At 46.9% G+C, this 72,089-nt stretch overlaps 1 protein-coding gene across 3 annotated transcripts; it reads left to right on the top strand.

Annotated features, from left to right (window-relative positions):
• The first annotated feature begins 12,725 nt into the window (after positions 1-12,725).
• Positions 12,726-66,405, top strand: LOC142582615 (beta-1,3-galactosyltransferase 1-like). Of its 3 annotated transcripts, none has more exons than XM_075692515.1 (2): positions 12,726-12,924; positions 65,285-66,405. In XM_075692515.1, exon 2 carries the CDS (start codon positions 65,289-65,291, stop codon positions 66,333-66,335), a length of 1,047 nt encoding a protein of 348 aa, XP_075548630.1. In that variant the 5' UTR covers positions 12,726-12,924; positions 65,285-65,288; the 3' UTR covers positions 66,336-66,405. The 3 variants fall into 3 exon arrangements, with proteins under 3 accessions (XP_075548630.1, XP_075548631.1, XP_075548629.1); XM_075692516.1 differs by lacking the exon at positions 12,726-12,924 and adding an exon at positions 31,558-31,989; XM_075692514.1 differs by lacking the exon at positions 12,726-12,924 and adding an exon at positions 50,449-51,094.
• The last annotated feature ends 5,684 nt before the right edge of the window (positions 66,406-72,089 follow it).

Here is a 72,089-nt window from a genome sequence, read left to right as displayed (position 1 = left end):
GGCGGGGTGACACCCGGTACGCCTTGGATCGTACTGGCTCTGGGGAGGTAAGTTCTATGTCATGAGTAAGGACAGAAGTCCTACCAGGCCTCTCAGAGAACAGACCTTGAAACTCTTGTAAGAGCTGGTGTAGTTCGGTTTTCTGCTCACGCGACAGTGATGCTCCACTGACTAAGTCACTAATGACTTGACCGGTGTCTTCCCTGTTCGTCACTGAGCCTAGTCCCGGAAGCTCGACCGGAAGCTCTTCAGGAACGTTTACCATCATGCACACCACTGCTTCCCTTTGTCTATAAGGTTTGAGCAGATTACAGTGGTAAACTTGCTGTGCTTTCCGCTTTCCTGGCAGACTTACCACGTAGTTAACGTCCGACAGTTTCTGAACAATTCGTGCTGGGCCCTCCCACTGCACGTCTAGTTTGTTGTTTAGCGATGTGCGCAATATCATGACCTCATCGCCCACCTCAAAACGACGGGCCCTGGCTGTCCGATCATAATAAACCTTGGCCCTCTGCTGGGCATTTGCCATTGCTTCACCTGAGAACTCCTGTGCCCTTCTTAAGCGTTCGAGGAGCTTAAGCACGTACTCCACCACGACTGGGTCGTCGCCCCTGCCTTCCCTCGATTCTCGAAGCATGCGAAGCGGAGACCGAAGCGAGCGACCGTACACCAGCTCAGCTGGCGAAAACCCCGTAGTTGCATGCGGCGCGGTCCTTAATGCAAACATCACCCCAGGCAGACACAGCTCCCAGTCAGTTCGATGTTCAAAACACAATGCTCTCAACACGCACTTCATGACGGAGTGGAGCTTCTCAACGGAATTCGACTGTGGGTGGTACACTGAGCTGTGTAGCAGCTTTACCCCACACCTTTCGAGAAAAGTTGTCGTCAAAGCGCTAGTAAACACTGTGCCCTGATCTGATTGGATTTCCGCAGGAAAACCAACTCGCGCAAATATGGGCAGTAGTGCATTGACTATTTCAACTGAGCTGAGTTCTTTAAGCGGCACTGCTTCAGGGAACTTTGTCGCTGGGCAGATCACAGTCAAAATGTGTCTGTACCCCGTGGCTGTTACCGGCAGAGGTCCCACTGTATCAATAACGAGCCGTCTAAAAGGCTCCGTAATGATAGGTACCAACTTCAACGGCGCCCTCGATTTGTCCCCTGGTTTGCCCACCCGCTGACAGGTGTCACATGTCCTCACGAAATGGTCTGCGTCCCGAAAACACCCTGGCCAATAGTACTCTTGCAAGAGACGGTCCTTAGTTTTCTTAACTCCAAGGTGTCCGGACCACGAACCCCCATGCGTCAAGCGCAACAGATCCTGACGATAGCATTGAGGAACGATCAGCTGATCGAACTCCACTCCTCTGCGGTCTAGATACTTCCGGTACAGGACTCCACCTCTTTCCACAAAACGCGCATTTTTCCTGGCGATACCTTCCTTGACATTGCAGCGTATGTTTTCTAGGCTACCATCCTTCTTTTGCTCGGCTATCAAAGCCGACCGGCTGACTTTTAGCAACCTATCAAGTCCGTCTGACGTAGGCGCAATGAGCAAATCTGCAGATAGCTCTTCTAACTTTCCCGCATCGGGATTTTCCTCTCCGGTATCTGGTGCCTTTAACGTTACAGACTCAAGTTTATTCAGTTCGGGCGTGCTCTGAATATCGGCTTGCTGCGCCTCTGACCCTTTCTCATTGTTGGATAACGTCGGCCCCGCAACTACCGCCTTTGCAGCGAGCTCCCGAACCTTCGATCTGGTTAAGGCCTGAACGCTAGCCTCACCAAACAAAGGCCCCTTCTCGCGCAGGAGGTGATCGGACCTGTTTGAAAATAGGTACGGGTACTGGGGGGGCAGCATAGATGACACTGCCGCCTCCGTCTCAAGCGCTCCGAAAGGTCCTTCAATAAGCACTTTTGCTACCGGCAGACACACGCTATGAGCTTCCACGGCTTGCTTGATCCATGCGCACTCGCCCGTGAACATATCGGGTTCTACGTAGGACGGGTGAACTACATCCATCGTAGCTGCGGAATCCCGAAGCACTCGGCACTCTTTCCCGTTCACGAGGAGGTCTCGCATGTAAGGCTCGAGAAGCTTCATGTTCTCGTCAGTGCTGCATAATGAAAAAAACACAATTTTTGGTGTTGTTTCCGGACACTGCGCCGAAAAGTGACCCGGCTTCTGGCACGTATAACACACGCGCGCTTGCCTCATCTCGAACCGCTTTCTGCGTTCGGCTTCGGCTGCCGCCGTCTCCTTAGGTTCGGTCGCACTGCTTTCACTCGCATCCGCACTACGTGTGTTCCCCTTTGCTCTCATGGGTGTGAACTTCGGCCTCTCAAACTTCGAGCCAAATTCACCCTTTTGACCGTCCTTAGCTCCGCGAGCCCGACGCGTCACAAACTCCTCGGCTAGCTCAGCGGCTTTAGCCACCTTACAAACGTCTGGCCTATCCAAGACCCAGTACCGCACGTTCTCCGGTAACCGACTATAAAACTGTTCTAGCCCGAAACACTGCAGAACTTTCTCGTGGTCACCAAACGCTTTCTCTTCTTTGAGCCACTCCTGCATGTTTGACATAAGCCTGTACGCAAACTCTGTGTATGACTCACTTCTGCCTTTCTCATTTTCCCGAAACTTCCGACGGAACGCCTCCGCTGACAGCCTGTACTTTTTTAGCAGACTCGATTTCACTTTGTCGAAATCCTCTGCCTCCTCTCTATCCAAGCGAGCGACTACGTCGGCCGCCTCGCCGGGTAACAAAGTGAGCAAGCGCTGTGGCCACGTTTCCCGAGAGAACCCCTGCTTCTCGCACGTTCGCTCGAAGTTAACCAGGAACAAACCAATGTCCTCTCCAAGCTTAAACGGCCGCATCAGGTCAGTCATTTTGAACAATACGCGTTCTCCTGCACCGTGTGCCTGACTTCCATTACGAGCGCGTTCGATCTCTATCTCGAGACGCTTCATTTCCAAAGCGTGGTCGCGCTCTTCTTTTTCTTTCTCTTTTTGTTCTTTAAGTTCGCGCTCCTGTCTTTTTGCAGTCTCCCTCTCCTCAATGGTCTCAAGGCATTCCGACAGCTCGTCATCCTCAGCTTCTAACTCAAGAATAGCCCTTAGCAGTTCAGGTTTTCTGAGTTTGTCTGAGACATCCAGACCCAACTCTCTTGCAAGCTCCAGCAATTTCGGTTTGCGCAACGACTTCAAATCCATGGCTGCTCTGAATGCTGCTTTCTCTACTGCCTATTATTGTCTTGCCGCAATCTAACCCGGCAGCAACGACAACCACAATTACCAGCTCTGTTTCTGACACTAACAAAAGCCTGGCAAAGCTCAGAAGAAGAAAGTCCCGCACTCACCAAACCTCGCAGCCAAGAGTTCAGCGCAGTCGTTCCGCTGCAGGCAACCAGTCATCACACAGGGCTCGTTGCACTGCTCCCGGATGGTCGTTGAGCTGCTCAGCATACAGTCAACTGCATCTCTTCGCTGCTGGCCTCCGTTGTCGCGATCTCACCGCTGGCAGACAGTTGTTGTGGTCGCGCCGCTGGCACGAGTTGTTGGGAACTCGGCGCTGACGCCCGTGGTTGCACCTGGGTCGCAAGCCCCAAGGGTAGCGTTGGCCTGGTGGCCTGGGGTACAACTGGAAGCATCCGAAGGTCCCGGCAAAGCATGAGTCGACTGGTAACAACAAAACAACTTGTTTATTCTAACATCGCAAAGAGTTGGCGGTCAGGTTGACCGAAGTAGAGAGACGGGAGTGCCCTTTACTCAACAGAAGAAATCGGAGCCCCCCTTTGGCGTCCGGGGGCAGCTGCTTTTATACTCTCGCAGTTGAGGGCAAGAAGGAACCCCTCTATAGATGAGCACGTGACTGTGCCGCTCGGGCACAATGGGATAAGGTGACGCATACTGTCGTGTCGCCGCCGGTCGGGCACAATGGGGAGGAGAAGGTGGCTCACACTGTCGTGTCGCCGCCGGTCGGGCACAATGGGGAGGAGAAGGTGGTTCACACTGTCGTGTCGCCGCCGGTCGGGCACAATGGGGAGGAGAAGGTGGCTCACACTGTCGTGTCGCCGCCGGTCGGGCACAATGGGGAGGAGAAGGTGGCTCACACTGTCGTGTCGGCGCCGGTCGGGCACAATGGGGAGGAGAAGGTGGCTCACACTGTCGTGTCGGCGCCTGTCAGACCCCCTCGCTTCACAGTTGTTGGGAGCTCCTCTCCCCGGCTGCCGCGCTTCGACAAGCGTGGGCACCAATATGCACATACACTCACACACGCACATGAAGACACGTGGCATCGGAACATGCCTGGACGCGCTTGGTGGGGAGGCGTAGCGGCGACGCCGAACGGGCCAAAATGTCTGCCGCTTTGTTGCAGCCGCGCCGGCTAAACCGCGCGTCGTAGGCGAAACGTAACACTCCGTAGGTTTCATACCGTGGCAAAGGCGTCGTGTGAGTAGGTTTGCGTTAGTCTCCGTGTTTTGTTGCGCTGTGTTATCTGGACCGTGCTCTCCCGAATGTTGCTGCGGTCAGATGGGACAGGAGGAACTCGAACTCGTGAAATTAACGTGCATGCAACGCTGTACGCAATGTACGGCGCCACGGCAATGGCAACGGACGATGGAATATCCGCGGGAAATTTTGCCCTCTTCGGCGGAATCGGACTAACGTGCCATCGCAGGCCGAAACCGATGCGTTTCAGAATCTGTACAATGAACGCCTTGCAGGTCAGTGATTCCTGCTTTTGACAGCGTATGGTGTTATTTGCGGCACGCGGAAGGTGCGTTATTCAATAATGCATAATCCTGGTTTTAGAACTTCGTGTTCAGTAACAGCTTGTTCTTGTGCATACTAAAACACACGTTGCTCAACTGTTGCTTGTTTCTTGCAGTACTGGCGAGAGGACGAACTCTTTTAATCAGCATTGCCATTCGTTGGGCGTGTTGGTAAACTAACTTAGAAAGCGATGCACCACATTAGCGCAGTGGGGTGTCGTCTCCCTTCTGTCCTTGTTAGCTGGCGCTAAATGAGCTTGGCTTTGTGTGGCAACACACACAAAGCCAAGCTTTGAGAATAATCAGTTACAGCCATTTTTCATGTAGTGCTCTGCCATTACTACGCACATATAATATTTTGTCCGAAGTGAATTTAAATAAATGTTGTCGTCCTGGCGTATAAATTTTGTCGAGTAGAATTACCAATTTCGTTGATATCAAAAGACCAAACCCCCCATTTCACTGGCACTCGATTTTCACACCGTAATAACTATCTCCTACCGAAACCAAGGACTAACTACGGCAAACTTACTGCGAACTTTTTGGCAACATCAATATGGAATTCACTACCACCCTCCATTAAATCATATCCTTCCATTCATTTATTTAAGTGGAAAATTCGTCACCGCTTCTTGGGAAAGTGATTGTGTTGTATATTTTTTTACGCTTCTGTATGTCGAATAATACTCCTAGGATCTGATTTTCTTGTTTATACTTTATTGTTATTACTATGACTCGACTTTGTTTGTTAATACTTTCTGTTTCTAGGATTGCTACTACTGTTGTTAACCGCATTAAGTATACTTTTTCTATGTATTTATTGTTGGAGGTCCCTCCCCAGTCTTTGACTATGGGACCTCCTAGAGTTACTTTTTCTGTAAAACATTTCAAGCGCATCAATAACCTCAAACTGAAACTGAAACTGAAACTGAAGTCTTTTAATGAGAGCGCGTGCGAGGGTCATACACACCTGGACTGGTGTACCGCAATATACACGTGCTGATAGAGCTTTACGCAGAAGACGGGCATTTTGCTGCCTTCGACATCGACATTTTCACAAGCTGCCCGCCTGCGTACCCGCATGCAGTGTTTTATGACGTAGATTGGCACGTCGATGCGTACAGTAGCGCTGGAAGCGCTGCATTCATGCAACGGCGCGCCATACATGGAAGCATTCGGGGCAAATAATTTTTTTGAAGCTAAATAAAACAAGTACTGTAAACGAGCGCGACGAACTGGCCCAACATGATGGCGAAGCAACGCCAACTTCCGGCTTCACTTAGCTTCACTGAGAGTGACGTCAGGGCCCCTCCGCAGTTTTGATATTGGTTGAGTTCACAGTTCTCCCAGGGAAGAGTAATAAATTCTACTTTGTACGTAAAACACATTCCTAAAGCTTCGGATCCTTTGCATGCGTAATCTGCTGCAAATGTTATAATTAGTCTCCTGTCTTTGAGGTTCCCCTACATATTGCCCATAACGCGCCCTTTATTTTCACCAAATATAGAGAGTGTTGTTTAGTTCACCGAGGACACAGCTGAAACCAAGTAGGGACATCTAATGAAGCATGCAAAATATGAAAAAGAAACTGCTCAGTAATTATTTGCAACGCTTTTAAGTGGATAGTACCGCAAAAAAATTTCTCACGCATTGCACTTACTATTATCCTCCACCCCTTTCCACGATATCTAAACTTGTTGTAACTAACAGTTATATCCGAAAGTGGGGAGCATAGCTGACAGCGGCCGTATCACACACTCTAATACTTCAATGATATTTTTTGTACGAAGGCTGTGCTTGATTTAACTGCGTTAAGCTTCGCAGAGAGAGTTTCCATGGCGTACCACCAATTTTCGTTACACTTGGTCTTGGTGGCTTTTATAGTTTTGTCGTGGCAGCGGGCACAATTCTACCCCGCTCGTTAGACGCTCATAACACTTTGGAGTGCTTGCATACGTAATTTACTGTGGAATCACCAATTGCCCTTCTATTTTCAACTTTACCTACACATCACAAATTACCTTGTCCTTCCGGTCACCAAACATAAAGAAGCTACCTCCTTTAGAGCACCAGGTGGACCTAATATCACGCATGAAAAGTGTAAAACGAACAAAAAGGAGGTTTGAATGTAGAATAATTATTCGTAGCGCTTCTAAATAAGTCAGAGACGTTAAAACTGCTCGGCTACGGTGTAATTGTTGTAAGTATGGTGTAGTTATTGTAGGTATTGTGTTGTACTTATCTAAATAAATAAATAAATAAATAAAAAGTCAGAAATGTTAAAACTACGCGACAAATTGCACTTGAAATGATGCTTGTTCCTTCAAAGTATGAAATAACCGAAACGTACTGTTCTTTGAGACATTGGGAAACCTAGCTAATAAAAGCAGCGGGATAATTTCGAATACTCGCTTACAATGTTTTAAAGCTGTATTTGATCAACACACATTTACTATCGCACATAAACTTGACCCATTGTTGCCCCTATCTTCGCAAAATTTGATTTCCATTGTTGTTGTAATTATACCAGCGCAGCTGTCTACACCGCTTTTAAAACACTACTAGTAACGCCATAGATCACTTGCTTACGTATTCTACTGATAAAGCGCATATAACCCACTGATTTGGAACATTGCCTTCACATTACCCAAACCATGCCCCTGATTTACCCCAGATATAAACATGATACCTTGTTTAGCTCACCGAGCACACCGGAGAAACAAGCTACAAATCTCGTATTATGCAGGAAAACAGATTGAAAAAAAGTGGGTTTAATAATTATCATCAACACTTGCATTTAAAGCGAGAAAATGAAAGCTTCGCAACGCATTGCGCTTAAAATTCTCCCTATTTTCACGGAATTTCAAGTCAGTGTCCCGTGCTGTTATTTTGAGAGTCTGGAAAACATTTCGATTAACGATGACACCATGGAACGCTTCAATGCGTAACTTTCTACAAAGACTGTAAAGAACCTACAGAGGAAAGACATTTACCGCTCGTCGCTCATAACACTGCGTCGTACTTCGAATAAATATAAACACAGTGCCCTCCGTAGTTTACCGAAGATACCAGAGGAAACAAACTAAATGCCGTGTATAAAACATAAAAATTGAGAGAAAGCGAGTATTCAGTGACTGTTTTTAGAGCTAAGCAACCTGCACAGCTTAAATTTTCGGTACACGGCATCAAAAAGTGGCCCTTATTTCATCAAAATATGAATTTTTTGCTGTTCTTGGTCCTGCCGGGAAACAAGTAATAGTGTATAGCTCTTATTTAGAAAGACTGAAAATGAAAACACAGAAGTGACACATGCCTTGGAAAAAATTAAAAAGTGAGTGTTCTCAAATTCAGTTCAGTCAAATGGCGCTGCACTTTCGACCAAGGTTATTTTCCCGAACATATATTTACAACAAGTCGTGATTAAACAATGAAATTCAACAGTTATACCTGTAAGAGGTTTGATTAGATTTTTGATGCTGATAGGATACTGAGACTACAACGCTATGTAGGCTATCTCTGGACGGGTATTCTAACGTTCCAGCATTTGATAATCTAAAGATTTAAATACTTCAGATCTAAAGGCAAATCAATCGTTGGGCGCGACTGATTATTATATAATAATTTCTCCGCACGTCCCACCTTCGCCCGCAGGTTAAATAAAAAGGCTGTTTGTGTTTTCAAATACGGATATAGCGGTCCTCGCGCCCCCCCCCCCCCCCCAAAAAAAAAGAAAAGAAAAGAAAAGCTGGGCATAATAGCGCAAGCTAATACTTGTCAGGGCGAAAACTTCCCAGCGCCAGGTCTCCTGCGTCGTCAGCTACAGCGCGCCCCTAGGAGGCACAAAAGACAATCCTCTCCGACTAAGCAGGGCTACATAGTAAAAAAAAAAAGCACTACTTACGTGGTCACTCTATTAAGGAAGGGAATTTAGCTTCAGCTGTAGTTTTCTTGGAGTTTCCAGGGTGCAGCCGAAAGTTCCCGCTTTCAAAGGGGAGGGGCGGGGGAGGAAAATGGCATACTTCGCCCCCCACGTGGGCCAGTAATAATTTATACGGGTAAGTACGCCTATGCGGCGTCGAGGCGGACGGAGCACCCAGCGCGATGTAAGCGCGCATGTTTGCGCCTGCAATCAGCCTCAGAGATCAATTTTGTATTGCTGAAAATTCACGAGGGTTGCAATGTGGGCTTGTTGGTAACTGCAGCATTCTCACTGTGGTTCTAAGCCGTAGTTCAGCAGCAATGAGCAGTTCCGAAGCAGGACAATCCCAACATCATGTGTACTGTTCTGCAACGTAATAAGTTGTGCTGTTTACTTCACTTCGTTCCTCCCATTATCATCCCCCATTGTGACCCTTTTTCTTCCCCTCTTCCCCTTCCCTTACGTAGAGTAGCAGGCCAGATGCTCCAATATCCGGCCGACCTCTCTACATTTTCCAATCATTAAACTACTCTTTTTTTTGACAGGTGTTCAAATTGTAATCTGTAGATGCATTGCGCGACTACGTCGTCGATTGGACGTTGTTTCTGCCCACGAATAAAATAATTTTGGCTAGTATTAAAAGCATACTGTATATTGTGAATTTCTCGTCGAGTGGTCGAACGGCTGGCTGTGGACTGCGCGAGCGTCCGACGTAGTGGTATACATGCTGGGCTATAGGCCTGTGTGTTCTATATAGCGCATAGTCCAAGCATGCGGCATGACTATGCGAGGTCTTATGGCGGCGTTAGCACGTTTTCTTTTTTCTTTCTTTCTCGCGAATGAAGAGGATGCGAACCTATTTTTTTTTCGGCTTTGTTCGTTCCGTCAAATGCGCTCATCCGTCTTACGGAAATTGTGCCCACACAAATAGCCTCCGGATTCTTTTTATGCGATCGCCTTCTTATATTACTGCTTTACAGGGAAAAGCAATACCGAAGCACTACGAGAGAGACAGGTATTTATTATGAGAGAAAAGCTGAGAGGCTGGCCTGAATCAATTTTCTGACCTGCTGCTCGGCGTTCGACGAAGGGGAAAGGGTGTAGAAAGCTTATATGCGATCAAAGGTGATCAAAGGGAACGGCAGTGATCGCTGTGTTGAGTAACGCCATCGGCATCATACAGGAGTCTAGCGTAGACATAACATTGTGATTTGAAATCTACTGGACTTGAAATACGTGAGGACGATGTCGGTGGCTGACGCAAATATTTTATAACGATTGGCGCTTAGATGTTTCGGGGTTGCATTGTGCACGAGCGTGCACTTCCATGTTTTAGTTCCCATGCCAAGCGGTGAGATAGAAGATTTTCCAAATCACACTGGCAATTCACAGACGACGGTTTGCGGAATGAAAACCGGTACAGCCAAAATATAGGCCACAGCACGTACACATACAGCGGCTGATGATGCGCGTCGCATATGATTGCGGAGCCAAGAGAAATTGCCGCATATATATTGTAGTTACTGCTGAACCGAAAGGCTACGCAGTGTTCCTCAGAAAACTTTGTATGAACTGACAAGACACAAATTTCACGGAGAACGAGCTAAAACATCTACAAATTGTTCCGCAACACTCGACAGCAGCTCGCGCAATCCGGAGAGGAGGAAAGGCCCTTGCGCGTCCCTTTCTCCTCACCAGACGCAAGGGTTCATAGAGAGGTGGAAAGGTTTGCCGCGCGCCCGGTATACCGCCAAAGGAAATACGTTCACGAACAAGCTAAATTCCATATTTTAGCGCGTTTCGGACCATTTCTGTGTAGAAAATGTTATCAAAACTACATCGGTTTGAGTCTTGAGTCTCGCAACAGATCACAGTTGGTAGTACTAGATGCTCGCGGCCTGAGGTTTTCGCTAGGTTGCGCGGAAGCCACACAATCTGCTATTTGCACTTGAACGACTGCAGAGAGTACAGCTAGAACCGAGGAACACAAGGAAGCAAGAATGACCGCTCAGCTGAAATGCTAGTCAGGAAAAAGAAAAAGAGAGAAACAAAAATCTACACATAAAGTTTTCAACACGAAAGAAATGGAGGAATGAAGACGCAAAGTTGGCATGCCATGCAGAGAAGTACCGCATCAAAAACGATATCTCAAGGCATGTCGCCGCGTAAAACGAAGGAGCTTCTCCTGCTGTCCGTGCTTTCATCACTCTACACTCTCAGACAAAGGTACACCCTTTGGGGTGTATATCTGCCACACAACAATAATCACCATCTGCCTTGCTTGCATTTCCTTTCTTGAAAACGCCGCTCTCGCTACTTTCCTGTTAGGAATGCCATGTCATGCTGATAACGCGCATGTCATTCGTTACTGTAAAGTACTGGGCTGGCCGCGTTAAAGAAAGGAAATGCGGACAAGGCAGATGGCGTTTATTGTTGCGTGGCAAGATACAAGCCAAAGGGTGTACTTTTGTATTACACTCTTAAAACGGTTGCACCCTTTGAGGTATATATTTGTCCCACAACAATAATCGTCATCTGCCTTAGTTGCGTTTCCTTTCCTGAAAATTCGGCGCTCGCTACTTTCCTGTCGAGAATGCTGCGTCACGCTGATAAGGCGCATGCCGTTCGTGACTGGAAAGTACCGGGCTCGCAGCGTTAAAGAAAGGAAACGCGGGCAGCATGGTTGACGATTGTTGTTGTGGGACAAGATACGCCCCAAAGGGTGTAAAGTTGTCTAAGAGTGTAGAGCGTGCGCTCTTAGAAAAATTTACACCCTTTGGGGCTTATCTTGTCCCACAACGATAATCGTCATCTATCTTGCCCGCGTTTCCTTTCTTTATAACGCGGCGAGCCTGGTACTTCCCAGTAACGAACGGCATGCGCGTTATCTGTGTGACGCAGCATTCTCGACAGGAAAGTAGCGAGCGCCGAGTTTTCAAGAAAGGAAAATCAAGCAAGGCACATGACGATTGTCGTTGTGGGGCAAATGTACACCCCGAAGGGTGCAAACTGTTTTTAGAGTGTGCGACGACGTACACTCTTAGGTAAAGTTACACCTTGTGGGGTGTGTCTCTGCCACACAACGATGATCGTCATCTGCCTTGCTTGCGTTTCCTTTCTTGAAAACGCCGCGCCCACTACTTTCCGGTCGAGAATGCTATGTCATGCTGATAAAGCGCATGCTGTTCGTTACTGTAAAGTACCGGGCTCGCCGCGTTAAAGAAAGGAAATGAGGACAAGACAGATGACGATTATCGTTGTGTGGCAAAAGGGTGTAATTTTGCTCTAAGAGTGTACACTCTACACTCTTAGAAAAATTTAATCCTTTGGGGAGTATCTTGTCCCACAACAATAATCGTCATCTGTCTTGCTCGCGTTTCCTTTCTTTAACGCTGCGAGCCCGGTACTTCCCAGTCACGAACGGCATGCGCGTTATCAGTGTGACGCAGCATTCTCGACAGGAAAGTAGCCAGAGCCGAGTTTTCAAGAAAGGAAACGCCAACAAGGCAGATGACGATTATTGTTGTGGGACAAATACACACCCCAAAGAGTGCAACCGTTTTAAGAGTGTAAGAAAAGTTTACACCCTTTGGAGTGCCCCTTCTGCCACACTCGTCATCGTCATCTGCCTTGATGCGTTTCCATTCTTTAACGCTGCGAGCCCGCTACTTTCCAGTAACGAACGGCATGCGTTGTTATCAGCATGATAGCATTCCCGACAGGAAAGTAGCGGGCGCGGCGTTTTCAAGAAAGCAAACGCATCAAGGCAGATGACGATTATCGTTGTGTGGCAGAATGGGGCAATCCAAAGGGTGTAAACTTTTCTTAGAGTGTATCGCAGCGATGCAGCTCGGCGTACACGCGCTGAAATTGACGATCTGCGTCGCGAGGGCGGCGTCTGTCTCTGTTGACCGCACTAGCTCGTCGAACGATCTCGGCTGCGTCGTCGGTCGTCGCCACCCATATCTTAACAAGGCGAGCGCGGCAGCGACGGCTCTGCCAGCCTCGCACTCTTGCTCTCTGCCGCCTCCACTTTTGGCCTTCCGGCCCCCTGCGCCAAGGCGCGCGGCGCGCGATAAGACCCAGAAGAAACGTAACGCTCGGGTTTCGCATGCGCGCAGCGGCAATGAGAGCATGCATCGCGGGAAGGCTCCGCGGTTGCCGTATCGGACCGAAACTTCGCCGAAACGTTGACGGTACTAATATCTGGGCGTCGCTTCAGAGAGGTGAGCGGTGAGCCCCGCAAAAACTTTGCGAATGTTTTGTTGAAAGTGTTACTACAATTTATCAGCTAGTTTGTGTGGAGCTTAAATGTGCGATGTGGTTTTTTTGTTGCCCGTGTGTCTGCTTATAAATGACAAGTTGCCCACCGAGTACTTTCTTTCACTTTTTTTAACCCGCTCCCTCAGTGTAAGGTAGTAAATCGGAACCTTTTCCGGCCAAGTCGCCTTCCTTTCTCCCTCCATCTTTTCCTCATTCGTGTCACGGCGTAATGGTTCAGGGTGGTCTTGTGTTAAATGGAGTGCAGCGACTGGCCGATACTGTTGTTGGGCTCATATTACCGCATGTAACAAGTGTGGTCATGCGGCTTTGAAGCTTTTGAGAGAGACGGTGAATCGCTTCATATATATGTAAACATCAGGTTCCTTAAAAGAACACTTAAGAGAAATGCCCTAAATAAGTTGAGATTGATAAACTATTCTTGAGGAACTCTACTTTCATTGATTTCGCTGTAATAGGTTGATTAGTAGAAGAGGAAGTCAAGGTTTCATGTTGGAATTCCGTCCCGGTACTTCAAGGCTGGTACACCTGCGTGACGTCACGAATCGCAAAGTAATTATTTGGATTTCAACTGTTATGAGTTCAGCAAACGTTCTTGAAACTTCGTAAGTTTAGTCTTCGGCTCTTTTGGAGTGCTATGTAGCCGATTTCTACCGATAACATTTTAACTAGGGCCAGGCAGATGGCGTCAAAAGTGGTGACGTCATGGCGTGGTGGTGCGAGAATTTCATGGCGGCGTCGCCACCGGTCTTTCGTTTTTGCGTCTTCTCGCGAGGAAGAGTGACGTTTTTGGTTTGTAGAATAGTAATTTACTAACAGAGCTCACATAATTTTTTTCTTTGTGTCCCTTTATGATAGCGCAAGCGGGAAGCATATGTGAACGAATGGGGTATGATTTATTTGTTTCTGTTCGGAACGAAAATAAATGAACAGCACTCTTTGTAATTGTTTAGTTTAGTCTTTTCGCTCTGAATACACCCCTGTCGATTTTCATTGGAAGCGGGCTGAATAGAACTCGGTAGAACAGAATTGGGTCGTCGTCGTTTATTAGCTACGGAGTATGGGCAGTTTGGCCACTGCAGGGCCGGCTATCCAGGAACATTAAGTAAAGAAATACTAATGCTGAAAAGCCCCAAAAGACAGACAGACAGACAGACAGACAGACAGACAGACAGACAGACAGACAGACAGACAGACAGACAGACAGACAGACAGACAGACAGACGCACGCACGCACGCACGCACAAAGCTTGGCTGCGTCGGCTGTGGGGGCGAAATGCAAAAAAAAAAAGCAGTGGCACCTGTCTCCCGATCAGTGTGCACAGCGATGCGCTTAACATTGAATGAAAGTAGCGACACGACGTGTTGTCACCGTCGAAACGAGTTATGATGAGTCATGGTTTGTGTACTGCGGCGAGATTCCTCTTTCGCACTTCCCTAAGAACACTCGGCCCCATGTAGCGCCGCCGCCGCGAAGCCTGCGCGTGGCGTCCGACATGCATGGATCGGCGGCGTGTGCCAATGCTAAGAAACGCGTCATGCGGCCCCCAAGCGGCCACTCTCGCGCTGCTTCTTTCTGGACACGCTGCTCCACCTAGTGGCACTGCCGAGAAGTCCGGGCGCGGCCTCCGAGACCAGAAGCATGGCGCGCCCGTGCCTGCGAACGCTGAGAATTGTCCCCTCGCCGCCGCACGCTCAGTGGCACACATTCAGTGACCGAAGTTGGCGAGAGGTTCATTGAAGAGCGGCACATACCGAGTGCATTTGTGACGCAGCCTGCTTTTGCGTCGGGTTGCTGTCATTGAGGAACGCTCGTGAAATGGGTTCGATTCCGCACCGCATCTGCGAAACTTAAGGGATCATTTTCGTCACTGTAGAGCGGCACATTCCCAGTGGCACAACCTAGTTACAAAAGTACGCGTCAGAGTTGTTCCTTGAGGAGCGGCACGCACCTACGGGCACATACCCAGGGACACAAGTTAACATCAAAGATCCAGTCCCGCATCTACAGTGACCCATCTCAGAGTGAAAGAGGTTCGTCGAAGAACGGCATGCACGTACTCGTGACCACATACTCAGTCACCCAAGTTGGTTCGATGGTTGGTTTCAAACCCTGTTACCCCAGCACAGCAGCCCGATCTGCTACTCATTCGACCACGGACTGCCCAGTGACCCAGGTAGGCAGGAAAACGGTTAGATACATGGATACAAACATAGATAGATAGTCCCCGGGAAGTGCGTGGAGCGCTCTAAGAATGCTAATGCATTAAAAGTTTTTATACTAGAACTGTTTGTTAGGGTAGATGACAGCCGCGAATGGCCAGCAGAACTTGTCAACAAAAAGCCTTATGACTTGCACTCAGGTACTTGCATTTTTTTTGCCATGTGTTATTTTCTAATGCGAATAACGCTCCTATTTTTGTTATACAGTTACTAATACCGTTTACGACGTTAATAATTTTCCTAGAGGTGTACATCAGTACAACGAAAGGAATATAAAGTACCGATAAAGTGAGTTAAAACGGAAGCAGAAAAAAATAAGCGTTGCAAGAGAGAGCATGGATCTCTTTCATGATTGCGAACAGGGCTTAGAAAACAGCCTGCACACGTGATAATGTGTTTTGCAACTTGGTGACAAGTGTTTCAAGCAAGTGAAAAGGCAAAGAATTAATTCGCATAACACGACATCTGTTCTAGGTGTTAAAGCCGTCCCATACCACCTCTTACTATATATATATACGTGCCGTGAGCACTCCGAAAGGTTGGAAGGCTGTTCTGGGTGGTAAAGTAATCCCATTCCCCGTCTTATATGATGTGATCACGCCAAAAGGTTGGAATGCTGTTCTTTTGCAAGTTACGGTGAGGAACGGATCACAGGCCACCCAACGTGTTGCCCTTTGCAATTACATGGCGTTTGTGAAGTTCGAACAGAAAATGTTAACAATAAAGTGAAGGAGCTGAAAACATTCCGTTGAAAAGCACAATTTTCACTGCTAGTCCTGTGGTAGCAAGATTAAAGCGGTGAAGAGAACATCAACTTTTCCCGTCCTTTACATTGCAGGACAAAATGTTAAATATGCGTATAAATTAGCTCACCGCTGGCAGGTTTGTACAGTAAGCAAGAAGATAATTCCTGGAACGGTTCTGCTCAACACCTTCGACATTGCTGTTCAGCTTTTTGCTTCCCTGACGCATGCTTTAAACTTTCCCGGAGGCTGCGGCATCACTTTACTGCATTAATTAGAGGAACTTCGTTATTTTATACACAGGCATTTCCGCATGCTTTTCACAAAACATGACACATTCAAACGTGCTTCGAAAGCGTTTATCGTATCTTGCTATTTTCAGCATTAGAATCAGCACTTGCGAAAAATTGCAGTTTGTTTACTTTATTCAACGCCTTGCGTTGCACATTGTTTGACGTTGCTGTAGTGGTTACATTGTTTACGTTCTCCAACTTGTGCTTCTCGGCTGGTGACGCTGCGATCGCAGCAGAAATAGGGTGCCTCTATGCAAGCGCCGCCTCCCGCGCTAAGCAGGAACGTCGTGCCTGCAAGAGTTACGTAAACGCCGGTGCACACAGCGGTGAGTGTTCATCAGTTCAGTGACGCAAGAACTGCTCGTTTAAGAATTACACTTCGATACCCGCGTAACGTGAATTGAGTGCGAGTTAATAAACCCCGGTTGATCAAAATTAATATGGAGTTTCCCAATACGCCGTGCTTCGTGATCTTGTCATGGTTTTGGCACGTAAAGCCCCAGAATTCAATTTTTTAACACGTACACATACATGGTGTCTCGGCTATCACGCGCCAATTAAAATACACACACACACACACACACACACACACACACACACACACACACACACACACACACACACACACACACACACACACACACACACACACACACACACACACACACACACACACACACACACACACACACACACACACACACACACACACACACACACACACACACACACACACACACACACGTACGCGCACGCACGCACGCACGCAGACAGACAGACAGACGTTTTCTATGCGTATGAAACCAATTGCATATCGTTAGCAACGGCCTGAAGAGCAGTCTCGTATTTTTTGTTTTTCCTAATTAATTAGTTGGTAGTGATTAATTATCTTAATGCTATATCTACGGCAGACATGTCCATATTTTTTGTCTAATTTTCGATGAAACTTAAGATGTTGATGGGACTGGTGTTCTGAGCCTAAATTCGTATAAGAATTTCATGATAAATAGTGCTACTGCTGGTAGAGATGGTGGTGTTTTGCATAATCGTTAGGGAAAATCTTGTGTGCGATATTTTGCAACAGTATTCTTGTATAAATCCAGATTACGAAGTGCTAACCTTAAAGCTGGGCAAACTTGTTTCTGTCGTTTATCGGCCCCCGATTGGTAATGCACGTAACCTATTTGTCTTTCTCGAGTCAATGCTGCAGTTTGCTAGTGATAATAAATATGGAGTTATTTTAGGTGGAGATTTCAACATGAATATGCTTGTGGATAGTACTGTTAAGAAAGTTAGAGAACAGCCTATTCGAACTCTGGGCTGCATAAACGCGATCATTTCGCTTGCTCGTACCACTAACACTTATGTTTCTTTGTTTTATTTATTTATTTATTTATTTATTTATTTATTTATTTATTTATTTATTTATTTATTTATAACCAATATGTTTAGTTCATCTGCAAAAGCTGGTGCAAATAATTTAAACGTTATTGATCACGACGGCGTACATCTATGTATTGTAAAAGTTGCATAACGTTTAGACAATAAGGAACCAGTACTTGTTCAAGGATTCACTTCGCCTTAGTCCAAACCTTTTTAGAGAAAGAATAGAAATTTTTGATTGGTTTGCTGTTCTCGTGCTAACCGACGCTGAATCTGCTTATGTTTGCTTTTTAGACAATTTTTAGACATATACACCTCTTTATTACCATACAAGTACCTACCGCAGTAAAAGAAAAATGTCAATCTTGGGTAACACCAATAATACATAGCAAAATAAGAACAAAAGACAAGTTGTATAACCAATTCCTGAAAACACACTATCAGGAAGTTCTTAAGGAATTTAGGCGTTATCGCAACAGACTTACAACAGAGCTCCGAACAGCCAAAGAGGACTATTTTTGAAACATTTTTACCCCGATTGGAATAACAGATGCAACTTGGAAAAGACTCAATGCTCTTTTTAACCACTCTGCCTCGAAAAATTCAATAAAAATAATAACGAAAAATGAAGAGCGGAGAGGCAGTTTACAAGCTAATCAATGTAGCAATTACTTTTTTAATCTGTAGCTAGTTCTAAGTTCGACAAGAGAGCACTTGGTCACATAAAACAAACGAATCTCAAGTCCTTCTTTCTATATTTAGTGCCAGACAGTGAAATGAAATCTGTTTTTCTTGAGTTATGTAATAGGGGGAGTTGCGATGCAAATAGCCTGAAAATGAAACTAATAAAATATGTACTTGACCTTACCCTCCCTGGTTCGCATATTTAACCTTTGCCTTGAGAACGCAGTATTTCCAACAAAGATGCACTGCCGAGAGTTGTGTTTATGTGCAATGCAAGAAGGGAGACATTAATGATCTTGGAAATTACCGCCCTGTATCGATATTGCCTATTTTTCAAAAGGTCTTAAAAAGCAATGCTATCTTGTATGTCCGTTTTCTGTAAGAAACGCAACATAACTTCAACACACTTCGGATTTAGAAAAAAAATATACATATACAAAACTGACATTATTAGAAAAAAAAAAAGGAATTCACTTCAAAATCATTCGAGCATAACAAACTCGCGCTTGGAATTTACAGATTTTGGAAACGTTTTTTGCCACCTTAACCATATATCGCTTTTAAGAAAACAACTAGAAACTTATGGATTTCGAGAGAAAAGCTTGACGCTATAGTGAAACTATCTAGGTAGCAGACAGCAATATGTGGATATATGTAGATGGACATACCTCACATAAAAGAACAATCCTTTCTGGAGTTCCCTTTATAAAGGAGCATTCTCGGTTCTTTTTAATAACCACTGAAATGATATCATACACATCGACCCTGGACCAAAATTTGTTATGTATATGCGGATGATACGACATTACTATTTTCAGCTTCAACTGCCTCAGAGTTAATCACCAGAGCTAATACCACTCTTATGCGGCTCCATACATGGTCAGAGCATAACGCTTCGAATGTTAACCCTAGTAAAACTAAGGGTATTGCTTATCGTCTTGAAAACAACATTTTGTGTATTAGTGACGTCATCATGTGTCATGATGAAAAAATAGAGATAGTAAACTCTTTTAAAACATTACGTGTCTTCTTCACGGAAAACGTGACCTGATATTTACATATTGAGCACAGAACAAAGAAATTATCTACTATCGTTGGTTTAACTTAGGCAAACAGGCACGCATTCTCCATTGAAGCGAAACTTCTTTTGTTAACGCATTGTTTTATCTGCACATAGATTACTGTCACTCAATATGGGGGAATACGTCACTGACAAATTCAAAGAAACGTCGTATACTTAAGGAAGAAAGAATGTTACAAAATGTATACAGTGTGGTCTATGACCACGCTTCAGCATCACTGTTCGAGAAAGCACGCATAATACAGCTATTTTATATTTGCAATTACCGCTTACTGTCACAGTATAGAATGAAAGAAAATAATAATCTACCTTATATTAAATGGACAAACAACCGCTCAGAACATGAATTCAGATAGCCCCGCTGATGGAATGATTCTCTATCGTAGTGGTGAAACGAGCCATGTTTTTCTCATTAAACGTATAATGTCACTAAAGGTCGTGAAAAATGACCTTTGGCGCCCCACGCGGCAAAAACATGAAGATGCATAAGAGGCCTATCACGTGACCATCTATTAGTGTACGCGGCTCCCGGTCTTTTTATTAGTATTCAAATGCAGTGCACTTTTTTGTTATAAGTTTTTTATAACTTACAATGGTGCAGATAGGCCTTCGTTTGTAGTGAGTAGGAAAGTGGCGCCACCTTCGCCTTCGTTTCCGACGAGTTGGCTTGGATCGTCTATCGACAGAACAACGACGACGAGGGTCAGCCATCCATGACATGGGCGTATACTTGGAGAAAAACGCAGTACAAATATAAGAAATATCTGTACAACAACGCGAACTTATTGTACCGGCTCTTTATTTTCAAAAGTGGTTGAATAGGTCAAAATGTAGGTGGTTAACCACAGTTACACTCACTCCTGTGAAAGCAGAACGATGGGTGGCTTTGACAATTTGCGAGGCGGGCTATCGACATCTTTCTCACTTCTCAGCGTTGCTGGATGAGGGGCTTTTACTTTTTAGAAGCTGCTCAGATCGAAAAATTCTGCTTAGTAAACGTCCACGCGCTTTTGCAAGTAACCGCTGTAGGTGTAATCACTACCGAGGATGAGCTTTGCGTTGCGCCATAGAAAACTAGGTCCCTAAAAATCGGTTATCAGTCTCTTTAAAGAAATAGCACTTCCACGTTTAGAAGAGATCATACACAGAACAAAAGAACACTTATATGTGGCACATAATACTCTAACAGAACAACTTATGGGTAATAAATCCCCTGGACGATCCCTTGATGGTCAAAATTAATCCGGAAACCCCCATTATACGGCGTGCCTCAAAACCGAATCGGGGTTTTAGCACGTAAAACCACACAATTCAATTCTTTCTTCTTCTAGCTGGGCAGCGTCCATATGGACCAACGTGCAGCATGGCGTGGTGTGGTGCGCCGTTGCGAACATGCACTACACCCATTTTAAGATTGTGACTATAGTATCAGCTCCAGCCAATCTCCTTTGTCGATTACCATTTTAGGCTTACATCTATTATCGATTCCGAGAAAGCCAGCGACTTTTTTATGTTTGTTTATGTACGTTTTGCTCACGCTGTTGCTGCAAATCAAAGAAACAAAACATATTTTCGTTCGCGGAGGAGAGAGCTCGTCAAGCGTGCCCTAGCTTTCTCTCTCCACCACTCCCATCAAGCGCGACTGTAAATAAACTGATTATGATTACTCGGAAAACACCAATTTCACTTGTTTGCTACGTGCTGTTTGGATCCCACCGATGGCATCGGTTGTTGGGAACTCGGCGCTGACGCCCGTGGTTGTACCTGGGTCGCAAGCCCCAAGGGTAGCGTTGGCCTGGCGGCCTGGGGTACAACTGGAAGCATCCGAAGGTCCCGGCAAAGCATGAGTCGACTGGTAACAACAAAACAACTTGTTTATTTTAACATCGCAAAGAGTTGGCGGTCAGGTTGACCGAAGTAGAGAGACGGGAGAGCACTTTACTCAACAGAAGAAATCGGAGCCCTCCTTTTGGCGTCCGGGGGCAGCTGTTTTTATACTCTCGCAGTTGAGGGCAAGAAGGAACCCCTCAATAGACGAGCACGTGAATGTACAATGGGCTAATGGTGACGCACACTGTCGTAGCGCTGCCGGTCGGGCACAATGACTGGAATGAGAGGGTGATCCCTGCTTTCGCATCGCCTGGTTCGGGCACAATGGCACATACACTCACACACGCACATGAAGACACGTGGCATCGGAACATGCCTGGAAACGCCTGGAAACACCTGGCGGGGAGCGTTGCGGCGACGACGAACGGGCCAAAATGTCTGCCGCCCCGCCGCAGTCGCGCCGGCAAAACCGCGTGTCGCATGCGAAACGCAACAGACCGCCCCGCCGGGGGAAGGAGATCCCGATGGACAGGGGACTGCATCCGCTGTCCGGAGGGATGTCGCTCGAGGATGCTCATAACCGAAGTCGGGCGTCCCTCGACGTTTCTTGAGCGCAGCGCACAGAGAAGGCCTCGTTCTCTCGTTCAGGTTCGCACGGGACACTGCAAAGTGACTTCGGGAGAGTTCACATTTTTGTTCTCGTTCCCGGCAAGCGTTAGAACTACGCTGAAACTCAACCGCTCAGTCAGCAAGCACGGCACAACCCTCACTAAGCCCTGCCAGGCTCTTTCCCCTTTTTATACCACTGCCTAGTTCCTTACAGTAGTCTAGCATCACTCAGAACGCGTCCACAAATTGGAAAATTGCACTAGAAAGCATATCATCACTTTGAAACACTAAACAAAAGCAATATGTTAAAAAAAAAAATCCTGCCTCAGGAAGAAAAACATCAGTAACCAACAATTTTGAGGCTGATTCCTACGTTAGGGGCTTCGACTTAAGCCATCGGCGTTACCGTTGAGACTCCCCTTTTTGTAACGCACCTCAAAGGAATATTGTTGTAAAGCGAGGCTCCAGCGCAGGAGGCGGCCATTTTTGGGAGAGATGGTCTGCAGCCATTGGAGAGGGCAGTGATCCGTCTCAATGATAAACCTCGAGCCGGCTAGATAGCATGACAATTTCTGAACGGCCCACACGAGACACGCACACTCTTTCTCGGTGGCGCTATACGCCTGCTCACGACTGGTCAGCTTACGACTAGCATACAGGACGGGGTGTTCTACTTCTCCATTTTCCCGTTGGCACAGTACAACGCCCATGCCTCGCTCACTAGCATCGCACTGAACAACGAACCCTTTTGTATAGTCTGGCGATCGTAGCACAGGCTGGTTTGTTAGGGCACTCTTTAGGGCGCTAAAAGCTCTTTCCTTTGTCTCGTCCCAGACGACTGTTTGAGGCTCTGTCTTCCTTAGAGCATCCGTCAGGGGAGCCGCGATATCAGAGTACCTAGGGATGTACCTCTGATAGTAGCCGGCGACACCCAAGAACGACCGAATATCGGTCTTGGTGCGCGGTTGCGGAAAGTCTCGCACAGCGGCCACTTTTATTTCAGAGGGGCGGCGACGACCCTGACCAATCACGTGACCGAGGTAGACAACCTCGGCCTGTGCTAACTGGCACTTAGGAGCCTTGACTGTCAAGCCCGCTTCGCGCAGGCGGGTTAGCACTGCCCGCAAGTGTGCCATATGCTCAGACCAGGATGCGGAGAATATCGCTACGTCGTCTAGATACGGTAAAGCGAATTCTTGCTGTCCCCGCAACACTTTATCCATGAGGCTTGAAAAACAGTATGGCGCGTTCTTCAAACCAAAACTCAACACTTTAGGACGGAATGTTCCCATTGGTGAAATGAACGCCGCATACCTACTAGCCTCTTCTGTAAGTGGAACCTGCCAATAACCCCTGACAAGATCTAGGGTGGAAATAAACTGAGCGCTACTAACTTTCTCAAGGCGCTCCTCGATGTTAGGGATCGGATAAATTTGATCCTTAGTGATGGAATTAAGCCTGCGGTAGTCGACGCAAGGACGAGGTTCCTTGCCCGGTACCTCAACTAAAATCAAAGGGGAGGTATAATCACTCTCACCTGCCTCAATAACACCGAGCTGTAGCATTTTCTTTACCTCAGCCTCCATAATATCGCTCTGGCGGGGTGACACCCGATACGCCTTGGATCGTACTGGCTCTGGGGAGGTAAGTTCTATATCATGAGTAAGTACAGAAGTCCTACCAGGCCTCTCAGAGAACAGACCTTGAAACTCTTGTAATAGCCGGTGTAGTTCGGTTTTCTGCTCGGGCGACAGCGGTGCTTTACTGATAAGGTCACTAATGACTTGACCGGTGTCTTCCCTGTTCGTCACTGAGCCTAGTCCCGGAAGCTCGACCGGAAGCTCTTCAGGAACGTTCACCATCATGCACACCACTGCTTCCCGTTGTTTATAGGGTTTGAGCAGATTACAGTGGTAAACTTGCTGTGCTTTCCGCTTTCCTGGCAGACTCACCACGTAGTTAACGTCCGACAGTTTCTGAACAATTCGTGCTGGGCCCTCCCACTGCACGTCTAGTTTGTTGTTTAGCGATGTGCGCAATATCATGACCTCATCGCCCACCTCAAAACGACGGGCCCTGGCGGTCCGATCATAATAAACCTTGGCCCTCTGCTGGGCCTTTGTCATTGCTTCACCTGACAACTCCTGTGCCCTTCTTAAGCGTTCGAGGAGCTTAAGTACGTACTCCACCACGACTGGGTCGTCGCCCCTACCTTCCCACGATTCTCGAAGCATGCGAAGCGGAGATCGAAGCGAGCGACCGTACACCAGTTCAGCTGGCGAAAACCCCGTAGCCGCATGCGGCGCGGTCCTTAAAGCAAACATCACCCCAGGCAGACACAGCTCCCAGTCAGTTCGATGTTCAAAACACAACGCTCTCAACACGCGCTTCATGACGGAGTGGAGCTTCTCAACGGAATTCGACTGTGGGTGGTACACTGAGCTGTGTAGCAGCTTTACCCCACACCTTTCGAGAAAAGTTGTCGTCAAAGCGCTAGTAAACACTGTGCCCTGATCTGATTGAATTTCTGCAGGGAAACCAACTCGCGCAAATATGGACAGTAGTGCATTAACTATCTCAACTGAGCTGAGTTCTTTAAGCGGCACTGCTTCAGGGAACTTTGTCGCTGGGCAGATCACAGTCAAAATGTGTCTGTACCCCGTGGCTGTTACCGGCAGAGGTCCCACTGTATCAATAACGAGCCGTCTAAAAGGCTCCGTTATGATAGGTACCAATTTCAACGGCGCCCTTGATTTGTCCCCTGGTTTGCCCACCCGCTGACAAGTGTCACATGTCCTCACGAAATGGTCTGCGTCCCGAAAACACCCTGGCCAATAGTACTCTTGCAAGAGACGGTCCTTAGTTTTCTTAACACCTAGGTGTCCGGACCACGAACCCCCGTGTGACAAGCGCAACAGATCCTGACGATAGCATTGAGGCACGATCAGCTGATCGAACTCCACTCCTCGGCGGTCTAGATACTTCCGGTACAGGACTCCACCTCTTTCCACAAAACGCGCAGTTTTCCTGGCGATACCTTCTTTGACATTGCAGCGCACGTTTTCCAGGCTGCCATCCTTTTTTTGCTCGGCTATCAAAGCCGACCGGCTGACTTTTAGCAACCTATCAAGTCCGTCTGACGTAGGCGCGATGAGCAAATCAGTAGATAGCTCTTCTAACTTTCCCGCATCGGGATTTTCCTCTCCGGTATCTGGTGCCTTTAACGTTACAGACTCAATTTTATTCAGTTCGGGCGTGCTCTGAATATCAGCTTGCTGCGCCTCTGACCCTTTTTCGTCGTTTGATAACGTCGGCCCCGCAACTACCGCCTTTGCAGCGAGCTCCCGAACCTTCGATCTGGTTAAGGCCTGAACACTAGCTTCACCAAACAAAAGCCCCTTCTCGCGCAGGAGGTGATCGGACCTGTTTGAAAATAGGTACGGGTACTGGGGGGGCAGCATAGATGACACTGCCGCCTCCGTCTCAAGCGCTCCGAAAGGTCCTTCAATAAGCACTTTTGCTACCGGCAGACACACGCTATGAGCTTCCACGGCTTGCTTGATCCACGCGCACTCGCCCGTGAACATATGGGGTTCTACGTAAGACGGGTGAACTACATCCATCGTAGCTGCGGAATCGCGAAGCACTCGGCACTCTTTCCCGTTCACGAGGAGGTCTCGCATGTAAGGCTCGAGAAGCTTCATGTTCTCGTCAGTGCTGCCTATTGAAAAAAACACAACTTTTGGTGTTGTTTCCGGACACTGCGCCGAAAAGTGACCCGGCTTCTGGCACGTATAACAAACGCGCGCTTGCCTCATCTCGAACCGCTTTCTGCGTTCGGCTTCGGCTGCCGCCGTCTCCTTAGGTTCGGTCGCACTGCTTCCACTCGCATCCGCACTACGCGTGTTCCCCTTTGCTCTCATGGGTGTGAACTTCGGCCTCTCAAACTTCAAGCCAAATTCACCCTTTTGACCGTCCTTAGCTCCGCGAGCCCGACGCGTCACAAACTCCTCGGCTAGCTCAGCGGCTTTAGCCACCGTACAAACGTCTGGCCTATCCAAGACCCAGTATCGCACGTTCTCCGGTAACCGACTATAAAACTGTTCTAGCCCGAAGCACTGCAGAACTTTATCGTGGTCACCAAACGCTTTCTCTTCTTTGAGCCACTCCTGCATGTTCGACATAAGCCTATACGCAAACTCTGTATATGACTCACTTTTGCCTTTCTCATTTTCCCGAAACTTCCGACGGAACGCCTCCGCAGACAGCCGGTACTTTTTTAGAAGACTCGATTTCACTGTGTCGAAATCCTCTGCCTCCTCTCTATCCAAGCGAGCGACTACGTCGGCCGCCTCGCCGGGTAACAAAGTGAGCAAGCGCTGTGGCCACGTTTCCCGAGAGAACCCCTGCTTCTCGCACGTTCGCTCAAAGTTAACCAGGAACAAACCAATGTCCTCTCCAAGCTTAAACGGCCGCATCAGGTCAGTCATTTTGAACAATACGCGTTCTCCTGCACCGTGTGCCTGACTTCCATTACGAGCGCGTTCCATCTCTATCTCGAGACGCTTCATTTCCAACGCGTGTTGACGGTCGCGCTCTTCTTTTTTCTCTTGTTGCTCTCGCTCTTTCTGTTCTTTACGTTCACGCTCTTCTTTTTCTTTCTGTTCTTTAAGTTCGCGCTCTTCTTTTTCTTTTTGCTCTTTAAGTTCGCGCTCCTGTCTTTTTGCAGTCTCCCTCTCTTCAATGGTCTCAAGGCATTCCGACAGCTCGTCATCCTCAGCCTCCAACTCAAGAATAGCCTTTAGCAGTTCTGGTTTTCTGAGTTTGTCTGAGACATCCAGACCCAACTCTCTTGCAAGCTCCAACAATTTCGGTTTGCGCAACGACTTCAAATCCATGGCTGCTCTGAATGCTGCTTTCTCTACTGCTTACTATTGTCTTGCCGCAAACTAACCCGGCAGCAACGACAACCACAATTACCAGCTCTGTTTCTGACACTAACAAAAGCCTGGCAAAGCTCAGAAGAAGAAAGTCCCGCACTCACCAAACCTCGCAGCCAAGAGTTCCGCGCAGTCGTTCCGCTGCAGGCAACCAGTCATCACACAGGGCTCGTTGCACTGCTCCCGGATCGTCGATGAGCTGCTCAGCATACAGTCAACTGCATCTCTTCGCTGCTGGCCTCCGTTGTCGCGATCTCACCGCTGGCAGACAGTTATTTGAAGTCGGAGGCGATCTCACCGCTGCCAACCAGATGTTTGGATCCCACCGATGGCATCGGTTGTTGGGAACTCGGCGCTGACGCCCGTGGTTGTACCTGGGTCGCAAGCCCCAAGGGTAGCGTTGGCCTGGCGGCCTGGGGTACAACTGGAAGCATCCGAAGGTCCCGGCAAAGCATGAGTCGACTGGTAACAACAAAACAACTTGTTTATTTTGACATCGCAAAGAGTTGGCGGTCAGGTTGACCGAAGTAGAGAGACGGGAGAGCACTTTACTCAACAGAAGAAATCGGAGCCCTCCTTTTGGCGTCCGGGGGCAGCTGTTTTTATACTCTCGCAGTTGAGGGCAAGAAGGAACCCCTCAATAGACGAGCACGTGAATGTACAATGGGGTAATGGTGACGCACACTGTCGTAGCGCTGCCGGTCGGGCACAATGACTGGAATGAGAGGGTGATCCCTGCTTTCGCATCGCCTGGTTCGGGCACAATGACTGGAATGAGAGGGTGATCCCTGCTTTCGCATCGCCTGGTTCGGGCACAATGGCACATACACTCACACACGCACATGAAGACACGTGGCATCGGAACATGCCTGGAAACGCCTGGAAACACCTGGCGGGGAGCGTTGCGGCGACGACGAACGGGCCAAAATGTCTGCCGCCCCGCCGCAGTCGCGCCGGCAAAACGGCGTGTCGCAGGCGAAACGCAACAGTGCCATCTTTTGCGCGGCTTTGTTTTCCCCGCGTGCCAAGTTCAAGAAACCGTGCCGCGTGGCTTTAGAACCTACCCAAACATGGCATTTTCGCAGGCGGTATTTACCACGCGAAAAAAAAAAAGAACAAAAAGAAAAGAAAAATAGAATGCCACGCAAAAGATAGCATGTCGCAAGCAATTGAAATTGATGTCTTAGAAGTCGCTCTAACACCTAATGTTGACATAATTGCCGTAGATGTACCAAATAGTTTTAAAAATATTAATCATTGCAAATTAATTACGAAGAACACAAAAAATACGAGACGCTTCTTCAGGTGGCTGCCAACTACATGCGGTTGATATATATATATATATATATATATATATATATATATATATATATATATATATATATATATATATATATATATATATATATGAGAGAGAGAGAGAGAAAAAAAAATTATGGGGTTTTACGTGCCAAAACCTTCTGATTATGAGGCACGCCGTAGTGGAGGACTCCAGAAATTTCGACCGCCTGGGATTCTTTAACGTGCACCTACATCTAAGTACACGGATGTTTTCGCATTTCGCCCCCGTCGAAATGCGGCCGCCGTGGCCGGGATTCGATCCCGCGACCTCGTGCTCAGCCGCCCAACACCATGGCCTCTGAGCAACCATTTCGGGTAGAGAGAGAGAGGCTAAATACACTTGTTCTTAGGCTTGGACGTGTTCAAGAGTTCGGACAAAAAATAAATAAAAGAAAACCAGGAAATAGCATAGATCGAGGCACATTGCGACATGTGCACCACCCTTGAGGTTGGGTCAGTGATGCATGACCATGCGGAGCCTATCTAACCTTCGGTTTCACCGATGCGCTGGCGAGTGTGTCGCGTTCCGGCGTGAGTGCGACTGATGAAAGCCCTTGGCAACTGCTGTCTTCTGACTCACGATCACATGCCGCACGCACGCACGCACACGTAACGTCGTGTATACTAGCAACGTAAGGGGCGAATAACTGTGCAGGTTTAAGCATAAATGCACCGCAGAAATGTTTGACACGCGATATTTTGCAAGTTCGTACGCTTACTCGCCTTCGATGGTGTCTGCGCATACGTGACAAACACCGCTAGAGCAGGTTTCTCCACATTAAAAGACCATATGGGGAGAAGTCCACTTCTGTAATTCTCCTTACTTGGAAACTTGAGGTAACGTCGGTCCAGCATATCTTTTTCTGAAGCGTACAAAGGAGCGGCTGCCGGGGGACCGCCGCCGTGCTCCGTTGCCTTCGGCAATCTGCATTGCTGCGAAAGCTATCGCTAGGCTGCCGAAAACAAGTTTAACAGGACGCCTGCTTGTGTTTACCCTTTCATTTACAGACAGCAGCCAGTATGTTGGAAGCAGTTGTGTGTGCCGGTTCCTTTAACAAGAAACGTCACTATTACAAGAGCGGGAGTTGTTGAAACAAACAAGCAAGGACATATCAGCCGGTTTCGATACCCAGAACCTTTTAGATTAAATTTGTCGCTCAACCGATCTCACCGAGTCAAGACGTCAGGGTGCGAATTCTGAGAGCCCCCCCCCCCTTTTTTTTTTTTAGTGAGAATAGCTCGTCACTGGTCGGGCACCCTCTCTAATTGAGCAGCACTTGTTCGCTTAGTGTACGAAATGCTTTGTGCATGAGGTCCCAGTAAGTAGTGAGGGAGTTGAGTGCCTCATGACTCTACACGCGGTGCATGCTCCCAACTCTGACCACTGATGAACACACAAGGAAAATGAGTAGCAAGAAGCCACTCCGCAATTTCGCATAGCATTAGCAGCTTGTAAAAGCAGGAAGAAAGGAAAAGAGAAGCCGTGTGTCACAGGGGAGACGTGAATACGAAAGAAAAAGAAAAAGAAAACAGGAAAGTTTTTGGTAGCAAAGACGACGGGGCTGCGGTTAAATTGCGGCACTAACACAGCTAAGCCTTGTGGCATCGTGGCAGCCGAAAGAGAGACGGAAGCACTTCACATGTAAGTGGCAACTTGAAGTTTAGCACGCGATTCAGTATCTCTCAGATAAAGTTTAGTGGCCTACTGGTGATCTAGGATGGAAATGGCTCGCGTCACACGGAAAACGCTCGAGTGTCGTCTATATAAAGCATCCGGTAAAGGCTCCTTGCGTGCAGCCACACTCAACCTTAACTAAGCGTAGAAGGAGGATTTCCACCAACAAACCAAGAATGGACATGTGTCATTATAGTATTATCCGGCAAACCCATTTTAATTTTTCTACAGAAAATCCAGCAGAACTAGTAGAAAGTATCGATACTTTCAGAATGCGGCAAATAGGAGATTTTCTTTTTATGTGCAAAGCTCGCGAAAGACCAACGAAAATCATCTGGGTCGCTTAAAGGAGGACCGTCATTGAAGAAACGAGCATTCGATGCACACTAGGTGACCTGCGGGCATTTATGTGACATTTAGGTGTCGCAAACCGAGTCAAAGGAGGAAAGAAAGAAGTGACCGATATTCGGAAGCAACATGTTCATGATGTGAGGTAACTTAATACCTTTCCTATGGACTCTGGAACGTGCAGATAATACGCTATCGACCTGCTCAGGTCAGCGATATCCCGGTAGAAAGAACGCTGGTTGTCCAATCGAAAATGCACCGGAATGGATTCGGTCATTGTCGGCTATTTCATTTGAATGCGAGCTCTCTTATTTACCCACGTGGAGATAACGTGTTATCGAAAGGCCTGTGTCAGCGATAGCGGTACTTTCTCAAAAAGACCTTTCCTGAAGGCGAATAGCCGCCCACTTTGTGCGAGCTACTTACGTATTACCTTATCGCAACATAGCACTCTGCATATCTCTGCATTAACTTGTAAAGTTACTTATGGCTGGGACGATCCCGTCTCAATCTCTTCCCTACTTTTTCTAAAAGGCTAAGCTTTTTTTTTCTTTTTTGCGTGTAGCATTGTTGACAGCAGTACATCACTTCGCCAAGGATCTCAGCGCGCATCGGTGCAACTGTGTGCTGTTGACTGTCTCGCGGTCTTAATTTACGTTTACAACACGTGTGCGATCGGTGCGAGGCCAACACGTATTCGCATCGGGTTTAGGTTCCTTCATTGATTTTTCACTAAAAAAAAAAAAACTGGTAGGAGAGCTCCTGCGAAGATGAACTTAATTCAACGACGAAAAAAGATAAATACAAAAATATAGCAATAACGAAGGAAAGTACTCTGGAATGAAAGCGACGATGCGCGAGTGATGGGTGGTCTTGGGACGACAGGAAATAACCAGACGCTAGGCGAGAGCACATGAAAAAATAAGAGATAAAGAAAAGAGAAAAAGAAAGAAGAAAACGAAGGTGAAGAAAGAGGGGAATTCCTCGCTTCCGAAACAGGAAACGGCGGAGGGGGTTTGACAGAGAGCGCCTCCGTGTTCTGCTCCCCGAGCGCGAAGAGGGGCAGTCCCAGACACTTACCTCCTTGCCGTGCCAAAAAACACTCACGCACGCTCCGACAACAAAAAAGAAGCAGCAACGAGACAAATGGCTGGTAATGAAAAACAGCAGCAGGAACACCTCGCAGCTGTGGCGCGGCACCAAAACTGGTCTGCTCTACGCTGCCCGTTCGCGGCATGAATGTGCCTGTGGTGTTTAAAGTGGCTGGATGCGAGGAGGAAAGGAAGCGATGGATGGACGTGGGGCAGATAGGGAGCAACAGTACTTTTCGCCTCGCCGCCGCCGCCTATATATCTCGCGCTCTCGCTCTCTTTCTTGCCGTCTACGACGGCTGGGGGTCGTTCTCTCCGTCTGAACTGCCGCGCCGTCGGCCCCCCGGTCTGGCTGTACCCTCCTTCTACGCTCTTCTGGGCGAGGGAGCGGAGATCGCCGGCTACGCGCACACTTTCGCCGTGAGACAGCCATCAGCGTTACCGGCGCAGTGGGTAGCTGAAGCGACAGGTCGCCGTCGACTTCCCTCTCGAGTGCCTTCTTTCCCTCGTATGTCAACGCGCGGAGAGCTGTGTGTCGTCGCGGTCCGGCCATCGTCTCCCGTATCGTCACCCTCGAGCTTACCGCGGGTCTGATGATCGGAGACGTGCGTATCAAATCCGGTTACCTGGGGCCGTCGTCGGTTGTGGCACGCATCGTCGGAATCTCGGTCTCCGTCGGTGGTAGACGCGACGGAGGGAACACCGTGCTGCACCGGGCGAGTCGGAAGGCCAGGTGATGTCCCGTGACATCACGAGGCGGAGGCCACAGGTAGGCGCTGGAACCCGTTGAATGATTCAATGCATGAATGTGTTTATACTACAGTGAGCTGGGGTGAGAGTGTGGGAAAGGATAAATAAGCGAACGCGTTCGGGAAAGATAATGCGTGGTGGGTGAGGGGATTTTGTTGGGCAGGGAAAGCGAGCTGCAGAGGCTTCGGGTGAGCTTGTAAGCCCGGAGAAGGGGTTAGTAAGTGCAAGTTACTTGGGTACGGCGGACGAGCGTAGAAAGTGTGTGTCTCTGTATACGGGTGAGATTAGAATTCTGTACCGATATAGGGAGTTATTTTTCTCCGCTCCTGAATTTGTGTGAATGCATGGTGCACAGCGACTGGGAATAAATGAAGGAGGTCGTAACTTTACGTACTCTGTAGAAATGCAGCAACGCTTGGGCTTGCGCGCGAAACAAACAAACAAACAAACAAACAAACAAAAAGAAAACCAGCAGGCAATGCAACAAAAATAAAACAAACGAACGAAAGAGTGAACGATACCTTTAGGTCACAGAAATGAAAATGGCATAAGGATCCTATATAGAACCAGTTATATAAGTAGGAAAATGTTCCCAAGATTATAATGGCGAGGTATGCATGCGAGTGTACTTTACTTTTCCCTCCTTCCCTACTAGAGCTACGCGTATACATGCGTATATTTAGCCCGCCGTACTATATCTGGAAACCAGCGCCACCGATAATGTTGCTACGTTTGGAATTTATTAAGGCGAAAGCCTTAATAAATAACTCGAACGCACAATCTTCTGTGGGAGTCTAACCCTCGAGCTTATGTGGAAGTCGAACCCACGACCTTTGGTGTTTATTAGGGCGTAGGTAATTAAGGCGCTGTTAATTAAGTTGGCGTCAGTTAAGGCACTCGAACCCACGACTTTTGGTGGGAGAAAACAAGTAATAAGAAGTACCAACCCATTCGAATGAGAATGTCAAGTAATTTAATGAATGTCGAGAGCGCAGGCTTTCGCCTTCACCCTCTTTGGCGTATGCTAAAGTGATTGTCATTTTTTTAATGTTTAGAATATAGCCCGGACTTCAGCGAGTCCAAGTGGGAAATGAATATATATATATATATATATATATATATATATATATATATATATATATATATATATATATATATAGAGAGAGAGAGAGAGAGAGAGAGAGGAAGCTGTAATGAGTACTAACAGATAGCGGCATTGAGAAAGAAAAAGAAATATTAAAAGAAATAAAAAGTAAACGCTGGCGCAGAAATCACAGCTACGAAATACAGAAAACAGTATTAAAATAGCGCGACTAATGTGCAAGTAATAGCATGGGAGTATATGCTTGCATTAAAAAAATGCAGATCTCACGACATGTTGAATCTGCATATTCGATGCGGCATCAAGGCAGTATCAATATTCAATGCTGATACATTGCAATGTATCCATTGGACTGTTCGCATTAAACAGAAAAACAAGCTGAATTGGCAAGGGCATCGCACGCGTTATACGAAGACGTAGGTTCGTATCCCACCTGCGGCCAGTTGTTTTTTCTTCGTCCACATCAGGCACGTATCCAGGATTTTTTTATGGGGGGGAGGGTAATCTGAGGTAACCTTACTATGCAAATGAGGGGGGGTACCTTTACTAGTACAAAGTTGAATAATGTCCACCGTTCTCCATAAAGGCGCGTAAATACGCAAAGGACAAATGAGGTAAGGTGTATTTCACAGGTACGCCTGTGAGATACATAGGATCCTCTAAGACAAGGTGTGCTTTTATGCCGCGCATGCGCAATTGATAGGGAACGCACGACAGCGGCGAGGGCGCGAACGTGCCTTGAGTGTCTTTATAATTGCTATCGCAATAAATATAAATTCCTACTTAAGACCTGAATGTATAAAGTTGGCTTGCAGATGCCTTTAAAGCGCATCAACCTGTTAATGTAATAACGCATTGTATTATACCGACTTTCTTATATTTACTTGATTTATTCGACTTATCCATTCGATATGTGCAGATAGGTCTGTACTCATTCTTGGTAAATGCTCCAGAATTGGTATGTGCCACTGCGACGGTAGATGTACAGAATCCTTAATTGTAGCTAGATATATGTATCGTACTTCCCTTTGCACGCATCTATCGTCGCCATCTTTCCTCGACAAGGCATCATACGTCACCTTCATACCTTGTGACATCGCTGCGTATAGAGACGTCTCACTGTGCATCCGCTTGCTTTGGCGTTCTAAACCGCTTAGCATTCTTTAGACACTAACCAAGATTTCCCATGACTAACACGTTTTGGCGAACAGATCCCGAAGATAGCGCAGTATAACACAACGGCAGCAAACGCACGGTGTTGCGGTATCACCGTGTAGTCATGCACCGTACAGACGTTGTAAGTGATTTCCTCGGCATTGTTTTACAGCGAAGTTCGATATGGCTTGGGTTCCATGCATTTTTGTTGTGCGTGAAAAAAGCTATTATCTTCAATGGATCACACCCCCGTAAGAGTTCATGCTCCCGTAAGCAAGCAAAAAATACAATGGCTCATAGTCCCGCAAGGCAGAGGCTACGAGCACTCGGCAAAGTGAAGCGAACAGTGCTTAAATTATTTCTGATCACGCACACAACATACAGAGCAACATGCCGAGAACTGTCATCATCAATGGCTCATACCCCCGTGAGCAATGGCTCATACCCCCGTGAGCAAACGAAAAATGCAATTACTCATATTCCCTTAAGGTTCATGGCTACTCACTTTGCGTGAATTAGCAGCGATGGCACTATACCGTTGTTGTCGTTGTCGGTGATTTCAGTGTGGATGTGTCGTTACCGAAAAGGGAGCAGTTTATGCGTTCTGGGTTGCAGACTTATCCCTTGAGATGCTTACCGATCCGGCCCAACCGACCACCCAATGGGGTACGTGAATCGATTTGACATTATCAAAGAATGTGATTGCAGTTGCGAGTGAAATAATGACCACCGATCAAGACAATAAATGAGTGTGCGTACCTTTCGTCAAGATGACCATCCATCAAGGCAATAAACGAGTTCGTACCTTTGTTCAAAATTATGTGTCACCTCTTCTTGACTGGTTGACATCCCTGCCTTCCTTATATTCCTCTCTCCCTCTCTATGTGTCAACTCCGTGTCGTGTGCTAAACAGCTTCGCTGGTCAACCATCTTTACAGAGTGTAATGGCTCATGATTGTTTGGTTACATTTGACTGGAAACGGGAACCTGAAGTCAAATCACATAAGTGCCGCATCTTTGGGCCCTTATATTTCAGATACTGTGAAGCCAGCTCCGGCATTTTATTACTATGCACGTCACTCCAGTTTGTATTTACAGTCATGAAATTGTGGGTTGAAATCCAAATTACAAGACTTTGCGACGTTCTCTCAAATGCAAAAAAGAAAAAATTGTTTTCTTCCTTAACGCAAAAATAAATTGTTTCGATAACATTCTGTAGATATATTTATTGTTATTCTCCATGGTGGCCGCTATTTTCTGAATTTTTATAGGGATTCTACAGTGTTTTAATGGTGCGCAAGCGTACTGCAAGATGCAGTGTTTTCGAACTTCAGCGTGCGTTTGTGGGGTCGATGCGCAACATTGAGGAAAAAATCAAATTTTGACAGAATTTTGTCTCATTGTTGGAGACGCTGCTGCGCGTCTGGTCGAAGACAATGCACAAGGTTGCCGACTGGTCCTTGAGGAAGTGACGTTCGAAGTAGCGGTTGGCTTCCGCATACGGGTGAGGCGCGGTGGTAAGGGCATTTCCAGCCATAGCACACATTGCAACGTATAATGGCACAAATAACCACCTACATAAGCATGCTAAGCGCATTCTTGGAGCGCAGCCGGGGTTGGTTAATATCTTCTTTTTTTAAAATATTTAGGCATATCTTGTAAGCCGTGTAGGGAATAAATATAAACATTACATAAAGTTGTGACTTTTATGGTGGAAAGGCATAAATGTTGCACGCATAGGATGAAACTAAACACAATTGTACGCTTCACCGCTAGTTGTGAAGCATTTAATTAGCCGCTTTGCTTCACATACATTCCATCATTTGTGTTGGTTCTGCATATTCTTCTTTTTTTGTTTTTCTCCGCCTTCATTCATGGTCTTTTCTTTCCTTCACTCATTACGTCTGCTCCTTCTTAACCTATCTCCGGTTCTTCACTCACTATCATTTTACTATGTACCTTTTCTCTTCTAGAGCCAGCCGGCGTTGTGCCCTTATTGGTGGCAGTTGTCATCTAGCTCTATCTCCTATTTGTGATCTTTTTTATTGATACAACGACGACAACGACAACAAAAACGACCAACAGTATTAATAATAAATATCCGGCTCTTCGACAGGCTTCTTTCCCCGGGCTTTTGCCGCTTCATAAACATCAACACTTCGGTGCATGGTTCACCGCACAGCGTCGGTGCCGCAGTCTCGCCGGTGCAGCGCGGGTGGCGGATCGCATTGCGGCCCCACTCGGGCACCGACCGGCGCTCGAGGGGAGGTGGGGGAGGGGGCATCGATATGCGTGGGACGAGCAACGCTGACTCCACTGAAGCCAGACTCCCAGCTTTTCCTTTCTTTTTGTTTTTTCCTTCGCCTACCGACCGCCACGCGATGAGAGGACGGCCTCTTCCACTTACTCGCCGTTTCACAATAATCCCTCAGTGGAGTGGAAGAGCTTCTATAAGACGAGATGTCTGGACGCTCAAAACTGAGCATACGATACTGCGACTTGACGCGGGGGGACATGGGACACAGGTGCGAATGAATTCGCGTGGGCGCACTCATGCCTGGCTTATTTTAAGCTGCAGTAGATGGATAAAGATATACTTAAATAACGGCACTGTGTCTATTTGTGGAAGTGAGTAAGGGTAAAGGAGTAAGTGTGGCTCACTATGGATGCCTCGCACGCGAGGCTACACAGTGTCTTTTTGACGTCAGCCCGTGGTCGGTCCCAGTCCTCAAACGAGGTCACCTTTTTAGGACGGTGCGTTTATGGGAATGCCTCGAGTCCTTCGCATTCCTACACGAGGTGAGGAACGTTTGGAATCACTTACCTTAAACATGCACAGCGTTTCACTTGCGGAGGTGATTGCGGGCGGTCGGGGTCATTGCGTTGCCGTCGCCACCGCCATAAGGCGATGATGTCGCCTGGCGTGGAGCACCCTGCCCTTGCTTTGGTTCCCTTCGAGCAATGCATGATAGACTTGATGATCGTCCACTGTCAGAACAGAAAGTTATCAGCCAGTGCCGATATTATTTAGCAGCGCCAGGTACAGCGCGCTTTTGTGACAGGTGAGATGGCACGGACGTGTACATACCAGCATCGTTTATTCATAATTAAGATAACTCGTTCTCCGGCTGTTTGGTTGATATTTTGTGAAGGCATTACACCATAACTGAAACGAACACAGATAACACAAGACCGGACACCACAGGGGCTGCGCACACAAATCATTTATTAGTTCCCTAGAACACTCGAAGAAAACGTATAGTAGATATGAGCTTTCACACAGCTTGATCACGTCAAAGACAAAGAGTTAGAAGAACACACGTTTCGCTTCCATGAACCTGCGCGCATGCGAATTATTATTGCACTTTCTTTTCACGTCTTTTAAGTCGCTAATATATCAGTGGTGAGAGTAGTGCCCATGGTTTCCTGCCTTGTGTTCGTTTTATTTGCGCTATTACAGCTTCACAAAGTAGCCATAATTATTTTGCTATATTATGTAGTTTTTATTACATTTATTTTTTCCCAAAGAACCGCTTTCATGGAAGCATAAGTTTATAGTTATACTCAACTTGCTATTATATATGCGATTATTTCCTGCATAGCAAGTATGCACTAGTTCAAAATGCCGAACTGGCTGTTGTGAGCGATATGCGTTGCTACCTTCGAATCGAAGTGTATTACTGTGTTTAGTACGTGCGGTTTGTATTACCGGCTAGGTTGAGCCCAGCGATGGCGCACGCACGTTGGAAAAACGCTGAGCCATCAATTAATCCATCAATGCGCTTGAGAACTGGAGGAAAAAAATGAAAGAAAGAAAGAAAGAAAGAAAGAAAGAAAGAAAGAAAGAAAGAAAGAAAGAAAGAAAGAAAGAAAGAAAGAAAGAAAGGTAAAAGGAAGGAAGTGAAACAATCGTATAAGAGTTCATTGTCTTTGAATCGGTTTCACGGGAGCCAGAATGAATCGACGCAATCACCATCAAGCGTTTCTCACGCATTTGTCCGAGAGGCAATCCATCAAACTTTAATTTGTCAGCCAGACATCCTTAGTCGGGGAGAATACTTTTACTCCGTGTCATTGAATCATTCTGTCTTACGCTTCGGTATTGATATGGAATGGTATGACAGGCTATATTCTGCCAGAAGGTGGCTTTATCTCTCTCTTAATTTCTTTATTTCTTTCTTTCTTTTCTGTGTAGGCTGAGATAGGTGGGCACTGATTATAATAAAAGTAAACGGTCGCGTCATTGTTTGGCACGCAGCAGGTGCGTCTTCTTTGATTCTATAGTGAAGTAGACTATAGTGATCCAACATTTTCGTCATCGTCGCGTGTTACATGAGGCCGAGCACCGGCTTAGACAGATAAATAAATAAAGATGGGCCGACGCGAAAGTTGTGTTTTCGTTGGCAGTGCTTTTTCTGTAAAACAACAATAACAAACAAAGGACAACTTTTGTTGCATATGCTGGTTGAAGGCCTATTGCTTTCCACCAGTTTATTAAACAAAATAAAATCAATAAAAACAGTAAAGTCACTTGGATTAAAAGCAAACTATTTTTCTTGAAACATTCTTATGCAACATTAAAAAGCATCAAATTACGCCTATGTTTGTTCAAAACCAGCTTTTACTTGGTGCTGGCAGCGTTGAAAGAGGGAGAGAGGGAGAAAGAGGGAGATTATAAATGAAAAGCTGAGAGGTCGGCCAGAACTACGATGTCCTAGCCAATTACTAAACGTTGAGGTAAGAGGGAAGGGGAACACAGGGGCAAGACGAAAGTGACGACGACGATGATGATGATGGTGATAATACGTGCGCAGGAATAAAAATAACAAACGCAAACTAGAAGCCTTTATTACACTCGCATATCCTCTCCAGTTCACTTTCGTTAAAAAAACGCTGCATTAGCCTTGATCGCGCGACGCGCAGATTCTTTTTCATTCCCTGGAGCCACAAGAGGACTTTCAGAAAGGGGCCGGTTTTCGATTCGTGCCTATAGGAAGCAGTCGTCGATTGCCTCTCTCGCAAGCACAGCGACGAGTTGCGCACAAAGCCCTTCCCAACAAGATCTCAAATTCTGGGCCAAACTGGCAATCTACGGGGCGCGGTGCAATCGCGATGAACTCAGTCTCGGCGTGTTGCGGAGGAGATACGGAGTTGGCTCCTTGACCTAACGATGATGCTCCGATATCGGGGCTCTCACGCAGGCATGTTCAACTACCTTTATCGGTCTCCTCTTTAGATTGCGGCTTTTGGGAGCTTCGCATCGCGCTTGTCTAAGCGATTCATATTCTAAGTGACTATCACTCAACATTGCCGAGAGCGCTAGAGTATAGCCCTACGCGAGCAATCGGACTAGGCAAACACATATAACACCGCTGCAGATTCGTGGAAACATATGCCTTAAAGGTTACCAAGAAACACTGCGCGGTTATTCGCGCTGTACGTGTACATGAAGACAGATATGAACAAAGCTGTGCGGACAGTGTGATAACGGTTGGCACTTATTTGACGTTTGTCAGGCGACATTTATATGGCAGTGAGACAACACATAACCATCGAACACGTCTTTTCTTCTCTGTTTGAAATGAAAATGAAAGAGATTTAGGCTGGTACAATGTAACAATTATACTCCAAAGTTATTAATTCCTTTTCCTTCTTCGTCAGATGGTCCGAGTGTGCTCCGCCGGCATTATCGCCGGCACATGACCATTATAAATGGCGGGAGATAAGAAATAAATTCAATTCTTACATTACATAGGCCTTAGACATTTATGCAATGGTGACGGATATTCTTTTTCACGTAATAGTAATAATAAGAAAAGATTAAGAGAACTTGGAGCAGAGTTAGATGAGGGAGTGAATGAAATCCACATATAGTTCTACTCAAACTGGGACGTACACAGGCAAGAAGCGAAGACAAGTCGCGCTACGCACTATACGTGCACTATCGGTGTATGCGAGACATGTACATCAGACACAGCAAGTGCTGAATGTGATATTAGCACTTGCCGAGTTATACCCCACCGTGGTTCTAGCTTTACAGTCAAGGCCGGCTATCGCTCCGTATGCATTCGTGTCTTGCAGGGTTATTAAACTTCATTATCACGTGCCTGAAAGTCTGCAGTCACAAACAGATGCAATGGGAAAGCGCGAGATCATGTATTGTTATTGCGTAGGATGGGGTCCCAGGTAATGTTAGCCAAGCTGTTGAAATATAAAAAAAGAAAAGCTTATAAAAACATGGTGTAAGATACAATTGTAAGACCTACGATTTTCGGTCTTCAGACCTCTTATCACCTAACACCGTAGGCTCTATGAGTTGATCGCGCAACAAGTTTCCTCAACCTTTTTTTCTCGTTGAACAGCTTGGCTAACGTTAGCGGGGACACACGGTAAATTGCCAGAGCAAGCATAAAAAAAAGCGACGCCCCCCGCCCGCCCCAACCCCCCTTCAAGCTTTGGAAATATATAAAGGGAAACCATATTGCTGTGAACACGCGGCAGAAAGTATAGTGTTTTCGATTTTAACCAAGATGATTGAACTAGAAATTATTTTAGCTAAGACAAACATGCACAAACGTACACAACATTTCCTCGATCCTCAGGGGCCCTACAACTCCCACGAGCCACGCGCGTTCCTCTTTTTTTCAACGCGAAGAAATCTCTTTTACAAACGTAATGTATTCTCGTCACATCTAAATGCGCTCGCCGCATATGTATGCTGCGAGAATAGAGAGGAGACTCCAGTGAACAAAGCAAATGCACACCACTGAAGTAGACTTTAGTTCGAGCATTTGGGGGGAGGGGAGTGGGAGGGAGGTTGCTGTGCAGTACAGGCACCGCCCCCTTATTATATGTGACATTTACACAGGTAAAGTCTTTGAGGACATTTTATATGGTGATTAGCGACACTATGATTCAATAGCGCCTTCCAACAACGAGCGCATCAAACAAGGGAGCTTGTCTAAATGTAGCCTAATACGAGCGCAATACTGTATCAAAAGAATTCGTGGGAAAATCCAGCTCAACTTCTCTGAATAAGGGCTTTACACATTATACGTTATGCATAATATTTGAATGCATACGCATTTAAATATGACTAAATTCATAAGAAAAATAAACAAACAATGCAAAAGGCTATGGAAAAGTTAAGCGGAACCTCCACGAACTGGAACTGTCCCAAGATATACATGAGTAGCATAATATGGCGGTCGGCGTGGTGCGGAATGTGTCATGCGTGGTAATGATGTGTGTGGGGGTTCTGCTGATGTGTTTTGTTTATTTTTATATGCGCGGAGCATACGAGCAGAGAGACGCACATATTTACATTGCTGAACATATACGTTCCGCCCTACGGCGACGGCCATATAATGCAACGCATATCTTCGACGGTTCCGTTTGGGGAGGTTCCACTCAAATTTGGTCGCGCGATACCGTGCGCGGCATAACCAATGCGTTAATGCTGTCATATGCTGCGGGAGGGCTGTGTGCGCATGCATAATTAACACACGAGTGGAGCGTTCTCTTTATTAACCGTCCATGCTCACTGGTCGGGTGCATACCAGGGCGTCCAATACTACCTTGCTATCCCCCTTTTAGTATAGGCTTAGGCTTACCTGGCCTAGGCCTAACGCCCCCTTTATACGTATAGCGTGGGGGGAATGACAAAAGCGGAGGGGCTCGTAGAATGTTTTGTGCCTCGCGCGCCTGTTGTTGTGGCTGACAATGGGTGGTTCGTCACTGTACTCGGGATGGTAGCTATCAGCTGCGCGAACGATGGGCTTAACTGCGTATTCTCGCCCTGTATTGGCAAAGGGGTTTTATGGCTTCACATCGAATTTTCCGACTGGCTAACCATATAATGTTACACATTAAATAAATTAGGGGTGCGCGAATGCTTGAAATTTAGATTACAAGTGCACCAGTTCGCTGATGCAGTACACCGCACCAAACAAGGCCGCGAACATTTATTTGATTACTTTTGTTATTTTTGATACCTATTCCTCGCGATAAGTCCCAATAATAATAATAATAATAATAATAATAATAATAATAATAATAATAATAATAATAATAATAATAATAATAATAATAATAATAATAATAATAATAATAATAATAATGCAAATCGATATAGTCCGTGATATTTTATTCGTATTCGATTCGAGAATTGCCTATTCGAAATTGTCGCATATTCGTTTATTTCACATATATAAAAGAATGACGGATGTGAGGACTGTTCCAAATGTGAGCTGTGGTTGTCGCGCACCAGTTCCTGAGCGAATTCACGGGGCAGATAACTTCTGCTCAATAACTTCCAGTCATTCAATAATAGTGGCTAGCTTTTAGGCAGTATACATACGAATTTCTTCCTATTTATTATTTGACCAGTCGCACCTTGTTTACGTGCCTATAAAACAATGTGCGTTGCTGTAGTATCATACTTCTTTCCGTTAGCGAACGCAATACTGTACGTGCATCTGCTAACGTGCAATATTCCAGTAGTAATTGTCGTGATGCCCCTGATAATTCAAAACAACTGTTTATCATTTACAAGTTCTTTACTTAATCGAACGTCTAATTGTAAACATCTAATCTAAACGTCTAATTGTAAATTGTATCGATGTATATAAACCTGATTTCTTCTTTTATTAAACGGACTTCCCGCAGGCTTCGTATTTAATGTCGCTTCAGAAATAAGAAAATATTCAATATTAAAATTCAACATTCGGGCGTCGTTTTTATCGAATATTCATATCTGAATCGATCCAGAAATTTTACTGTTCGCAAACCTCTAAAAGCAAGGAAAAGTAAGGACGCTAGAACCGACTGATTTGGTTATTACAAGAGACTTGGCGGTAACAACAAGGTCAAATGCTATTGCAATGGGCAGAGCTGATCGCCCTTACTTTCAGGTTCACACTTACCGCGCAAATCTAATTAGCGCTACGTGACAGTATTCACGCAACGGCAAACCCGTCGTCGCCGGATACATTGCCTTATGGGACGTGCGACCCAAGCGAAACGATCAGTGCAGCCGACTCAGACAGTGAGCGATGTTGATTTCGTTCGCAGTACAGCAGCGTCGCTTTTCTAGCGCGAGATAGCGCGTATCGCCTGGCCATTCGTGCCAGCAAAGGCTTTCACTGTAGTCTGCGCCCATCTTCGAGAACACCGCCGCCAACACCAAGAGAGAGAGAAAAAAAAAAGCTAATTTTGCTCTGACTATTAGGAGATTGATGGCTGGGAGAGCCTCTCGACTCTGAGCCGCTGAACTGCTCTGTGGTCCCGACGACGCCGGACCTGCGAGAAAGATCGCGAATGGGGCATCAGCAGCCCGTTGGGGGAAACTCTAGCGAACGTTTCTATACCGCGCCATCAGTTCGCGAGCGCCTATTTGCTCCCCTCCCCAGCATGACGCCGCGATGCAATTACGCCGGCATGCGGGTTCGCCTTTTCACTTCTGCGCGCTTTCATTTTGCTTTCCCTCGCAAATGTTTGCCCCGTCGAACGATTATTATTGGGACTGGAGGGTTCTTTCGCTCCATCTGGGCTGTCGTCTGTAGTACGTGACGACTGGGCGCGCTGTCTTCCCCCTGGAATGCGGCGACTCCGTGAGAACGCTCGCTTCCAGATGGTGCTACGACGCGTGATGAACTACGACGGCTTCAATGCCTGCGCCACTGCGCCCAGGGCGGAGGCATCGAGGCAACCAACGGTAATATGACCGGTCCTTAGGCGAGTTGGCCCACGGAACGCGGTGAAATTGGACACAAGCGGGGAAATTTTTAACTGAGTAGTATGAAAATTACAGGATACCTGTTTCACAATTCTCTAGCCGAATAAAAATGGCTTCGCGCGCGTATGATATTCACTCTCAAGTCTTTAACGATGGCTTGCCAATATCCTATAAGGAGGAACTCTATTACAGCGAAGTTGTTAGCCGTGTGTCCATTTTTCGTGCGTTTTTCCCGTGCGCGTCCGTCAGCAAAAGTATGGACCGATCCCGGCGGCACTGCAGGGCTAGAAGCAGTGGCTCGTAGCCCCGTAAGGCAGAGGCTTCAAGCAGTCATCAAAGTGGAGCGAACAGTGCATACATTCTTTGGAATCAAGCATATAGGTGGCGAATTCTGCGAGTGATTATCTATGGGGACAATTCTTTAAGAATGACAGAGAAACGTGATAAGAAGTTAAATGCAGTGCAACGCGCGATGTAACAGAAAAATGACAGAGGCAACGGCAATGGATAAGATTAAGGCAGCGTGCGATGAGAGAGCACTTGAGTAGCTCACCTTGTAGTTGAGGTCAAGTGCAAGTAGTGGAACTGGGCTCGAAAGAATAACCGGTGGTCTGGTAAAGCAGCAGAGTGGGGTGCCGAAAAATGGGAAATCCGCTAGGATGTGACAGATATTTTGACCGAGTGGGATGTTATGACATTCACAAGATTTGGCCGGATTTGCGGTGAGTAAGCTGCACTAGGAAAGCGCAGACTGGCTCTGTTTCGTAGTAGTTATGATAGCGGCAATAATTTCGAGTGTGGTAGCACAACTGCAACTCCGGGAAAACTTGTGATAGAACGAATAAAGTTACACGTTGGACTTGTTGATGCTTCATATTAAATGCGATTGGCGTAGTGCGTATAAGACGGGACGAAGAGGCACAGAACTTGTGAGAAGTTGTGCAACGAAGTTTACTACGTATCTTAAGAATCGGTACCAAACCCACGTCCGTTGAGAGCACACACGTTAATTAATATTATTTCCTATATGTTGAGTGCATACTCCACCAAAGTGAACGAGTAGAGATAGAAAAAGAAAGATAAGAAAAAGAGTAAATATGTTCCACACTCGGTTTGAGTTTCTTCATTTAGACCAAATTAAAGAAAATGCTGCTTTGGTTCTGACTTCATGCTTTTAGATATTTAGGTTCTGGGAAGCTTTATAAGATTTCGTCCATAGTGTTGCCTTCTTTAGAATAGATGGTTTATTTTTGTCGATACACACACACACACACACACACACACACACACACACACACACACACACACACACACACACACACACACACACACACACACACACACACACACACACACACACACACACACACACACACACACACACACGCACACACACACACACACACACACACACACACACACACACACACACACACACACACACACACACACACACACACACCCTAACATACATCATTAACAATTTTGAGAGAGAGAGAGCTAAATGTTCTTTCTCTCTCTCTTGCTGGACTCTTGATGCATATCGAATGGTCCGGCAAGCATGATGTTACACAAGGGTGCTCCTGTTTCCTTTCTGTAGTCGTTTTGTAGAGCTATGCTGGGGGTCTCAACCATGCCTGTAGGCGTTGCTTCGTAGTGAAGGAGGGGGGCAGCGCCGCCGTTCAGCGGCGAGTCCTCGTTTCGAATTCGTGCCGTCAGCACTCAAACCATCACGCCAATGGCCCCGAGCAGCACGTTCTACCACTTAGCAGTGTCGTCCTCAGCGTCGGGCACTTGTACTGGACCAAAAGATAGACAAAAAGAAAGAAAAAAAAAAAGCTTGCTAGCCAGCCAGTCGCACGCTGGGATGGCAACTGCGGGATGCCGTGTAGCCCCGGGGTCAGCTCTTGACGCACTTCGTCGCCAGCAGAGTCGTGCACACAGCACGCGCCTTTCTTTCGGGCCGTCGTTGGTTAAACTCAATGAGCGGAGGAGACTTCGTCGGCGGAGTCGGCGTCGTCCAGTGATCCTTCTTCTGGATATCGCTCGTGCTGTCGCGTCCGGTTGCCCCCCGGGCGCAGCTCGCCCGCATTGGGCATGCACGCAGCAGCTTGATTCGCTTATGCTCGGCCGCTCTAGCAGCGCCGGCGGCGAAGACTGACGAGAGCTGCGTTCTGTTTCTTTAGAAGAGCCGTGCAACGGGGGTGCAGACTGTCGTTCTCGCGTCAGCCAATCAGGCGTTGAGTTCACGATGCCGGTTGCACGCAAAGGAGGCCCGTCGATTATACGAAAAGCTTTCACATTCAGACAACTCCGGGAATTCGGTTGCCGATTGGATAACGCTCGCAACAGCTTACACTGCACTGCACGGTTTTAGCGACGCGTTGTTTATATTTCCAGATGAACGGTCCGTCTTCCATCGCTCCGGCTGTTCGTGATGAAAATAGGCTGGATAACTGCGAAGTCGCTGCGCCTGAAGAGCCCGCATGATCTGTCTTTCGCGCCCTTCACTGCGCTGTCTGCATCTTTAACACGACGGAGTAGTAGCGCGCAACCAAGGGAAAGCTGTAACATTAAACCGGCATCGCCGTCTTAGTTTAACATTGTATCGCTGCGCCCCAGGCGTCGTTATTCGTTTTCTCCGCGAGTTGCCTGCATGATGTCTGCTGTTGCGAGCGGCGCTTTCGAGCGACGTCGTATGAGCTTTCACGCGCTCGTATTAACATTCGCTAAAAAAAAAGAAGAAAGCATGCATAAACACCTTAGTCCGTGCCGAGGCCAATAGGACCCGCTCTGCTCTTATGTAGTGCTGCACGAATTTAGAGATATACGTCACCGTCTCGTGCTGGTCCTCTCTGGCCGCGAACTCAACACGAACGCGCAGCGCAACACCCCTTGCACGCTACTCCCCCAATCTCCCAAAGCACATACACAGACGCATGCACGCACGCACATTTTATGGCCGGACGTCACTTGCCAGCTTTGCCCCTTCCGCTCTCGCTGCGCAGACGGCGCGAGGTGTGGAATACGCAAGTGTCTGCTCTTTCACGTGACTGACCGCGAGACGCAGCCCCTTGCTGTGCAATATAATTTTTTTTTTCTCGTGGAAGAAAAAAGACGGAAGCGTACGCCGTGCTGGCAGTGCGAGGCTCACTCGGCGGCGTCCGTAGCCATAATCTGCCAGCACGCGGAGCGTGAAAGTGCTCGTTCATGCGGCTAAGTAGCGAGCGCACTCTTAGCCAAAAAAGCGGGTGAGAGGGGAAAAAAAAATCGGGAAGATGGCGCGACTTTGCACGTTCGTGCAAGCCGAGTGGGGTCTGTCCTGTTGTTGCTTTGCTGTCCTTACACCCGAGGGAAGCGAAGCGTTAATGCGCCTGTTTTTTGCGGCTTTGTGCCCCGTGGATTATGTCGACCGCGTGAGAGCCGCTGGCAGGACGTCCCCCGCGGCTGTCTTCCTGCCTTGCGCGCCGCGCATCGATTCACGTCGTCGCCGGGAACGTAATGACATATAATATGAAAGAAAATAAACGAGACTCTAGACCGCGGCCAGGACACGCGTCGGGGTCGCCACGTTGCCGACTTGGTTCGGCTCCGAATTTCGCACCCTTGTCGCGGTATAACCTGAATTAAAGGCGGAAATTTTCACGACTTCGTGCACGTAGAAAGTGGAGATTGCGAACAGCAGGCGTAAGAAGTTTGACTCGGCAAACGTTGATGCCGATAGATTCAAACCACTGCAATGTAGCTTGATTCCACAGTTGCCGCACAACTGTGCGAAAATGCGCGACTTCGTAAATAATTGAGGTATGCGCGCTGGCTTCGTAGTGAACGCATAGGCAGTGGTGATGCACCTAATTTTTTAAATGACTGGAGCTCGTCCGTAATTGTGCCGTGAAGCGCCCACACGACGCTCCTCTTCGTCGTATCGGAATATCTGTTGACATGTACCGTGCCTTTCTAAAGCATAAGTAGGTAGTTCTTCATAACAGATGCGGATCTTGTCAGAACATGTAAAATCCTTTCGCTTTACACTTAAATACAAAGAATGGTGAAAAGAAAAAGGCCTGGAGATTACCGGTTTCGCCTTCTGCGAGAACCCGTGTACTTTGGCGGTCAAGAAAAGGAACGGCAGGGCACAGCAGGCGGTCATTAAAGGTCTGCTTTTCTGCACGGATAATCGCGGTTTCATGAAATGATTTTCCCATTAATCACCGAAGAAATAGTACATACATGAGGTGCAGACATAATGCAGTTTTAAGATTTTGAAGGCATAAATAATAACGCACTCATGGTAATTGAGTGCAGGAATAAAAATTGACTTCGCCTAACAAAATGGACTGTATTGAAACCTGGGTCCGAATTTACCAAGCTTTACGTTTCTTAGTAATTTTTGCTATTGGCCGGCCGCTTTCGTTAATGTATGCATGTCCAGCATCAGCGATTAGGTGGAATTTGCTATTGGAAGCAATTCCAGCGTAATAGCTTTTTTCTCAATGCGGGCACGAAGATTTTTCTTCTCGAGAACTGTCTGTGATTAGTCGGGCACCTTTGTTATTAGTATGCTCGTGGTTACGACTGGCTGGTACTTGTTCTCCCAATTCTCTAGTGTGTGAGCGTCTTTATTTATTTCTTTTCTTTTTAACTTTGGAAGTCTGGCGTATGAAGTGCTTTGTGAATACAGACCCTGGGCTCATGTTCACAAAAGAATACTTACACCAGAACTGTTCGTAAGAGCAGATGTCAGGCAGTCGTGATTGCGTATTGTAAGCGAGGGCGGCCGATCAATAGCAAATAACACTTACGAACGAAAACCATTGCGAATTTTGTCCCGAGCTATCCTGCAGACATGGCCGCCGCCTCACCATGGACAAAAATATCGTTAGTCGTTAAAGGATCGTTCTCAGGGTCCACATGTCTTTGGATCGATTCCCAACTCGATCAGCTTTGTAGAGTTTAATTCAGTATTGTTCTTTTTTTCGCCTAACATGACTAACCAATAAAGTCGTATCCACAAAATGATCTTAAGCTATAACTTTTTATAAGAGCAGGGGTCGAATTCACGAGGCTTTGCAATGCGTTCGTATGGGCTCTTTCCCATTGACCGGCCATCTTCGCTAATATTATCCAGCACCAGATTGGCTGGAATTTACTCGCACGAACAATTATCGTAGTAGCTTTTTGTGAATACAAGTTGAAGAGCTTTGTGAATTCGGCGCCAACTTCCCACGAGATTACGCGACTGCCTCTAATAGGACCCGTGAGACATTGCGATAACCTTGCTAAGCTTGAATATTGCCTCCTGTAAGAATTCAGTGGTTAGGAAAATGTGGGATAAAGATTTAATGTACGCGGAAACTTTTTTCTGTTTACAGCATACTATACAATGTTCATTATGCGGAACACTATGCCTACGAATCGTCCTATACGAACAATAACAAATTAATAAACGAACAAACACTACCAAAACAAGGTTCCCAGCGTTATGAAGGATGGGTCTTCCACTTAAAGGGACTCTAAAGAAAAATATTAAGTCGAGCTATGTCGACAGAGAATTCGTCTAAAAGTCTATCGTCGTTTTCTGTATGTCAATGTATCAACCTTTTGCCTAGGAAATCGCCGTCGAAGGTCCTGCTGCTGCTTCTCGATTTGAACCGTGCGCGCCACAGCGGAGGACCTGACGTAACCTCCACGTGACCGCCCTTTATGCCGTTGTTGTGTCTTTTGTAGACTTATTTTATTTAACCCTATATACTGAGCGTACTGCTTGGCGGGTGTAGGCGTTCAGCTTGCATGAGTCGCCATGTGGCCCTGCTTGGGTTCAGGTTACCAGTTATGGTCACTTGAGCCTCCCCGTCCGGAGCCGGCAGTGCCACCACGGCCGTTGTAAACAGCGAAAAACGATGTCGTTCTCAGTGGAGGGTGGCGGCTGCTCTCGGTGAATCAGAGATGCTACGCCACACACAAGAGATACCATAGTCGACAACAAATCGCGCCACTCCAATTTTATATTTTTGTCATTCTCTCGCTTACGAAAGATATGTTTTCATTACTAATGAAGAATTCGTTATTACACGAGCCTAATCTTTCAATCTAGATCGACTTAATATTTGCCTACAGTGTTCCTTTAACTTCAAGGATTAACAGAGATATAGAACATAGAACATAGGGGGTTCGTTACTTCAAACGGACGGGATAAGCACGGCCGGCGGAGTCGACTGTTTGGCGAAATCGTTTCATTTTTCTCCCCACTTCTTAATCTCCCCTGTATCTTTCGGGGCGAGCCCAATCGATCTGGTAGCGCATCTAATCCATTTGCCCCCAACGTGCCAGAGGCGAAAATCATAATAAACGAAAGAAAGCGAGAGAGAAAGAGAGAGGATTGCGGAAGTCTCGGCGCCAGAGATGAGGAAAGAAATGCATGTATACCATGACGAGGAAAGCGATTACTTGAACGTGAAGGACGCACCGGGCACAAACTACCAGGCTTGAGCGGATAGGCATTACGACGCACCGTAGTACTGCAACGCAGAAGGTAGGCGCGAACTGACACAACCGCCGCGGGTAACGCCATGCGTCGTGACTCGAGAACCCGAGGAGGCCTTGGTGACTTCTCGGCAGCGAGAAGAGCCAGCGAACGAAAATAAAGGAAGGCTAGAAGAAAGGAGGAAGCGGAAAGACAGAGGGAGGAAGGAGGTGCGCAAGAGAAAGGAGGGTGCAATTCAGCGACTCTCCGTAGGAAGATGCACGACGCAGAAATCAGCGTCGGCACTCGACAGCGGCTGCCGCTGCTCTGAATGCCGGCAGCGGGCTGCGCTTGCCCCAGCGAGCGAGTGGGCTTCCTCGGCGGTGCGGTACTTGCCGTGGCCTATTGTGGCAGACGTTCTCGTGAGACGTGTTGTTGGGAGGTCATGCGGAGGAACGGCATAGTTGGAAGCACGGGGCGACCGGAAGCGGTGGTCAACGCAGACCGCGAAGGGACCCACACGTGCGCCCGTCGCTGGTCCGCATTGAAGAATCGGCGGTGGCTGCGTTGCTCGTCTCCAGTGCCGGTGTCGTGATGGCCCGCGCGCGACGACGTCACAGTGCCAGAAGTGCGGCCGGCGCAGACGACGACGACTTAAAGAGAACCGAGTAAGAAATTGGCTCGCGCCCCCACAGAGCTTCCTGCAAAAATTACTAGAGGCAACTCAGGCGCTGCAATCGCTCTGCTAGCATTGAATTGATGGTTAGTACACGAATTTGTCCGATCTTCGTGTTTGCATTTAAAACATACTAAAATAGTTGCTAGAATGTTTCTAGGGTGAGCGAGAGAATGTTGGCGAAATGTTACTAGGATGTTTCTAGGTCGAGGAATAGAATGTTGCTAGGATGCTTCTAGGTTGAGGGACAGAAAGTTGACAGAAAGTTACTAGGATGTTTCTAGGTCGAGCAACAGAAAGTTAACTGAACGTTACTAAAATGTTGTTAGATCAAGGAACAGAAAGTCAGCAGAATGTTACTAAAATGTTTCTAAAAAAATCTGAAGATGGTCAATAAATCCTGCTTTTAATGTCCAAAGCAAGTTCATTCATCGTTTAAAGAAAGTCTGTAAAAAAGGCTTCAAATCAATATCGGTGGCTAATAGTCGACATGATGTTAGTATGAAGTATTTAAGAATTTTGAAAACGGTAGGAAAAAGCAGACTGTTGGTAGGTTCTAGTAACATTTGTCTAAACAAATTTATTAGAAGTTACTAGAAATATTTGTAAGAGTGTGACTTAAGACACACTTGTGGCTTTGTTTACTACGCTTTATCTACTTTTGCCGTTCTGAATTGCGAAACAATCGCATATTTTAAAACGTAGAAGACAATAAGTTTGTGCGCCCACACGGAAGGACTGCGAATTGTTGAAATTATAACGAAATATTTTGTTGGCAAAGAACCATTCGAAAAATAGCGACGCCGCCTGAAGTGAGAAGTAACAAGTTTACATAAATTAATGTAGTCGTCCATCCCTTCGCTGGCTGAACTGCAATGCTTGCGGTTCCCGTAGACACTAACGCCAATATTTCCCCTAGTAATCTTTGTAGGAAACTCTATCGCTCGCCCGTTCGCCTCTTGGGCGCCTGCTTGTAATAGGGTTACAACTTGCGCTTGGTATTTTCTTGAATTTTCTGGCTACTTGACAGACATTAATTGTCATTTGGGCCTTGTCCAAGTAGTTGAACTGAGCGCCATGGCACCGCCGACTCATCACTTGCGCGCATTTAGAAAAAAAAGAAAAGTGCCAGCCTTGGTGAAAGCTACTTCGTTGCCTAAGTCAAGGGCCTGGAATTCGGGGGCATGCATTCTGCGAGTCTTTAGTGATTCATGCTGCGCAAGTCGCTGTTTCATTTTCGTTTTATTTTCCAGTCCTTGCTTTTCCTGTCCCTTTGTTGGAATCTTTCCCAGTCAAGGAATAGTGCCATTTAGTCAAGGGAGAGTTTAATTCGCTTTCATGTTTTTCTGTCACAGTTCAGTGACTCTTCCTGTATGTGTGGTGGTTACTTCGAACACGCACAAACAAAAAAGAAAAAAAGAAGGCCTACAAAGTTCACTCGTATTACGTCCCTAGAGGTGAACTGTTTGCCCAGGTCCGACATCATGTATAAGAAAACTAAATTCATTTACTAAATAAACTATTCACATTAATTACCTTTCTAGTTAAAAACTTTAGCGCACATTTTTATATGTTAAAGTTGGAGGGTATCGTCGTAGCCTAGTTACGTGCTTCTAAATGTCTAAATAGTCATGCAGACCAGAATATAACCGACGTCAAATTATTCGTCCAGTTTACCTGATTGCAGGACGCGGCACCCCGAAAGGCGGCTCTTTCCGTCTAACGCCTCTGTGATGCAGAAGTGTGACGTAAAGCCAAGGTGTCGTCGCAATTTCCTCTTCCCTGAGCTTGTTCCGGCTGGCGCTTTGCGCGAATCCCAATTCTGCGTAAAGTCATTTTGGCAATAGGGCCGATGCGGACAGCTTCATCGTGCGGTGTGGTGAAACTCCATTCTACGCCGCCTTACCACGTCACAGGGGGGGGGGGGGGGAGGTTGCACCACGAGCCGCACTTCGCGCGGCCGCAGCCGTTATGAAGTCAATCCAGTGAGCAATTTGACGTCAGTTACGTCGGGCTACACGGTCATCTTGAAGCGTAGAAACACGTAACTGTGACTTTTTACGCGGATTACCTTCGACTTTCTGATAAAGAAACGTGCGCCGTAATGTTTGTTACTACGAAGTTAATTAATGTGATACTTAATATATTGAACGAATTGCTTTGATTTTTCTTCCACATGATGTAAGCTTGGGCAAATAATTTATCTGTAATGACGTAATTTAAGTGAATGTTGTAGGTTGTTTTATAACAAGAAGAGTGTTCGAATTAAAAAAAAGAAAGAAATAAAAGCTGCATGTTGCAGCAAGGCTTCTTCAGCTGCTATGTAACATTCAAGCCATGTAACATGCAATATATCTCGAATTTGCACTGTGAGAAAGTGGACCCCGTGTTGTATGACTTCTAGAACAAACCAATCGTGCCATCTTGTATTTGTTTCCAGAAGAGGACATTTGCGTCTTCTTGTGTTAGGCTTTATACCCTCGAACGCGCTTTTGATTTTATGGAAGTTAGGAGGAATTGATTTACTGTCAAAATTTCAACCATGAAATAATTTTACTGTTCCTATTGTACATGTGAATGAGACGAGTATTTTTCACGGTGACATGGGACGAAACCTCGAGTGACTTGCAGTAGGATTCAGTTTCATTCGATTGGTTTATAAGGCGTTTTTTTTGCATTTGTATCACATGAACACTTCGCACGAAAACATGAAGATTTCGACTAACTAGCCCAACTAAAAAAAAGAAAGAAAAGAAAAGCAGCGCTAACTATACGACCACAGGGACATTCAGCAAGCGTGTTGATGCGTCTAAGGGTTGCTCTGTAGCTAGCGCTGTTTTTGTAATGAACATTTTCTATTAAGTCGACGCCTAACTAACGAAATGCAGATTTAGTGCCGCTACACATAGCCGTTTTATGAAAGCTTGACTTCGAGCCTGTTATACCCGATCAAACTTGGTACTTTCATCGCATGCTAAAGGATGAGCAAAGATCGACTTCAGCTATTATCCATACTTCCCTCGTACAAGTGGGATATTATTGTTATTCTTCAGCGCATCAATCAAATCTCGGCATTATGGCCCTACCGGATTAAGGAAGTCACAAGATGCAGTAGTAAATTTACGCCAGACACTCGTATTCTTCAGCGCATCAATCAAATCTCGGCATTATGGCCCTACCGGATTAAGGAAGTCACAAGATGCAGTAGTAAATTTACGCCAGACACTCGGTAGCTGATTACTGATACCGTAAATCTGATTGTCCTAATCAACTGACGGTGTTCTATACGTTAGCGGGTACCTTTCTTTCTTTCTTTCTTTCTTTCTTTCTTTCTTTCTTTCTTTCTTTCTTTCGTTCTTTCTTTCTTTCTTTCTTTCTTTCTTTCTTTCTTTCTTTGCGTTCCTTTCGGACGGATGCGGCCGCCATGACCAGGGATCGAACCCGGGTCCTCTTGTTGCACCATAGACGCCAAGCGAAAGAGGCGGCTGAATCATTTCTTTCCTTGTTAATAAGAAAAAAAAATACAAAAAAGCTATAAAAACATACAACCTCCTCACGAAATCGACAGAAGAGCAGGCCATAAATTCTTCCGCGAAGTGGGCACCACCCCTTCCAACTGCAAGCCGTCCTTTAAAAATGTGACCTATCTGTAAAAATACTGCGATGACCGCGCACGTCTTGTTCCCGAAGCTTTCCACATTCATGTTAGCGGCGAAGCATGTGTAAGCCTTCCCTCTATTTCGCTCCTTCCGAAGGAGATTGCCTTCCTATCTCATTAATTGCATTTTTCTCCCCTGCGCATGCTGAATTTCTGTTGATTCTGTGCTTTGGGATAGCGGCTGAGTATATATTTTCTGAGTGAAAGAATAAAGACACTTGGTTGTTAGACAGCGCTGTTGTCTGTGTCCCTCTCCCTGTCCTGCTGTTTAGCGCTGTTTTACTGCTCGTAATCATGAACCAACCAGCCCAAATGCGTACTCTTCTGCAAATATAAGCCGTTTAGTCACAGGTGCCTTGTCTCCATGCAGACATGGAAGGTGTCGGTGCTGTTCCGCAGCAGTCACATAGGGAGAGGGCGGTAAGAGAAAAGTAGGTCTGTATTACACGGGCGATCCGCCACAGCATGTAACTCTTCAGACGTCCCAAAGTTCTTGCGCGACAGCACGTACGTCTCAAAAAAGCTGTAGTAAGAGTATTGTATTTTCCGGACTGTAGTCCACAGGGGTACACAAGTGGCCACAGGGGTCATAGGGGTCCGATTTGGGCTTAGAATAAGAATATTTACTTAGAGAGTCCGCATCGGCTGTATGGTCGGCTGGGAAGAATTTCAGCGGAAAGTGGTTTTGGTAGCTTGTCTGTAAATACCGTACAGGCGCTGCCTGCAGGGATCGGCGGAGCACCACCACCGGCGCCTCGTGAAGCAGATGACACGCCGGGCTTTTCGCCAATCGCTTTGATTGCGCCTGCGCCGTAAGACTTCACGAGGAAGACTTCATGAGGTGGTGGGGCACTCCGCGGAACTACGCCACGGGCTCCGTGTTCTCGCTAGCAGTGGCCGCGCCTGTACATTAAGTAAGCGAAAATTTATTGTCAGGCGATAAAATTTGGGTATTTCGTTAAACTGCACGCAGAAGTAAATTCTAAAGGGCTTCAAAATCACCCTAGTCGAAGCTGTCAGAACAAATGCCATGCATGTCAGATTTGACGAATGGCTCCTCACTATCTTTATCAGCTTCAGAATCTTTAGTTCTTACACACGCCTCGACTACACCGAGTTTGATCAATTCCGTGAAAGCTGTCTGTATTTTCAGTGCCGTGACGACTAATCTTATGTTTTGTGCATGTATGTGCATATAAACGAGGTGCTAGTATAGGCTGAAAACGTTGCTCCTGCTCAGTGGCAATAATGTTGGAGCTGATATCGCTGAGTGATTAAGCCCAGAAACATTTGCAGGCACAGCTTTGCTTTTGTCAAGCGCGCCTCCTACGGGAAAAATAAGATAATCTACAGTCCATGCCTATTGATAGTCCGCAAGCCGCGACAGCACACGCCTTTTGCACTGGTTCTTTCGTGTCGGCAGTAAAAGTCCGATCACCATCGACCAACATGCAGACGAGCGAAAGGGCCGAAGAGAGCTACTGACTTTAAAAGTCAGTGCAGGACATAATTCGGTGTTGAAATTTGGGCTTGTTGGTATATCATCTCGGAGGTCTTTCATTGTAGAGCAACCAGTACGAGGGTGCAGAGACGGAACAATATACAAACCGCACAGCGCTAACTTCCAACAACGGTCTTATGTTTAAAAAAAATAAAAGAAATAAAAAAATAAACGGCTGACATTTTTACCTCCCCCCCCCCTTTATGTCACAGGCAAGTGTTAACTCACAGTGCTGTCACGTTCTTTCAGCGTTCGTTCTGTGAGCACTTTGAGTGGACACGTGCCGGTGACGTAAAGTGCGAGAGGTAAAAGTTTCGTACTTTCCAGGAAGCTAATGCTGTATGTGTGTCTTGTTCTTTCTCTGCTACCTTGTACTGGCTGCGCCACACACTCACATACACACATGCACATGCACACACAAAAAAGCCCTTCAACTGACCGTTGAGAACACTGCGATGCTTTAGAGAAGCGAGAATTTGCGTGTCGTGGATGGGGTTTGGCGTCACGCCGTCTTATTGCTGCGCGCAATACATGCATGAAAAGCATACATAACTTTCAGAACGAAGAAACTGCACTCGGTATTGACAAGTCTGGCCCTCAGAAAACGATCAAGCTTCGCGCATTAACGGCCGTTCATTTCAATATGCTACTCCATTCATTGCTGCTCTACAGCCTTAATATTGTTACGGGAAGGAAGAAGCGTGCGCTCTTCACACTCTTCTTCGTCGTCTCCAAGGCCACCATCATCGTCCTCCTTTTCCCACATTACCGACTGTGACATTACCGTCGTCGGAAAAAGCACCTTATTGGTGCGGCTCTTCGGTCTGAGAAAGGTAGGGTTTGAGGCGGCTGACGTGGATGATGTCAGAGAGAGGTGATGGCACCGTGGCATCCAGCGGAGACACTTCATATGTGACAGGGCATCCTGGCGAAGGATGCGGTAAGGGCCATAGTATCGCGAGAAGAATTTCTCCGAAAGACCAACACGCCGAGTTGGATACCAAACTAGCACAAGACCTGGTTCGTAGTGCACGTCATGATGGCGCTGGTCGTAACGGCACTTCTGGCGTGTCTGTGAAGCAGAAAGACGAATGCGGGCAATCTGGCGTGCTTGGGTCGCTGTGGCTATGACATCCCGACAGTACTTTGTCGGCGAGTCGAGGGTGGTCGAAAGGAGAGTCTCAAAAGGCAAAGTCGGCTCACGGCCGAAGAGGAGATAAAAGGGTGAATATCCAGCTGTGTCGTGGCGCGAGGAATTGTAGGCGAACGTGACAATATTGATTTTTTCCCGTTCTTTTAGGCAAAGCTTGTGCTGCCCAGTAGACTTTTCTCAAGATGCTTGGCAATTCCGAATGCAGTAGTTACATACAGCTTTCGAAACTAACGTTTTTTTTTTCTGCTTGCGTAGCTGTTTTAGGTGCAACCGCACTCAAACACAGCACTCAACTCAGTTTGCTGCGTTACTCTGCAGTGTTCGAGCACGGTCGCGACCCAGAAAAGCTAAGAAATTGAATCGTGAACAAAGTAGAAACATAAATTAAAGCGAGAGTCGAAAAAAAAAAATGAAAAGATACCTGTGGCTTCTTCGCTGTGCACGCTCAACTGCGAGGTGAAAGCGCGATTTTACGGAATGAGGAAGGGCTTTGCGAAAAAAATAAGAAAGGAACCGGCACGGAAGTCTCTTTGTGTGCTAAGGTCGCGGGCTCATAAAACACAGCATTGTGGCGGTTCCTTTTGAAGGTGGCCTCGAGCGTCTGCGGTCGTCCTTTATTTCATCTTTTTTGTATTTATTTCTCGTTATTGCTGCTGCTTTGCTGACTGCTCGCTATGAGGACAATCTGGCTGGAAGCGCTACGTGCCTCTGAGGCAAGAGTGTGGGTTTCTGTGGGCGAGTGAAGAGTCAAGCACTGGCAGCTACAGCGACGGTTGAGGAAAGAGCGCTGTATTTTTTTTTTATGACCGAGCACTTTAATGTAAATTTGGTTTCCCCTGCGCTTGAGCAAGGTCATTGAATACGCAAGGTAAGAAAGCCAAGTCGGAGACAAAATCTTATGCACGGACTACAACGGTGCACATTTATCCGGTAAAAATGGAAACGAGTCAAATGGCTCAAAATTAAATTTTCATTTGACACTGCATGTGGACACAGGTGTCAAGAGCATAGACAAAAAGCCGACTATAATTCACTTGTCCGGGCTCACGTCCCCTACCGGAGATGTGCATTGTTAAAGGAAGCCCATCTAACAGAATGGTCCGCTGCAGCAAACATGCAGTGAATGAAGGAAGGTATATCTGGAAATCAAAGGTGACAGTTCTGCAGGCAATGAACACGAACGAGAAAATGGCACTTGGTGTACAGCATAACAAAACAAATTATAATGGTAAAAAAAAATATTCTGCCTTGCTCTTCACTACGCGATACACCGCAAACAATAGCACGAATTAAAATACTAAATAGACAGTGCAACAGTGCACCGGGAGAAATGGTAACGTAAATTTCTGCTGCTGAGCTCCGCATTAGGCGGAAAGACCTTATCGCACCCATCCCGTTCGACCCCGTTTCCGTCAGTACAGCCACGCAACTAATATTCCGTTGCGTTGATGCAACGGCTGCTCCACCTGCCGGAGGCGCTCGCGTGCTGTGGTCGTTTCCTGCTACGCGGGCAGAAAACGCGACTAAACAGAGTGATTACTCCGCGCGCGATAGATCTTGTTACCTTACTTATTTGAGCCACCTTCGTGTAGACGTTTGTCTCGCAGAGGGCGCTGGAAACCGATGACGTAAGGCCAAGTGCGGAAGCATTTGCAGTTGGCGGCTGTCTCGGGCCGTTTGCCTCAGTGACGGCGGAAATATTATTGTCATGAGACCGGATCACAAACTAATGGAACGAAGATAAAGCATATCTGGCTGCATAGTTGTATCAACCCTCGCACGTAGAATGTGTCTGATCAGCAGCATTACAGAAGCTTTGGTATAATGCGAAAATTGCGCAGATTTGTTATGTATGCTGAAGTTAATAATTTCAACCAAATTATTTGACGGTAGTATTACCAGCGTACTACCAATTTGAGCATGGTGACGGCTCTATGAATTGGCGCAATTTGGTCCATTAAATGGGTAGATGAGTTCAGAGCCGAATAAATCGCCGAGTCTGGTGTCTTTTCCTTTTGTTTCGTTTTGTGTGTGTGACGTTTATACACATCTATAGACGTCCCTTGAACTTAAGAAACAAACACCTCTGCGTTACTGTTGTCTCCAGATCGGCGTTTTCAATAGGCATCGTATGTGTCTCGTCTATAGACAAAAATAAAAGTATATTGAAAGCCATACGCAGAGAGACAGAGCACGAGAGAAGGAGAGAGAGAAACCCGCGGGTTCTTTATTTAATACTGGTTTGCCTAGCTCGCTGCTCCAGATGGGTATGATGAAAAATGAAATTATATGTATACACTGCATGCCACAGACACATAACACGCACAAAACACGTCACAACACTACAAGATGTATATGGAGAGGTTGCAGACTGCCTCAAATGATTTTTAATGCTGAAGGCAGGCTTTCTCAGAGTGCCGCAACTCTAATAAAGGTTTTATAATCTCGCTGATCTCGCGATTCATCGGTTTGCCGCAGACAGGTGATAACGATCATCAAACTAAATTTAAAGCATCACCTAGGTATGTTCTTTACATAATACACCACGTCAAGATTCTGCGCTCACTTTTGTTTATTCGCGCGTTTGTTCTCTTCCTCCACCCATTCTTTCCTTGTTTATTTCCAACCTCATCACTTCCCCAGCTTAGTGTAGCAAACTGGAAGCATCTTTTTAGGTTAGCTCCCTGCCTTTCCCATCTAATCTCCCTCTCTGTATATCTATACTTGTCTATTTCTCTCTCTGCACTCCTACTCGAACTGAGATTGAACCGCAGCACCCCCGGATCTCGTCATGTGCAGTCTAGCGACTAAGCTACGAGGAACCGTGTTCTGGACAGATCACTTTTGGGGACAATTTCACTCTTCTGTGACCTTATGGTCAGGGATACACGGTACTGAAACGAGAGGTGCCTTTTCAAAACGCACGGAAACTATGAAACGTGAAAGTAATGTCCCGACACGTTGTCTGCCATTTATTTCGCCATATCTCATTCAGATGGCTTAGCCCACCAATGCTCGCCCCCACTCCATTAGGTGAAAGCCAGGACTCTCTTTGACGGTGATTTATGTCGGGGTCTATGTAAGCCTACATAGACGCTATTTGCCTCTTCATTTCGTGCATCCTTACTATCTGGACATGGTATGTGAAAAATCTCCCCAAGACATGGTCTGCGGAGTTCTTGTGTGTGTAGTTTCTCAGCGTGGATTGTGTAGAGCGCAGCGTGGGCGAAAAATTCGCAATTTCGTGATTATGCTCGCTTTGCTTAAATCGAAGCTTTTTTAGCGGACCTGACCAAGGCTGGTGTCTTGCCAAATAAGCACGTGTGCCTCACGTGGCCTATAGCACGCGCGTGACAGGTCACGTTCGCGGCACAACATGTGTGCGCGCATCAGCTCCCATTAGGTCACGGACGCAGGAATGAAACGGTGAAAATAACGGTCAACCTTATACCGCCGTCTCTCTCGCGTCCAACTTCTCTGAGCACATGTCTGTCCTCACCATTCTGCCCATCGACAAACATCAACCTTCGTCATCGGGACGTCATGGCGTCGATGTCTCAGTGTGTGCATTCGCACGAACTGCTGTTTGCATCTAGGTTTAGATTGTGAACGATGTCGTGCATAAACATAAACATTGCGTCACATTAATGTTGGGACCTGCAAGGTGTATAAACGTGAACATTTCATGAGCGTACACCTTGCATGGATGACAATATAGACAATTGCACCCATCTCATTTAGCTTTACAGCTTTGTGTAACCGATTCACAGAGCTTCGCTTCAGACAGATTCATACATGTGTGTTGGATGTACATAATTTTTGTTCTGTTTTCACTTCTTGCTCCATGTGAAATTCATACGGTGAACTAGCGCCGGTACAGAATACGTGAATCTCCCCAGAGTAGGCAATGTAAAGCTGACTAGATGTAAGTAAGGTATACGTTTCTATCGCATATACCTTTGGCGTTATGCCTTTTTCTTTGTTCTTTTTCTTTGAGTAAGTTACACCTATTTCTGACCACACTCGTCAATGATTGGTTTTTACGAACATTGAGTGCATTTATATATGGGATGTTTCCACCCTTGTAATAACTATACAAAGGGCGGTTTAGTTAAACATTTTCTTTTTGTACGTGTACAACAGTAGTACGAGAACTGAGTGTGTTTATATATGGGATGTATTCGCCCCTGTAATATCCCAGCACGGGGCTGGCAGTATTAAGGAAGGAATGAAAATAATTAGATCGACCCTATCTCTCCTACAACCGCCAGCAGCATTGTGGACGCCGACAAAATGCAAAGTAAAGCTCGCCAGGCGCAATCGGATATGATAGAGAAACTACGCAGTTACCTCGCTCAGTAGAGCAAAAAGTTCCTCGCCTACAAAGTTTTTCTTGCTACTTCAGTTCTGTCTAGCAGTTATCAAGAGAACAAAACTTAGCATGCGAATCTTTTTGCAGATTTACAAAAACATATGTTTGTGCGCACCGTTTTATTCTTTTATTGTGCTAATGCACTGATACTCTTGCTAAAGCAATAATAATAAAAAAAAAGAACAGGGTGCATAGCATGGTCGAAACCTGAAGTTTGTGCATTTATTTTTTCATTTTCCTGCCACACGTAGCTCACGACCTTCGATGTCATGTTCTCACCGTCTTCATGAAAGCGGAACGCATTTTGGACCTTGCTAACATTCGGGGTTTCGTGCTCGGCAAAGCGTCCAATTATAGCCTGCGGTGTATAAACTTCGTTCTTCCAAAACTTTTGTTTCTTCCCCCCCAGGGTGAAGTTAATTTTCAAAAAAAGCAGCTGTACTGTATACCATGCAGGAGGAAGCTTATTTTGCAAAGGGGAACGCTTTTCTTTCTTTCTTTCTTTTTCATTCGTGGAGCAGAGATACAGAGCAGAGAAAAGCTCTTGCATAACTTGCAGCTGGAAGCTTAACAGGAGTGTTGCCTCCTAGATTCTCAGCCCATCGCGGTGGTGCCGCGCGTACGCAGCCAGCTCGGCGAGGCGCGAGAAAGGCGGCTGGTGTTGATAGCGGCTCCGCAGGCATCCAGCGGGCTCGCTCTTCCAAGACGAAATCCAGTCGCCGATAAGCCTTGCGCGGGAAGCGAACCGTTTCGATACGCTCGCCTCTTCCGTACAGTTGGTTCCCTTGCTTTTTCTCTCTCGCTCTTTTTTTTCTTTTTGTACACGTTTCGGAAACTTTTCCACCGCAGTGTATACGAGTACAGCGATGCCAGCGTAGGAGCTCGAATTGTACGAAGAAATAGTGTTGTGGGGTGGGGGTGGGGGGCAGCGCAGGGTCAAAGGAGATAAGGAAGTCAGGGAGAAGAGTTTGTTCTCTTGTTTAACGGCATGAGCCGAAGGCTCGCGATTTCTCCAAATTTTCATATAGTTATTTCGTAGCCTTACTGAGAACCTCCTGCTATGAAAAAGCACCTGGCAGAGTGAAAAAAAAAGAAAGAACGAAAAATGCAACGATTTGAAGGCGTTTTGGATCAGTGGTCTTGGCTGCTTGAGTTTTTTTATTCATTTCAATATACTTTACAGGCTCCATACGCTGCAGTTAGTAAGGGGGGCATCACAAGAAAGAAAAGACAATTGGAAAACAATGAAGGCAAAGTATAAGTAAATACAGTCGTGCACCAAGACACGAGAACCGCAAAAATGCTTAAAAACATGATTGCAAAACAGGATTAGAAGTGAAGACATTAAGGAAATATATACTATGAATACTCAGAATTCAAAATAAACAAACGCAGTTCGGGGTAGCGCACAAACCATCACATAATTTAGCACGCGCGTTGCTCGCGCACATAATCAAACGTGGTATGCAAAAAAGCGTCGTTTGAAAAGCATGCCCGCGTTTCGCGGGCAGTTGCCGCACAAGCTGCACCTCGTGAAATTCGGCACCACTCTACAGCCAGAGTTTCAAAAGACGACTCCAAAGGCGGAGGATTTTTACATCGTTTTATGGAACATATGTGAGCCAGGGGTCATCTTTGACATCAGCTGGGGCGCATAATGTCTGCCATGTCGCTGAAACGGTTATCTAATTTGTTAGCAGAGTATACTAGCACCGCAAAATAATTTGTGGTAAACCAGGAATTGAGTGTTTACAAAACTCTTAAGTGCAGTAGCCGGCAGTATTCAAGATGACTTTCATTACAGAACTTAGCTGGAGTTCCTGCATGATAGGAAATTGCAGATAAGTACTGCCGTACAGGTCGACGATAAGAGCAGTGATACAGTTTCACTCCTTGGCGTCATGCTATTTCTGCGTGACCAAGGGACTCGGCCGATTAAAAGCCTCACTAGTACCTCGAATTCGCGCGCAGTCAGAGTGAACGCCGGCGTAGCGACACGAGCTGCGACTGTCGCTCTCACCGACGTGTTCGTTCTGTCACGCTCATGGGATATGAAGTACCACTTGTTAGAGTGCCCAGGAGTAGCGGAACTGCGCGAGACCCTTCTTGATTGACTGAACTATAGAGCGGCTCCGTGCAATAAGGCAACGTACGTAATCTTCCAGCATGGACACTGGATTTTTTTGAGAGAGCTGTTTCACCTCCTCATGAAGTTTATTAAAAATACCTATCTATTCAACGAGTGGTGACGTTCAGCGACTAATGCTAAACGCCACAAATCGTTAATGCAGTGTATAGTATGTTGCAGTATTGGGTGAACTTGGTGGGGTGGTAGCATTATACCTCTGTATGCTGCGAAAAAATGTTTTATCCCCGCACATGTTTGTCCCCGCACTCTGAACGAAGGTGCTCGGGCGGAGCAAATTGCTGGCATGCCTCTACGAGGCTAGATCTGCTCATAGCTAGCACCCTCCTCCTCCTCCTACACATAGCTATCTGTCTTTGTGTTATTGCTAGACCTTAATACAGCTCACCATGAATTAAATAAATAGTGCACTCCACGACTGACCGTCGCAAAACCGACCAAATGCTTATCGCACGTATCGCTACCATGACTGGCGTGAGTGCAAATGTACAACGTTAAGATGGATTCTTGTGAAGGATAACTGAATATAAGAAATCACTTACCTACAAGTGTGAAAGTAGTTATTCACTCGAAGCTTGGCGTTCTGTGACCATCCCCCTGTGCTTTCCCTTACACCGTCATCAGTAGGCCGCCTTCTAACCTCATCATCTCCTCATCGTCACATTAACCTCCACCACATGGCAAAGAAAACCAAAACTTAGGCTGGCACGACTACTGAGTATGGAACTTCTGAATACGTCAGTGTGCATTCAGAAACTGGATGCTGACGTGTACCGACACTTTTAGACTCTTAGAAAACTAGCGCCAGTGAATGTTTGTTTTTGTTGTTGTTCGAAATGGTGATTGGGGTGGGAGGGCTGCCGTTCATGAACAATCGCTTGTTTACTGGGGCTACGTTAGTTGATTAAGGAGTGGAAAGAACGCGACCAACACTGCAGATGAATGTTCTTTTACGTTAGGGCGAAAGTACAGGATGCTGGTTTCGTTGTTTGGCGTGGAAAAAGAGACCGCCATGGTTTCCGCTGATTCATAAACTGCAATTAGCGCATGTTTCAGCAAGTTACAGCAATTACAGCATGAACTGCAGATTCACGTAGCAACTAATGCTCTTGGATCTTCCCCGCGGTACATGGATAACGTTTTGTATTGGGTGCTAACGGTATGCACTCGAGAATGCACATGCGTAAAGATCTGCTTGACTCTTTCACTTTATAAAGCGGTCTATTTTCGTTGAAAAATCATGATGACGGGGGTTCCTCTGTAGATTGAGCGTAGAGTGACAAATTTTTGAAACATTGACTTGCAACTCTACTAATGCCTGGCTATTTTGCTCTGACTGTCCATTTTTGCAGAATTATGACTTTTCGACGGCTACCGCGATGGCTCGGCAAGCTGCAGACTTACGCCATTCTCGCCGGCTGCCTGGCACTTCTCATCCTCTTCAGGTCATTCCGCACAGAGGCCCAGGAAGGCGAGAGAGAGATCTTTGACGAGGACCTGTTCATCGCGCCTCAACATTTTAAAGACCACGCTGAAAACGAGGTAGTCGTGCACGAAGAACTTGATGCGTTTGCGGAGGAAAGGGTCAGCAGCGAAAACCCCTACGTTCACCCGTACGTCATCGACGCGTCACACGTATGTCGGAGCTACGAAGATGTGCCGAGGCGCTTAATATTCGTGGCGAGCGCTCCGAGCCACCGGGAAGCGAGGAATGCCATACGCGACACTTGGGGACTCCACTCATACGTGGCGCATCGAAACGGCAAGGTACTATTCTTGCTGGGACGCTCCGCATACGACATGGAAATCAAGGCCGAGTCTCAGGTCAACGGGGACATCGTACAGGGCAATTTCACGGACAGCTACGACAACCTGACGCTCAAGAGCGTCATGATGCTTCACTGGACGCGCTCTTTCTGCCCAAACGTCGAGCATGTGATGAAGACGGACGACGACGTGTACGTGAACCTCGACAACCTGGTTCACCACCTAGAGCACGAGATGGCCGACCAGAGGCGCTGGATCCAGGGATGCGTCAAGAGGCACGCCGCCACGCCGCTGCGGTCTGCCGGTGCCGGTCAGCCTCTGAGCCCGGTGGACGTGTGGACACTGCCCAAGGCGCACCCGGACTTTGTGGCGGGAGCGGGGTACGTCATATCCGGTGATTTGGTGGAGGACCTGCTGGTGGCTTCGGCGAGGGTTAAGTGGGTGCCCGTAGAAGACGTGTTCGTGACGGGACGGTGCGCTGCCTTGGCCGGTGTGAAGCCAGAGACTGACGATAGGTTCAGCTGCGGACGTCCGGTGAAGGAGCCTTGCGAAATGGCTCACGCGTTCACGGGGCACGGAATGACGCCTGAGCTGATGAGAAGGACATGGGATGCGATGCTCAGTGGCTGTTCGTGACACTTATACCAGTTGCAAAACTTTTCGTAACCTGAGCATTTAAAGCAGTAAAATGCAGATTCTCACGAGACTGGGGTGTACGTGATGCTTGATCTGCCCGTTCGCAGGGCGGGAAATTCGTCAAAAGACGGACAACTTCAGAAGGAGCCGCCGAATGGCAAGGCTATAGACAGTGATGGCGTACGCGTGCTGTTTGAAGTTTGACATAGGTTCCCATGGCGAGTACCGTCATCATATCATGATGGAGCTTTTTTTATCTTATGCTGTCTCATTTCGGTTGTGGACCAATGTCAGGCAGCGAAGTTTGGCGCTGTGTGATCTATCTATTTTCTACACAGGGTGCCTTCGTGAAGCTCTCAATTGCCGTAATTTTTGGTGAACGCGAGCGAGCTATGTGTGGTGATGGTTCGTTTCAATGATGAATCATTGAACGGAGGACTTCAGCCTGCAGAGTATGAGGGCCATGTCGGCTGGCGCAATGCAGGGGCAATCGGAAATAGGGGTGGGGGGTGGCGGGGGGGTTCAGTGGGCTTTGTCCTTTAGTAGACATAAGTAGGCTGATTATGATCGAACGGAAACAAGGCTTTTGCTCTGCTAAGTGCCAAAACCATTGACTTGCTCACTGCCAGGAAAAGCGTGGAAATAAGCTAAAATGCCGTCCTAAATCTGTCTTTTACAATTACACCGCGATGGCCTGACGCTTCTGTTAGCCTATTTGCTTTGTAACGAGCGTTGGAAGTATATAGAAATTGTAAGGTGTACAAATGTTCATACGTAGTGACCCGGTAAAACACAAGTAGTTACTTTGTGTCCTGCTGACTTCCGTTGTTGCATCGGCAAGCAGGCTAGTGGAACATTTTCTGCATACTTCATGTTGATAAATGGCTTTTGAAGCTGAGTCTCCCTCTTTCGTTCAAGTGACAATAAATTATGGCGCTATTGCAGCGTCTCTGCAATGGCGGGCGTAGCTACTCGGCGCCACCTATAAATATGTGCAGCTTGAGAAAAAGTGGCTGCAATAGTGGCACAAGTTCGAATGGCGAATGCTGTTTGCGGTCGAAGGTGAACCGTTGCCAGTGCGGTGACTGACTGGCACTAAGCACGCGTGTCTCTGAAAGTGATGGATGCCGCTATATGCTTTGCGAAGAGAGTTGCAATGTGGGCTTGTTGGTAATGCATCTTCAAGGGGTGTACGGTAGCGCGATTAAAAGACGGGACAAAAGAAGACACAAGGGACACACACAGCGCTGTGTGTGTCCCTGTGTGTCTTCTTTTGTCCCGTCTTTTAATCGCGCTACCGTACACCCCTTTGCGAAGAGGCTACGAGCACGGCCGCAAACGAGCAACCTGATGATGACAGCGCGCACTCTTCCTTGCATTACGAACATAACAGCCCAAGATTGCTCCGTGACAGCGTAGAGAAAAAGTACCGCGTGTACCGTTATACGTAGTATGCAAGAACAAACGAAAGGAAAAGCAAACAAGAAAACATCAGTGACAGCTGCCACGATGCGCGGAACCCAGAAAAAAAAAAGAAATTGGAGTTGCATTAATTCTTTAGAGATGCTTGGCGACTTTAATGCCATTATCAGTCTGTCTTATGGTTGGTTTGTAAATGTTGATGATATATCTTATACGATGATTATTATGAAAAACGGCACATGCACAGTGATACATACCGAGTTACCCAAGTTGGCATCAAATCAGTTTAACTGAAGAGCAGCACTTACCGAGTGGCAAAAAGCCTGGTATCCAAGTTGTCGTGAAAGAGGTTAAATAGAAGGACATACCCAGTGGCATGCACCCAGTGAGCCAAGTTGGTTGAGTGGTTGGTTTTAAACCCGGTTCCCCCTGCAGAGTAGTCCAACGCTCTACCCATTTCACCATGGACTACCCGGTGATCCAAGTTGGCAGGAAATCAGCTTAAGCGCGGATAAACATACAGACACACCGCAAGCTGCGTGAACTCCCCAAAAATGCTAATAGCATTGAGAAGTGGCACACACCCTCCATGCGTATACCCCCTACCCGTCCAGGCTGGTACGTTAATGCATCGCCTAATTAAACACGCACGCGTATACAATATATAAAATCATGCAGATATAACGCACATGTTGGAATATACGGACAGAGAAGCGTAAACAAATCTTCAAATGCTTTACATCTAATGATGATGCGTAGAATTTGGTGTTGACAAGTGTGGGCACAAGAAAGTATGACATGTACCTATTGCGCCACAGTGGGACATAATAAAATCTGGAGGATTGGCCAAAAAACGGGCACACCCCGAGTGGCAAATACCGAATGGCTAAAGCTAAGAAAGTAAACCGAATCGAATAAATCGGGAAATATAATTAACCATTCTAATAAGAGGTTGGTGTGCGTTAGAAATACCTGTCACCCTAAACTATATATAGCGTCATGTTTTCTGTAGGGATCGTACGTTGTGGGACATGCCCATTCTGGAGGATTCGCCAAGAACGCTGTGGCACTTACTGAGTGGCGAAATCAAAGAAAATGAATAAAGGAATCTATGAAACATAAATAATTTTATAAACAGATTGGTGTGCCCTGTGTAGTACCAATTTTGTATACATTTTGTATACATGGGACGACGAAGTGCCTTCTTCTTAGAACGCTTCTATCTGTGTTCTCTGGTTTTCGACGAATTCTTCGGAATTTCCTGGTGCCTCGGCTCCCAGTTTTGTGGCCATGGACGCGGAGCCTTCCAGAGGCCCTCCTGGCCAGCGGTCATCAAGGCCGTCCCTCACGAGGAAGAGAGGAAGCGTGCTCAGTGACACCGAAGACACTGAGCTATACTCGATGTCGGATGAAGACTCATCGGATGATAGCTTCATCACTGTCCGCAGAAAGAGGGCCAAAAGGAGGACTGTCAACGCGAACCCATCAACGCAAGCGAGCACGGCGACGTTGAAGTCAAGGCCTGAACGCTGGCCTCACGCCATCGTGTTCGTACCCGAAGAGCCCTCAAACAACCTCCGACTGCTAAACAGGCAAGACCTATCTGTTTTCTTGGAAGGGGTCGTGCCGAATGAAATTAAGGATATTCGGATAAATGCACGCAAAAATGTCCTCGCAATCGATGTTACCAACGGGAGTGCGCTCGAAAAACTGAAGCAAATCTCGGTGCTAGGGCGCATCAAAGTGCGTTCATATATCCCGATGGATGACGCATCCACAGCAGGTGTCATTTATGACATCGATGTCGCCATTCCCAACGCGGACTTGCCTATCCTCGTCAAACCAGCAAGTGAGGGTGTTGTCATCATGCGTGTGAGCCGCCTTGGAACATCGCGCTGCGTCAAACTGATCTTCAAAGGAGATTGCTTACCAACACACGTCAAAGTCGGTCACTTCCGACACCCTGTTCGGCCCTTCATACCAAAGCCTCTTCAATGCCATCAGTGCTTCAGGCTTGGACATGTCAAGGGTGTCTGCCCAAACTCGATACTATGTCCCCGTTGTGCTGAACCTCATGCGGAGGAGACGTGCCGGGCTACTGTCCTAAAGTGCGGCAACTGTAATGGTTCCCATGCTGCCTCGTCTAGGGACTGCCCTCGCATCAAGAAAGAGGTCGCTGTTCTCAAGCAAATGGTTCGGGACAATTCGACACACAAGGAGGCTGCTGCAACGATCCGGCGTCGGCGTCGGCGTCACCGAACCGCCTCAAAAAAGGCAGAGCCGCGAAAGGAGAGGGCCGCTTCCATTGTAGCACCCACTTTCTCCAATCAGGCCAAAAAGGGGCTGAACAGCACAAGGAAGTCGCCTGAAAGGAATTTGTCTCAAGAAGAATGGCCTGCGCTTCCAAGCCAGCAATCTCCCACAGAACTACAGATTGTCAAGCCCGCTCGGGAGCGTGCTCCTGCTGCTGATGCCACGCCTAAAGCAGATCGTCAAGTCCTTTCAATGCTGCGTCCCCTCATAGATGCCATTCGAGTGATTCTGTCGAACCTTGGAACTACGTCTGCTCAAAATGCACTGAAAGTACTGGACGCCTTAAATCCAGTGCTTGAGTGCCTCGAATAGAGACATGGCCAGCCATCGCCCATCGTTTCGAGAGGAAGTCAAGGCAGCGTCAATCATACAATGGAACGCAAGAGGACTAAAATCACGCCTTTCGGATTTTCGTCAGTATATATATACTCATTTGTTCCCAGTCATTGTCATATGTGAGCCTAATGTGTCAAAACCAGTCAGATTATCGGGATACGAAGCTGTTATATCCGCAACAACTAATGCATGCAGCAAAGTCATCGTTTTTCTTCGTCAAGAACTGACATATGTTCGCCAGCCGATTCCGCCTCATGATAAAAATCAATACGTTTGCCTAACAATTAAAAAGGGCAAACTCATGTTTACACTTGTTGGCGTTTATGTATCGCCTTCAAGTGTTTTTGATCCCAAACGATTAACGAACATCTTGTCTATGTGCCCTGCCCCATATGTCATCATCGGAGATTTTAATGCGCACCATATAGCATGGGGAAGCGCAAGAACAAATGCAAGAGGGCAAAGACTTGCAAACTTCGCCTGTAACCACGGCCTTTCACTCCTGAATGACGGCAGCCCAACGTTTATACGAGGCGTGAATCATGGCAGCTGTCTTGACCTAGCTTTCGTCTCCAGCAGTTTCACAAGATATGTTAAATGGTTTTCGGATATCGAGACACACGGGAGTGATCATATTCCCACATACCTTGTCATCAAAGGAATGTCCAGTCCCACCCCACGGAACACCATTCGATTAATTGACTGGACCACTTTTACTTCCACCATGGAGGATGCTTGTCGAGAGGGCCTGTCCTCTGGATTAGAGGAAGCAATCAAGTCTGCAATGCTACACGCCGCGCGCACGGTCACGGTTTCGTCGAAGCACACGGAATTGGATATAGAGTTGGAGCGACTTCGTGCACTCCGTCGTCGTGCGGAGCGGCGTTACCGGCGTACAAAATCCATCGAAGACGTTAGGACAGCCAGACGACTACAAAAGAAACTTCAACGTCGCATGGATAGATTGGCATCTCGACGTTGGGCAAGATTTTGCCAGTCACTAGACCCCCGAAAGCCACTTTCCCACATCTGGAGAACCATACGTGGTCTACGTTCCTTCCCTGAACAACGCTTCCCATTCAAAGCGCTGGCGCTCTTCCAGGGGCGGCTAGAGGCTGATGTTGCAGAAGACTTTTGTGCAAGGATCGCTGGCCAAGCAACCGGTCCAGGCTTTCGAGCCCCCAGTCGCATCCCTGTTTCACGTGACGGCCGCATGGATCTTCCTTTCATAATGGAGGAACTAGAAGCGGCTCTTGCTCTATGCAGGCGTTCTTCATCCGCGGGACCAGATGAAATATCCTACCGCGCCTTGAACAACCTGAGTGATGGCGCACGGAGAGAACTGTTACATCTCTACAACTTATCTTGGCAGGATGGCATGGTTCCCGAAGAATGGAAGATAAGCCGCTTGGTCCCTCTCCTGAAGCAAGGCAAGTCCCCACTTGAACCCACCTCATACCGCCCAATAGCGCTGGCCAGCTGTGTGGGAAAGATAATGGAAAAGATGATCCTTGCCCGCTTGGAGTGGTACCTGGAGCACTACAACATGTTACCGAATTGCATGGCTGATTTTCGTCGAGATCGCTGTTCAGTAGACAGTGTTGTTGATCTCGCTACGTACGTCCAGCTTCAAAAGTCACGCAAAAGATTATGTGCAGCTTTGTTCTTGGATGTCAAGGGGGC

Source organism: Dermacentor variabilis, chromosome 5 (assembly GCF_050947875.1).
Source record: "Dermacentor variabilis isolate Ectoservices chromosome 5, ASM5094787v1, whole genome shotgun sequence".
In the NCBI taxonomy this organism is placed as follows: Eukaryota; Metazoa; Arthropoda; class Arachnida; order Ixodida; family Ixodidae; genus Dermacentor; species Dermacentor variabilis.
Note: the sequence above shows the minus strand (reverse complement) of the source record. Positions and strands in the feature narration are given on the sequence as shown.

Bases quoted from the DNA above. Each gene is read 5' to 3' on its own strand.
- LOC142582615 (XM_075692514.1), top strand. From the start codon at position 51,021: ATGGCCCGCGCGCGACGACGTCACAGTGCCAGAAGTGCGGCCGGCGCA. The intron at 51,095-65,284 runs GTAAGAAATTGG...CCATTTTTGCAG, and splicing joins GACGACTTAAAGAGAACCGA to AATTATGACTTTTCGACGGC.